This window comes from Rhinoraja longicauda, chromosome 7 (genome assembly GCF_053455715.1).
Source record: "Rhinoraja longicauda isolate Sanriku21f chromosome 7, sRhiLon1.1, whole genome shotgun sequence".
Classification (NCBI taxonomy): Eukaryota; Metazoa; Chordata; class Chondrichthyes; order Rajiformes; family Arhynchobatidae; genus Rhinoraja; species Rhinoraja longicauda.
Window position 1 is genome coordinate 8612397 of NC_135959.1, and position 72089 is coordinate 8684485.

General features: G+C 47.6%; 1 protein-coding gene and 1 pseudogene across 1 annotated transcript in view; one reads left to right on the top strand and one right to left on the bottom strand.

The window, feature by feature from the left end:
* Positions 1-7576: 7576 nt before the first annotated feature.
* LOC144595422 (interleukin-13 receptor subunit alpha-1-like) lies at positions 7577-41743 on the top strand (annotated as a pseudogene).
* Positions 41744-59352: 17609 nt separating this feature from the next.
* The window catches only part of LOC144595423 (interleukin-5 receptor subunit alpha-like), a 43818-nt gene continuing 31081 nt past the window's right edge, over positions 59353-72089 (bottom strand). Inside the window, exons 5-8 of the mRNA XM_078402926.1 lie at positions 67210-67348; positions 65215-65311; positions 60379-60469; positions 59353-59533 (exon numbers count right to left, since the gene is read on the bottom strand). Of these exons, the coding sequence (XP_078259052.1) occupies positions 59453-59533; positions 60379-60469; positions 65215-65311; positions 67210-67348 (408 nt within the window). The 3' untranslated portion in view covers positions 59353-59452. The remainder of the gene's footprint in view (positions 59534-60378; positions 60470-65214; positions 65312-67209; positions 67349-72089) is intronic.

Genomic DNA, 72089 nt, shown 5'->3' on the forward strand with positions numbered 1-72089 from the left:
GTGTTGGGCGCCCAAGGCTCATCGTTGCGCGAGGGCAACGAAAGCTATCCCGTGTGGTCCGAACCGACAGAAGGTCAACTGTGGCACAAGTTACAGAAAATGTTAATAGTGGTCATGGGAGGAATGTGTCACAATACACAGTGCATCGCACCCTGCTGCGTATAGAGCTGTACACGGAGGACCAACAGCATATTAGGCAGGTGGTCATAAAGTTTTGGCTCATCAGGTCATAATGTTTTGGTGGTATAATGCTGGAGTAACTCAGTGTGAGAGGCAGCATCTCTGAAGAGTAGGAATGGGTGACGTTTCGGATCAAGACCCTTCTTCACACTGAAGAAGGATCTCAGTCTGAAGAAGGGTCTCGACCCGAAATGTCACCCATTCCTTCTCTCCAGAGATGCTGCCTGTCCCGCTGAGTTACTCCAGCATTTTGTGTCTTATCTTTGGTTTTGAGTTGAGATCGTTCTTCAGACTGATTCTACATTTCTGTAAAGCGAGGCTTAGACAATAGACAATAGGTGCAGGAGTAGGCCATTCGGCCCATCGAGCCAGCACCGCCATTCAATGTGATCATGGCTAATCATTCTCAATCAGTACCCCATTCCTGCCTTCTCCCCATACCCCCTGACTCCGCTATCCCTAATAGCTCTATCTAGCTCTCTCTTGAATGCACTCAGAGAATTGGCCTCCACTGCCTTCTGAGGTAGAGAATTCCACAGATTCACTACTCTCTGACTGAAAAAGTGTTTCCTCATCTCCGTTCTAAATGGCTTCTTAGAAATGCCCAGAAGTTAGACTCAAAGTCCAACTTCTGCTGAGGTAACTCAGCGAGACAGGCAGCATAGTTGTGTGGGTCCCCTAGCCCGTGAAACTAGGGCGAGATTTTCAGTCTGATACTTTACACCTTAAGCATGATTCTCAGACTTCCCAGGTATCTGACACTTTGCTTTCAAGTACAATGGAGGAAAATCTTTTTCAGTCAGAGAGTTGTGAATCTGTGGAATTCTTTGCCTCAGAAGGCAGTGGAGGCCAATTCTCTGAATGCATTCAAGAGAGAGCTGGATAGAGCTCTTAAGGATAGCGGAGTCAGGGGGGTATGGGGAGAAGGCAGGAACGGGGTACTGATTGAGAATGATCAGCCATGATCACATTGAATGGCGGTGCTGGCTCGAAGGGCCGACTGGCCTCCTCCTGCACCTATTGTCTATTGCCAGGCGGTGTCAGAGAGCGAGTGAGTGTCAGTGTGGAAAAAGGCCCTTCGGGCCAACTTGCCCACACATGTCCCAGCTACACTAGCCCCACCTGCCTGCGTTTGGTCCATGTCCCTCCATACCTGTCCTATCCATGATCACATTGAATGGATCAATGTGATCCATGTACCTGTCTGACTGTTTCTTAAACGACTTGGGATAGTCCCAGCCTCAACTACCTCCTCTGGCGGCTGGTTCCATACACCCACCACCACCCTTTGTGTGAAAAGAATTACAGCTCAGGTTCCTATTAAATCGTTCCCCCTTCACCTTGGAACCTATGTGTGCTAGTTCTGCAGCTCAGTCACATTTCTATCTGCTGCCATCTCGTCTATCTGACACTCTGCGGATGTGGAGTCTGCGTCACTGGGCTACTCCTCAAACTGGTTATTTTATTTTATTTCCTTGGAATTTCATTGCCCGCCTCCGCCTTCACCTGCAGATGCTGCTCGCCAAGTCTCCGCTCGCTCCCCATCTGCACAGCAATCTCGCTTCCACCAGTAAGTAAGAGGTTTATATATATTTTTGTTTTTTTGTCGAGAGACACAAAAGTGCTGGAGTAACTCAAAGCTGGTCAGACAGGCAGCATCTGTGGAGGAAAGGGTCCAGAGGACAGTCTGAAGAAGCTGGAGTATCTTCTGAAGAAGGGTCTCGACCCTAAAAGTCCCCCTATTCTCTCCAGAGACGCTGCCTGACCCGCTGAGTTACTCCAGCGTTTCTGTGTCTGTCTTTGGTATAAACCTACATCTGCAGTTTCTGCCTGGCTCGCTGAGATACTCCAGCTTTCTGTGTCTGTCTTTGGTGTAAACCTTCCTTCCTTCCCACACTTTCCATCGTGTTTATTTTGCTCTCACCTCCAGTGCTGGAGCCGTCCTTTATCTGCCCTGCTACCAACTCAGCCCAGCCAAAGGGCGACTTCTGAATCCAACGAGAGACACAAAATGCTGGAGTCACTCAGGTGGGACAGGCAGCATCTCTTGAGAGGGGGATTGGGCGACGTCCCAGGGCCGAGACCCTTCTAACATCACCCATTCCTCCTCTCCAGAGAGTATAAGACAATGACTGCAGATGCTGGTACAAATCGAAGGTATTTATTCACAAAATGCTGGAGTAACTCAGCCGGTCAGGCAGCATCTCGGGAGAGAAGGAATGGGTGACGTTTCGGGTCGAGACCCTTCTTCAGACTGATGCCAGTCAAGTTCAGCCTGAAGAAGGGTCTCGACCCGAAACTCTTCCTGCTCTCCCGAGATGCTGCCTGACCTGCTGAGTAACTCCAGCATTTTGTGAATAAATACCTCCTCTCCAGAGATGCTGCCTGAGTGACTCCAGCATTTTGTGAATAAATACCTCCTCTCCAGAGATGCTGCCTGAGTGACTCCAGCATTTTGTGAATAAATACCTCCTCTCCAGAGATGCTGTCTGAGTGACTCCAGCATTTTGTGAATAAATACCTCCTCTCTAGAGATGCTGCCTGAGTGACTCCAGCATTTTGTGAATAAATACCTCCTCTCCAGAGATGCTGCCTGAGTGACTCCAGCATTTTGTGAATAAATACCTCCTCTCCAGAGATGCTGCCTGAGTGACTCCAGCATTTTGTGCCTGTCTTCGGTTTAAAGCAGCAGCTGCTGTTCCTACCTCCACACCTTCTGAATAAAAACCTCCAGGTCAGAAAAGGTTGCGACTCGTTTTGGGGTTTTTTCCCCCCTTGTTGGCTACCTCGATGGTATTTGTTTCCTGCCTTTCATCGCCGGCATTGCACGGCACTCTCTGGAGTCATGTGAAGATAGACTCGAAAAGCTGGAGGATCTCAGCCGGTCAGGCAGCGTCTCTGGAGTAAAGGAATAGGTGACGTTTCGGGCCGAGGCTCTTCTCCAGACTGGGTGGGAGTCCGGGGAAAGGGAAACGAGGGGACACAGACGGTGATGGAGAAAGACACAGAACAAATGAATGAAAGATATGCAAAACAAAAGCAACGATGATGAAGCAAATAGGCCATTCGTTGTTAACTGTGGTCTAGGTGAAAAATAGTTACAGACAATGAGACTGAACAAGACAGCTTTGAAACTAGTACAACGACTTGGTTGGGGGAGGGAAGGAGAGAGAGGGGATACAAGGGTTACTTGAAGTTAGAGAAATCTGGCATGAAGTGCACTGGTTAAGAGTAATGACTCGAGCTTGATTTCTCTAACTTCAATTAACCCTGGCATTCCCTCTCACTCTATCCCTCCCCCACCCGAGCTGCTCGTATTTACATAACAAACAGCTAACAATGGCCTGTTTCCTTCATCGTTGTTACATTTTTGCATATCACTCATTCATTGTTCTATATATCTCTGCATCATCGTCTGTGTACCTCTCGTTTCGCTGTTCCGTGTATATCAGTCTGAAGAAGGGTCTCGATCCGAAAAGTCAACCCTTCCTTCTCTGCAGAGATGCTGCTGCTGAGTTACTCCAGCATTTTGCGCCTCTCCTCGGTTTAAACCAGCACCTGCAATTCCTTCCAACACATTGCTCGAGCTTCACTGCCTATCGCAGTGATGACTGGATAGACTCGGCTTGTACTCGCTGGAATTTAGAAGATTGAGGGGGGATCTTATAGAAACTTACAAAATTCTTAAGTGGTTGGATAGGCTAGATGCAGGAAGATTGTTCCCGATGTTGGGGAAGTCCAGAACAAGGGGTCACAGTTTAAGGATAAGGGGGAAGTCTTTTAGGACCGAGATGAGAAAGTTTTTTTTCACACAGAGAGTGGTGAATCTGTGGAATTCTCTGCCACAGAAGGTAGTTGAGGCCAGTTCATTGGCTATATTTAAGAGGGAGTTAGATGTGGCCCTTGTGGCTAAAGGGATCAGGGGGTATGGAGAGAAGGCAGGTATGGGATACTGAGTTGGATGATAGGCCATGATCACATTGAATGGCGGTGCAGGCTCGAAGGGCTGAATGGCCTACTCCTGCACCTATTTTCTATGTTTCTATGTTACTAAGAAGATAAGGGACTGTTGTGCTTGCAGGAGGTCTCATCTCATGAGATATCGGAAGATAGACACAAAATGCTGGAGTGCCTCAGCGGGTCAGGCAACATCTCTGAGGAGAAGGAATAGGCGACGTTTCAGATCGAGACCCTCCTTCAGACGTGTGGACCAAAGATATAGGACCATGATGTCACTTGTCGGCATGATTGTAATCATGTATGGTGACCATGTATGGCAGGAGGATGAGGGGGTGATCTTATAGAAGTGTACAAAATCGTCAGAGGAATAGATCGGGTAGTCGCACAAATTATTCGTCGGCTCATCTGAGATCAATCTCCAGCTAAATATGGAGCATGATGCTCAGTTCTGGGCACCGTGTTACAGGAAAGATGTTACAGTCAAGCTGCAAGGATGAAGAGAACATTTACGAGGATGGTGTATATAGGGAGAGGTTGAGCAGGCTAGGACTCTATCCCTTGGAGCACAGGAGGATAAGGGGCGATCTTATAGAAGTGTACAAAATCGTGAGAGGAATAGATTGGGTAAATGCACATAGTCTCTTGGTCAGAATAAGGGAACCGAGAATAAGGGGACCTAGGTTTAAAGGTGCCGGGAGGGGGGGGGGGGGGGAGATTTAATAGGAACTTGCGAGGTAACCTTTTTACACAAAGGGCGGTGGGTACATGGAGCGAGCTGCCTGAGGAGGTAGTTGAGGCAGATAGTATTGCAAGGTTTAAGAAACATTTAGACGTACATGGGGTTAGGGTTAGAGGGATATGGGCCAAACGCAGGCAGGTAGGATTAGTGTAGAGTTGGGTCGAAGGGCCTGTTTCGGTAGGGTACTGACATGGATAGAAAATTGGTTGACAGACAGAAAGCAAAGAGTGGGGATAAATGGGTCCCTTTCAGAGTGGCAGGCATTGACTAGTGGGGTACCGCAAGGCTCGGTGCTGGGACCGCAGCTATTTACAATATACATTAATGACTTGGATGAAGGGATTAAAAGTAACATTAGCAAATTTGCAGATGATACAAAGCTGGGTGGTAGTGTGAACTGTGAGGAAGATGCTATGAGGTTGCAGGGTGACTTGGACAGGTTGTGTGAGTGGGCGGATGCATGGCAGATGCAGTTTAATGTGGATAAATGTGAGGTTATCCACTTTGGTGGTAAGAATAGGAAAGCAGAGTATTATCTGAATGATGTCAAGTTAGGAAAATGGGATGTACAACGAGATCTGGGTGTCCTAGTGCCTCAGTCACTGAAAGGAAGCATGCAGGTACAGCAGGCAGTGAAGAAAGCCAATGGAATGTTGGCCTTCGTAACAAGAGTAGTTGAGTATAGGAGCAAAGAGGTCCTTCTGCAGTTGTACAGGGCCCTAGTGAGACCGCACCTGGAGTACTGAGTGCAGTTTTGGTCTATAAATTTGAGGAAGGATATTCTTGCTATTGAGGGCGTGCAGCGTAGGTTTACTAGGTTAATTCCCGGAATGGTGGGACTGTCATTTGTTGAAAGACTGGAGTGACTAGGCTTGTATACACTGGAATTTAGAAGGATGAGAGGGGATCTTATCGAAACGTATAAAATTATTAAGGGGATGGACACGTTAGAGGCAGGAAACATGTTCCCAATGTTGAGGGAGTCCAGAACAAGGGGCCACAGTTTAAGAATAAGGGGTAGGCCATTTAGAATGGAGATGAGGAAAAACATTTTCAGTCAGAGAGTTGTGAATCTATGGAATTCTCTGCCTCAGAAGGCAGTGGAGACCAATTCTCTGAATGCATTAAAGAGAGAGCTAGATACAGCTCTTAAGGATAGCGGAGTGTGGGAGGAAACTGGTGATCCCGGGGAAAACCCACGCAGGTCACGGGGAGAACGTACAAACTCTGTACAGACAAGCACCTGTAGGCAGTGAAGAAAGCCAATGGAATGTTGGCCTTCGTAACAAGAGGAGTTGAGTATAGGAGCAAAGAGGTCCTTCTACAGTTGTACCGGGCCCTGGTGAGACCGCACCTGGAGTACTGTGTGCAGTTTTGGTCTCCAAATTTGAGGAAGGATATTCTTGCTATGGAGGGCGTGCAGCGTAGGTTCACTAGATTAATTCCCGGAATGGCGGGACTGTCGTATGTTGAAAGGCTGGAGCGATTGGGCTTGTATACACTGGAATTTAGAAGGATGAGGGGGGATCTTATTGAAACATATAAGATAATTAGGGGATTGGACACATTAGAGGCAGATAACATGTTCCCAATGTTGGGGGAGTCCAGAACAAGGGGCCACAGTTTGAGAATAAGGGGTAGGCCATTTAGAACGGAGATGAGGAAGAACTTTTTCAGTCAGAGGGTGGTGAAGGTGTGGAATTCTCTGCCTCAGAAGGCAGTGGAGGCCAGTTCGTTGGATGCTTTCAAGAGAGAGCTGGATAGAGCTCTTAAGGATAGCGGAGTGAGGGGGTATGGGGAGAAGGCAGGAACGGGGTACTGATTGATAGTGATCAGCCATGATCGCATTGAATGGCGGTGCTGGCTCGAAGGGCTGAATGGCCTACTCCTGCACCTATTGTCTATTGTCTATTGTCTATTGTCTAACCCGGGTCTCTGGCGCTGTAAGGCAGCAACTCTACCCCTGTGCCACCCTGCCACCCTCACGGACTCATAAGGACCCATAAGTTTACAACTGCAAAAGAACATCATGAGAGGGCATTCCCCTTAAACCACAATTTGCATGTGGTAAGATGTCTGCTCCGTACAAGGATGTTCACAAAGGCATTATCAATTCATCAAACGTTTCTTGGCAAAGCTTGGTTTTAAAGTGGTAGCATTCCTGTGGCCACTGCACCACTTGCTATTTTTACAGTGGTGGAGTTCCTGCCTTACAGCGCCAGATACCCGGGTTCGATCCTGACCACCGGTGCTGTCTGCACCGAGTTTGTACGTTCTCCCCGTGACCACGTGGGTTTCGTCCGGGCGCTCCGGTTTCCTCCCACACTCCAAAGATGTGCAGGTTTGTTGGGTAATTGGCTTCTGTTAATTGTGAATTGTCCTCAGTGTGTAGCTTAATGCTAGTGAAGCGGGCGATCGCTGGTCGGCACGGACTCGGTGGGCCGAAGGGCCTGTTTCCACTCAATACTTCTAAAGGATAAAGTCTACTGTAAACTTTGCCACGGGTGAGCCTATTGCAGTGCGATGACTTCAACAGTTTTAGGGACAACATTGATAAAAGGTTTGGATGCAGGTTCAGTATAATGCAGTTGAGAGGCAGATAGATGAGCAGCCATGTTTGCTCACTTCTAATCCTATGTTGCCATCAAGGTGCCACGCAGAAGTTTAAAGTTTCATGGTGGATATGCCATGGTGACAATGGTTGTACAAATCCACCACCGATTTCCCGGCAACTGGTGGTTTTCCGGCTCCTCCTTTAATCCTGACAAAATTACGAGAGGGCTTGAAATGCTCCCCCTGGAAGTCCCCCGAAAGGTGTGCCACCTAGGCATGGTGAGGGGGCCGATCTCGACCTTCTTGCTATTGAGGGCGTGCAGCGTAGGTTTACTAGGTTAATTCCCGGAATGGCAGCTATTCCTGGGAATAATGCAGAGGATGCAGGATCAATTTATCCCAAAGAGGCGGAAAGACTCTAAGGGGAGTAAGAGACACCTGTGGCTGACAAGGGAAGTCAAGGACAGCATAAAAATTAAGGGGAGGAAGTATAACATAGCAAAGAAGAGTGGGAAGACAGAGGATTGGGACTCTTTTAAAGAGCAACAAAAGTTAACTAAAAAGGCAATACGGGGAGAAAAGATGAGGTACGAGGGTAAACTAGCCAATAATATAAAGGAGGATAGCAAAAGTTTTTTTAGGTACGTGAAGAGGAAAAAAATAGTCAAGGCAAATGTGGGTCCCTTGAAGACAGAAGCAGGGGAATTTATTATGGGGAACAAAGAAATGGCAGACGAGTTAAACCATTACTTTGGATCTGTCTTTACTGAGGAAGATCCACACAATCTCCCAAATGTTCTAGGGGCCGGAGAACCTAGGGTGATGGAGGAACTGAAGGAAATCCACATTAGGCAGGAAATGGTTTTGGGTAGACTGATGGGACTGAAGGCTGATAAATCCCCAGGGCCTGATGGTCTGCATCCCAGGGTACTTAAGGAGGTGGCTCTAGAAATAGTGGAAGCATTGGAGATCATTTTTCAATGTTCTATAGATTCAGGATCAGTTCCTGTGGATTGGAGGATAGCAAATGTTATCCCACTTTTTAAGAAAGGAGGGAGAGAGAAAACGGGTAATTATAGACCAGTTAGTCTGACATCAGTGGTGGGGAAGATGCTGGAGTCAATTATAAAAGACGAAATTGCTGAGCATTTGGATAGCAGTAACAGGATCATTCCGAGTCAGCATGGATTTACGAAGGGGAAATCATGCTTGACAAATCTACTGGAATTTTTTGAGGATGTAACTAGGAAAATTGACAGGGGAGAGTCAGTGGATGTGGTGTACCTCGACTTTCAGAAAGCCTTCGACAAGGTCCCACTTAGGAGGTTAGTGGGCAAAATTAGAGCACATGGTATTGGGGGTAGGGTACTGACATGGATAGAAAATTGGTTGGCAGACAGAAAGCAAAGAGTGTGGATAAATGGGTCCCTTTCGGAATGGCAGGCAGTGACCAGTGGGGTACCGCAAGGTTCGGTGCTGGGACCCCAGCTATTTACGATATACATTAATGACTTAGATGAAGGGATTAAAAGTACCATTAGCAAATTTGCAGATGATACTAAGCTGGGGGTAGTGTGAATTGTGCGGAAGATGCAATAAGGCTGCAGGGTGACTTGGACAGGTTGTGTGAGTGGGCGGATACATGGCAGATGCAGTTTAATGTAGATAAGTGTGAGGTTATTCACTTTGGAAGTAAGAATAATAATAATAATAATAATAATGTATTTTATTTATATAGCGCTTTTCATATGCTCAAAGACACTTTACAGAGATTTAGAGAACATAGGGAAATGAATAAATAGATAAATAAGTAAATAAATAAACGAACAGAGAAAGGAGACAGAAGGTGAGGTGACCTTCAGTGGTTGAATGCAGTACTGAACAGGTGAGACTTCAGCGATGTTTTGAATGTGGTGAGTGTGGAGGAGTCTCTAACGTTTTGGGGTAGTGAGTTCCATAGGGTGGGAGCAGCGATGGAGAAAGCCCTGTCCCCCCAGGATCTGAGTTTGGTCCGGATGTGGGGGGATAGGAGATTGGCAGCAGCAGAGCGGATTATTATCTGAATGGTGTCAAGTTAGGAAGAGGGGATGTTCAACGAGATCTGGGTGTCCTAGTGCATCAGTTACTGAAAGGAAGCATGCAGGTACAGCAGGCAGTGAAGAAAGCCAATGGAATGTTGGCCTTCATAACAAGAGGAGTTGAGTATAGGAGCAAAGAGGTCCTTCTACAGTTGTACCGGGCCCTGGTGAGACCGCACCTGGAGTACTGTGTGCAGTTTTGGTCTCCAAATTTGAGGAAGGATATTCTTGCTATTGAGGGCGTGCAGCGTAGGTTCACTAGGTTAATTCCCGGAATGGCGGGACTGTTGTATGTTGAAAGGCTGGAGCAATTAGACTTGTTTACACTGGAATTTAGAAGGACGAGGGGGGATCTTATTGAAACATATGAGATAATTAGGGGATTGGACACATTAGAGGCAGGAAACATGTTCCCAATGTTGGGGGAGTCCAGAACAAGGGGCCACAGTTTAAGAATAAGGGATACGCCATTTAGAACCGAAATGAGGAAGAACTTTTTCAGTCAGAGAGTGGTGAATGTGTGGAATTCTCTGCCTCAGAAGGCAGTGGAGGCCAGTTCGTTGGATGCTTTCAAGAGAGAGCTGGATAGAGCTCTTAAGGATCAATAGTCAATAGTCAATAGTCGTTTATTTGTCACATACACATAAATGTGTAGTGAAATGAAACATTACCCGCAGTTGAAACACTAAGACCAATAAGAATAATCAATAAAAATGCAATAACACATACAATCATACACTAACATCAAACATAGCGGAGTGAGGGGGTATGGGGAGAAGGCAGGAACGGGGTACTGATTGAGAGTGATCAGCCATGATCGCATTGAATGGCGGTGCTGGCTCGAAGGTCTGAATGGCCTACTCCTGCACCTATTGTCTATTGTCTATTGTCTATTGTCTATTGTCTATTGACTACCATATGTTGAAAGACTGGAGCGACTAGGCTTGTATACACTGGAATTTAGAAGGATGAGAGGAGATCTTATCGAAACGTATAAGATAATTAAGGGTTTGGACACGTTAGAGGCAGGAAACATGTTCCCAATGTTGGGGGAGTCCAGAACAAGGGGCCACAGTTTAAGAATAAGGGGTAGGCCATTTAGAACTGAGATGAGGAAAAACTTTTTCAGTCAGAGAGTTGTGAATCTGTGGAATTCTCTACCTCAGTAGGCAGTGGAGGCCAATTCTCTGAATGCATTCAAGAGAGAGCTGGATAGAGCTCTTAAGGATAGCGGAGTCAGGGGGTATGGGGAGAAGGCAGGAATGGGGTACTGATTGAGAATGATCAGCAATGATCACATTGTACAGCATGAAATCGTAATATTCAGATTTCTTGGCCTTCGTATGAAGTTCCAGCCACATATTAATGCCACCTCTCGATGCAAAAGACATTAAGTCAAGCTCTGTGAATGATCAAAAGGAATAAAACTCGATGGCAGACCTTAAAAGGTCAAGCAAACAGGTTATCGCAAGGTGTTCTAATCCTTGCGTACTTTCTCCATAGGTTGACCTGGGACTATCATTTCACACGAGTTTGGAGGCACTGAGCCATGTTGCTCATTCCCCCTTTCCTACAAGTGGGAATGGTATGGATTATCACGTTCAATGGGTTTTCCTCCTCTACTCCAGTGGAAATGGGTGAGTAATTTCAACTCATAAATGTCTGGTAGTATTCAAGAGAGAGTTAGATATAGCTCTTGGAGCAAATGGAATCAAGGGATATGGGGAGAAAGCAGGAACAGGGTTCTGATTCTGGATGATCAGCCATGATTATATTGAATGGCGGTGCTGGCTCGAAGGGCTGAATGGCCAACTCCTGTACCTACTTTCCATGTTTCCAGGGGATAGTGGAATCAAGGGATTATGGGGAGAAGGCAGGCACAGGTTACTGATTGTGGATGATCAGCCATGATCACAATGAATGGCGGTGCTGGCTTGAAGGGCCAAACGGCCTCCTCCTGCACCTATTTTCCATGTTTCTATGTTTCTATGTTATAAACTAAAGATAATGAGCAATCTAATTTGTCTGTAATCCTCTGAAAAGCTGGCAACGATATCTCTTTCCATAGGTAATGTATTCCGTGAAGGATGGTTTAATGGTTGAATGGTACTTTATTGTCATGTGTACCTGAGCAGCAGTGAAATTATTTTCCGGCATACAGTTCAGTGACCATCCTGCTGTACATTAGCCACAATCATACTGAGTGTAATGTGCTCGACCACATTGATGGCACGCAAGTCTGGGATACTTACTTGGAATACATTACCTTATTGTCACATGTGACAAGGCACAGAGAAATAGTCAGGGTATGCAAATAGTCGCCACATAAAGGGCGTTGACAAATTAAAAAAGCACCCCCGCCGGCTCCTCTGAGGAAACCGGAGATCCCGGAGAACATCCACGCAGGTCACGGGGAAAACATACAAACTCCATACGGACAGCGCCTGTAGTCGGGATCGAACCCGGTTCTCCGGCACTATATGCATTGCACGTCAGCGAACTTACCGCTGCGCCACCGTGCCGCACTATAACAGGAATAGATAGGGTGAATGCAAAGTTCTTTTACCCAGAGTAGGGGGAATCAAGAACCATAGGACATAGGTTTATGGTGAAGGGGCAAAGATTTAATGGGAACCCGAGGGGCAACCTTTTTACACAATGGGTAGATCCGCAGGCATATACAAATCAAGTCAAGTCAAGTTTATTTGTCACATACACATACACGATGTGCAGTGAAATGAAAGTGGCAATGCCTACGGATGGTGCAAAAAAAAAAGAATTACAGTTACACCATATAAATTAAAGTTAATACAGAGTATTTTGTCTTCTCTGTATTAACTTTAATTTATATGCTGTAACTGTAATTCTTTTTTTTTGCACAATCCGCAGGCATTGCCACTTTCATTTCACTGCACATTGTGTATGTGTATGTGTATGTGACAAATAAACTTGACTTGTATATGGCACGAGCTGCTGGAGGAGATAGTTGAGGCAGGTTATGTAACAATGTTTAAAACTCATTTGGACAGGTGCATGGCTAGGATAGCTTTAGAGAGATACGGGCCAAATGCGGGCAGATGGGATTAGTGTCGATGTGGCATGTTGGTCGGCGTGGGAAATTTGTGCCATAGGGCTTCTTCTCACACTGTGACTATGACTCTGGGGTTGACTGTTGTACTGGGGTTTTTGAGAATGTGTTCACATGGAACAGAGAAGAGGAAGCAGTGGATTTTGGATTTTTCGAAGGCATTCGACAAGGTCCCACACAGGAAGTTGGTCAACAAGTTAGAAGCACACAAAATTGGTGTTATAGTAATTGAGACTTGGTTACTGGACATTAGGAAAATTAGAATGAATAGCTCTTTCACAACTTGGTAGTATAATAATGCATTAATAATAATGCATTACATTTATATAGCGCTTTTCTAAACACTCAAAGACGCTTTACAGGGTTTACTAAAACATAGAAAATAAAATAAATAGATAAATAAGTAAACGAACAGAAAAGGAAAAAGAAGGTGAGGTGACGGTCAGTGGTTGAAGGCAGTGCTGAACAGGTGAGACTTCAGTGATGTTTTGAATGTGGTGAGTGAGGGGGAGTCTCTGATGGTTTGGGGTAGTGAGTTCCAGAGTGTGGGAGCAGCGATGGAGAAAGCCCTGTCCCCCCAGGATCTGAGTTTGGTCCGGATGGGGGGGGACAGGAGGTTAGCAGCAGCAGAGCGGAGGGTACGTGTGGGAGTGTGCCTGTGGAGGAGGTCAGTCAGGTAGGATGGGACCAGGTTATGGAGGGCTCTGTAGGTCATGAGGAGGATTTTGTACTGGATTCTCTGGGGGATGGGGAGCCAGTGGAGCTTGTAAAGGACGGGGGTGATATGGTCACGGATCGGGGAGTGGGTGAGTAGACGGGCAGCGGAGTTCTGGATGTATTGGAGTTTATTGATGATTTTTGAGGGTGAACCATAGAGGAGGCTGTTGCAGTAGTCCAGACGGGAGGTGATGAAGGCGTGGATGAGGGTTTCTGCAGCTGTGGAGGAGAGGGATGGACGGAGACGTGCGATGTTTTTGAGGTGGAAGAAGGCTGTCTTGGTGATGTGTTTGATGTGTTTGTCGAAGGAGAGAGTTTGATCAAAGATGATTCCAAGATTCCGGATGTGGGGGGAGGTGGATACTGGGAAACCGTCAATATTGAGGGGGAAGTTGTGGGTGGATTTGGTGGGCGTTTTAGGTCCAATGATGATGATTTCAGATTTGCTGCAGTTGAGTTTGAGGAAATTGAATTGAAGCCAAGATTTTATTTCAGTGATGCAGTTTGTCAGGGTAGAGTGTGCGGTGGTGGAGATTGACTTGGTGGCGATGAGGAGCTGGATATCATCGGCAAAGCAGTGGAACTTGAGACTTGTGGGGTATCGTTGTGGATCATGGTAGGGCCTCAGCTGTTCACAACCCAATACTGGAAGCAGATTTTAACCTTTTCAATAATTAGCTCACAAAATGAACATGAGGAACAGGAAAAGGCCAAACAGCCCCCCAAACCTGAGCCACCATTTATTAGGATCAGCTCTGCATTCCCGTCATCTTAAGGATGGAATGGTGGCACAGTGGTAGAGTTGCTGCTTTACAGCACTTTCAGCGCCACAGACTCGGGTTCGATCCCAGCTACGGGTGCTGTCTGCATGGAGTTTGTACGTTCTCCCCGTGACCACGTGGGTTTTCTCCGGGATCTTCGGTGTCCTCCCACACTCCAAAGACGTGCTGGTTTGTACGTTGATCGGCTTGGTTTCTAATGTAAATTGGCCCTAGTGTGTGTAGGATAGTGTTAATATGCAGGGATCGCTGGTCGGCGTGGACTCGGTGGGCCAATGGGCTTATTTCTGCGCTGTATCTCTAAACTAAACAAAACTAAACCTTACAGTCATAGAAACATAGTTATAAAGCACAGAAACAGGCCCTTCGGCCCAACTTGCCCATGCTGACCAGATGGCCCATCTACACTAAACGTCACCCATTCCTTCTCTCCTGAGATGCTGCCTGACCTGCTGAGTTACTCCAACATTTTGTGAAAAGAAGAAGGGTCTCGACCCTAAACGTCACCCATTCCTTCTCTCCTGAGATGCTGCCTGACCTGCTGAGTTACTCCAGCATTTTTTGAATAAATACCTTCGATTTGTACCAGCATCTGCAGTTATTTTCTAACACTAAATGGCTCAATGCTTTGATGGCACTTTATTGTCACATCTACCTAGGTACAGTCAAATTCCACGTTTGCACACAGTTCAGTAAAAATCATACTATACATAAGCACAATCATACTTAAGTTTAGAAACATAGAAACATAGAAAATAGGTGCAGGAGGAGGCCACTTGGCCCTTTGAGCCAGCACCGCCATTCATTGTGATCATGGCTGATCATCCCCAATCAGTAACCCGTGCCTGCCTTCTCCCCATATGCCTTGATTCCACTAGCCCCTAGAGCTCTATCTAACTCTCCTTAAAATTCATCCAGTAAATTGGCCTCCATTGCCTTCTGTGGCAGAGAATTCCACAAATTCATAACTCCCTGGGTTAAAAAAGTTTTTACTCACCTCAGTTTTAAATGGCCTCCCCTTTATTCTTAGACTGTGGCCCCTGGTTCTGGACTCCCTCAACATTGGGAACATTTTTCCTGCATCTAGCTTGTCCAGTCTGTTTAGGTTAGTTTAGGTTTGTTGGCCAGCAACATAATCAAGAACGAGTCTCACCCCGGCCACTCCCTCTTCTCCCCTCTCCCATCAGGCAAGAGGTACAGAAGTTTGAAAAGGCACACCTCCAGATTCAGGGACAGTTTCTTCCCAACTGTTATCAAGCAACTGCACCATCTTCTCACCAACTCGTGAGTAGTCCTGTCCTCCCATCTACCTCATGTGGAGACCCTCTGACTATCTTTCATCGAACTTTGCTGGACTTTAGCTTGCACTAATCATTATCCCCTTCATCCTCTATCTTTGCACTGTGGACGGCTTGATTGTAATCATATATAATCTTTCTGCTGACTGGATAGCACGCAACAAAAGCTTTTCATTGTACCTGGGTACACGTGACAATAAACTAAACAAAAAAGTTATGAATTAACCATACTGGTGGGCCTGTGATCATATATAAACCAGCAGATTTCCTTCTCTGAGGTTTTTTACGTGGCAATTCTGAAAATTGATAGAAATTCAGTTTAGTTTGGTTTGGTTTAGTTTAGAGATACAACATAGAAACAGGCCCTTCGGCCCACCGTGTCTGTGCCGACCAGCGATCCCCGCACACTGGACACTATCCTACACACACTAGGGACAGTTTACAGTTTTACCAAGCCAATTAATCTGCAAACCTATACACTACTCCGAAGCATTCTGATAAACCTCCTCTGCACCTTCCTTCTAGTAATGGGGCAGATAGAACTGCCCCCAATATTCCAAGCTCAGCATAACCAAAACTGCTGAGATATCTCTGGTGTTATAACTAGAGAGGAATAGATCGTGTAGATGCCTAGAGTCTCTTGCCCAGTGCAGGTGATTTGAGGACCAGAGGACATAGGTTTAAGGTGAAGGGGAAAAGATTTATTAGGAATCATATCATATCATATCATATCATATCATATCATATATATACAGCGCGGAAACAGGCCTTTTCGGCCCACCAAGTTCGCGCCGCCCAGCGATCCCCGCACATTAACACTATCCTACACCCACTAGGGACAATTTTTACATTTACCCAGTCAATCAACCTACATACCTGTACCTGAATCTGAGGGGTATCTTTTTCACACAAAGCTTAGTGGGTGTATGGAGCAAGCTGCCAGAGGAGGTAGTTGAGGCTGGGACTATCGCAACGTTTAAGAAACAGCTAGACAGGTACATGGATAGGATAGGTTTGGAGGGATATGGTCCAAGCGTGGGCAGGTGGGACTAGTGTAGCTGGGACATGTTGGCCATTATGGGCAAGTTGGGCCAAAGGGCTTGTTTCCGCGCTGTATATGACTGTGTGACTCCATTTCCAAGTTGAGGTGATTTGGAGAGGATGTGCAGGTGGTAACATTTCCAAATGCCAAATTGCTTCTCCTAGCATCAATAGTTGGGAGGTGCTTCTAAACTAATCTGAGTGTGTAAATACAGTGCATTTTGTACATAGTACAATTGTAACCACGTTACAGTTACAGTTACAGTTTTGTCTATTGTCATGTTCTCCAGAGATGCTGCCTGTCCCGCTGAGTTACTCCACCATTTTGTGTCTATCTCCGGTTTAAACCGGCATCTGGAGGTACAGTGAAAAACTTTGGTTGCATGCTAACCAGTCAGCGGAAAGACAGTACATGATTACAATCGAGCTATCTACAGTGTATAGATACACGATTAGGGAATCATAGTTTTAAAGTAAGAAATGTTGCTGTAGGAATAGAAATTTAAGAGCGTAATATGTGATTGTAGATCTGCTTCTGTGGCTAACACGCAAACAATCGCCTGCGTTGGGCGCCATCTTGGAAGCCATCTTGTTCAGTTAATGGAGGAAGTAGATGCTTTAGACTGGAAGGTGGTGCCAATCAGGTGGGTTCCTAAGTCCTGGATGGCTATAAACTCTTTGAGTGCTTCAACTTTGCTACCCAGTGTGTGTAGGGTAGTGTAAGAAGGAACTGCAGATGCTGGTTTAAACTGAAGATAGACACAAAATGCTGGAGTAACTTAGCTGGGAAATCTCTGGAGAACATGGATAGGTCTAGCTTTTATCAGGCTGAAGAAGGGTCCCGACCAGAAACATCACCCTTCCCTTCTCTCCAGAGATGCTGCCTGTCCCGCTGAGTTACTCCAGCATTTTGTGTGGGCAGTGCTAATGTGTGGGGATTGCTGGCTGGTGCGGACTCGGTGAAAGTGATTTGTGTTTCATTACTCTCCCGTCTTGAGCCGTGTAAATGGCGGGGAAAGACTCTGTAGCCCCGAAGGGCACACAACCTCTCAGAAGGATGGAACCCAGATGATGTGAAGTAACAACAACCTCAGTGACATAATGTGGGACTTCCCATTTAAAGAAGCGGGTGCCGCCTTCTCAAGTTCTATATATTTTAAGGCTGTTGAGGTCACTTTGCAAAAATAAAGGAAATCCCCTCCCAGGTCAAAAAAAGGCTTGAAGTTAGAGGTAGTTCCCAAATTCAGTCAGGAAGTGGCAGATGTCGTGTTAACGGCAACAGAGAGGCATACATTTGACTGAGAGACGAAGATGTAATAGTTTATGGAATTTAAAAGGATGAGAGGGGATCTTATTGAAACATATAAGATTATTAAGGGGTTGGACATGTTAGAGGCAGGAAACATGTTCCCAATGTTGGGGGAGTCCAGAACCGAGGGCCACAGTTTAAGAATAAGGGGTAGGCCATTTAGAACGGAGATGAGGAAAAACTTTTTCAGTCAGAGAGTTGTGAATCTGGAATTCTCTGCCTCAGAAGGCAGTGGAGGCCAATTCTCTGAACGCTTTTCCGCGCCTGAACGTTCAAGTTGCCGAACCGGGCCGTGATGCAACCGGTCAATATGCTCTCTACTGTACACCTGTTTACTACTGTACTATATTTCCTGGGTCTTTGGAAGGAGCCGATGCATCTGCCGTGCTCTGGAAGCATTTGATGTTGGTTCATAAAGTCATAGAGTCGGACAGCACAGAAACAGGCCCTTCAGCCCAACTCATCCACGCTGACCAATATTCCCCCTAGTGCCATTTGCCCACAGTTGGTGCATATCCCTCTAAACCTTTCCTATTAATGTACCTTCCCAAATACTATCTCCTTTCTAAAGGAATGTAGCGTAGGAAAATAACTTTATCAGTCTGAAGAAGGGTCTCGACCCGAAACGTCACCCATTCCTTCTCTCCCGAGATGCTGCCTGACCTGCTGAGTTACTCCAGCATTTTGTGCATAAATACTTTCGATTTGTACCAGCATCTGCAGTTATTTTCTTAAAATAACTGCAGATGCTGGTTCAAGCCGAAGGTATCACAAAATGCTGGAGTAACTCAGCGGGTCAGGCAGCATCTCAGGAAAGAAGGAACAGGTGACATTTTGGGTCGAGACACTTCAGTCTGAAGAAGGGTCTCGACCCGAAACGCCACCCATTCCTTCTCTCCAGAGATGCTGCCTGACCCGCTGAGTTACTCCAGCATTTTGTGATCTCCTTTCCAAAGGAACATCCTCTATCTGAGACAAAAACATATGTATATATTCCTTACATTATGAATCTATATAATGTTTCCTTACATTATATAATCTATGTACATATTTCCCCACATCATGTGTTTATGTAATAGTTCCTTACATTATCTGTCTGTATCAATACTTCCTTACATTATATATCTGTATACATATTTCACATTGTTTGCTTAGTTTAGTTTAAAGATACAGTGCTGTGATCCCCACACATTAACACTATCCTGCACCCACTAGGGACAATTTGCACTACCAAGCCAACTTACCTACAAACCTGTACATCTTTGGAATGTGGGGGGAGACCAAAGATCTCGGAGAAATCGCAGGCGGTCACGGGGAGATCGTACCAACTCCACACAGACAGCACCCGTAGTCGGATTTTGATCAAACCCGGGTCTCCGGCGTTGCAAGCGCTGTAAGGCAGCAACTCTACCGCTGCGTCATCGTGCCCACCCCCCCCCCCCCCCCCCGTCTATAAACATATTTCTTCACATTATATGCCTGTGTACAGACTTCCTTGCATTATGTCTATATACATACTTCCGAACATTATGTCTAAATACATATTTCCTTACATTATACATCTCTACACATATTTCCTTACATTACAGAAGACAACAGTTTGGCCCATCAGTCTTTGGAACATGGAAGGAAACAGGAACACCCAGAAGTCACAGAGAGAACGCAGACAGGGGGTTTCGGCTGTTACCAATGAATTATTTTGTAAACGTATAATGTTTGAACCATTTCTTGGTTTGCAGGTGAGCGGTCTTCCTCGATTCACAATCTGACCTGTTTGTTTTATGACAAAAACCACATGAACTGCTCCTGGAATATTGATGAGCCAACAGCGCAAGATACGGAGTACAGTTTGTCTTATGAGTAAGCCAACCTTTAGTCAAATACTTCTCATCGGTCTGATGCTGACCAAGAGCTCACATGACAGTTTCATTTGACAGGGAGGCACAACAAACTGCAGATGTTGAAATCTTGATGAAAACACAAAGTGCTGAAAGAACTACCATCGATGGGCCGAATGGCCTACTTCTGCACCTATGACTTATGAACTCAGCTGGTCAGGCGGCATCTGTGGAGGGAATGGGCAGGCAACCTTTCAGGTCGGGGCTTTAGACTTGAGAGATACAGCGCGGACACAGGCCCTTCGGCCCGCCAAGTCCATGCCGACCAGCGATCCCCATATCAACAGCATATTAGGCAGGTGGTCATACACTAGCACTATCCTACACACTAGGGACAATTTACAATTTGATCAGAGCCAATTTACCTACAAACCTTTATGTCTTTGGAGTGTGGGAAGAAACCGGAGCACCCGGAGAAAACCCACGAGGTCACAGGGGGAAGGTACAAACTCCATACAGACAGCACCCGTAGTCAGGATCGAACCCGGGTCTCTGGCGCTGTAAGGCAGCAACTCTACCGCTGCGCCACCATGTTACCCGGTGCTTCTTAGATGAAAGTAACAAAGTTTTGGTTTGTTACTTATAAGTATATTGATCATTGTCGGTAGATGTCTCCTCAGCAGAAGTTCATAAGGTCATAAGTGAAAGGAGTAGAATTAGGCCATTCTGTCCATCAAGTCTACTCCGCCATTCAACCATGGCTGATCTATCTCTCCCTCCTAACCCCATTCTCCTGCCTTCTCCCCATAATCCCTGACACCGGCACTAATCAAGCATCTACACCAATGAGCCAAAACATTATGACCACTGACAGGCGACGTGAATAACATTTATTATCTTGTTACAATGGCACCTGTCAAGGGGTGGGATATATTAGGCAGCAAGTGAACAGTCAGTTCTTGAAGTTGATGTGTTGGAAGCAGGAGAACTGGGCAGGAGTAAAGACCTGAGTGACTTTGACAAGAGCCAAATTGTTATGGTTAGACGGCAAGGCAGTGGTGAGTACCTACCGACAGTCGTCCGAGGAGGGACAAACCACAGACCGGCGACAGGGTGTTGGGTGCCCAAGGCTCATCGATGCACGAGGGCAACAAAGGCTATCACGTCTGGTTCGAACCGAAAGGTCTATTATGGCACAAGTCACAGAAAAATTTAATGGTGTTCACGGGAGGAATGTGTCACAATACACAGTACATCGCACCCTGCTACGTATGGGGCTGCACACGGAGGACCAACAGCATATTAGGCGGGTGGTCATAATGTTTGGGCTCATCAGGTCATAATGTTTTGGCTGATCGGTGTATCCATCCATCTCTGATTTTAAAATATCCATTGACTTGGCCTCCACAGCCTTCTGTGGCAAATAATTCCACAGATTCACCACCCTCTGACTAAAGAACCATCTCTGGATAGAAGGAATGGCTGACGTTTTGGGTCGAGACCCTTCTATTGACGATGTACTTTTCTCTCCAGGTTGTATAAGGAAATATTTTACGCTCCCTGTGGTGAGATGGAACCAGGAAAGGTTACATGCCTTGTTCATGATTTTAATCACAATGGCTATAACGATGTCAGAGTTTGTGCCATAGCATCCCGACAGCATTTGCGGAGGACTCACTGCATCAATATTTTACCAGTCATATTTTGTAAGTCCATCTCTCTTCATTCTTATATCGCCTTTTTTACTGGACTGTTTTCTGAAGAGGATTCATGAGGGTGGGATGGGTGACTTTGCCGATGTCCGGCACGGCCTGGAATAGGCCGCGGGATTTTCTCCGCCCGGCGGGGGCTTCAATGTCGGGAGCCCCGACCGCCCCGACGTGGCAACTCCAACAGCCTGACGGCGGGAGAAGACGGCAGGGAAGAGAAAGATACATTCTGGCCTTCCATCACAGTGAGGAGGGACTGGTGGAGACTCACTGTGATGGATGTTTCTTTTGTTTGGTGTTAGTTTATGATTGTGTGTGTTATTGCATTTTTATTGATTATTCTTATTGGTCTTATTGTTGAACTGCGGGTAATGTTTCATTTCACTACACATTTATGTGTATGTGACAAATAAACGACTATTGGCTATTGTAACAAGGGAATATAATTGGGATCCACATGTCAGGCTTGTCCAGTAGTTTCAGTCATCTGGGATCGAGCGTGAGCTGGTTAAATGGATACAGAGTTAGTTTAGAGACATAGAGTCCACACAGCAGGGAAAAAGGCCCTGCCACTTGTCCCTACTGAAAAAAATGCCCCACCTATGCTAGTTTTGCCCACATTTGGCCCATACCTCTCTAAACCGTTCCTATCCATGTACCTTAGTTTGAAGGTGTCAGAGTGCGGAACAGAAGAAGCTGCAGAGACCAATACAATTCCAATGTTTAAAAGCCATTTTAGTTTAGTTTAGTTCTGTTTATTGTCATGTGTACAGTGAAAATCTTTTCGTTTAAGTGCTATCCTGTCAGCGGATTACAATCGATGCACTAGGACACCCAGATTTCGTTGTACGTCCCCTGTTCCTACTTGACACCATTCAGATAATACTCTTACCACCAAAGTGGATAATCTCACACTTATCCACATTAAACTGCATCTGCCATGCATCCGCCCACTCACCCAACCTGTCCAAGTCACCCTGCAACCTCATAGCATCTTCCTCACAGTTCACACTACCACCCAGCTTTGTATCATCTGCAAATTTGCTAATGGTACTTTTAATCCCTTCATCCAAGTCATTAATGTATATTGTAAATAGCTGCGGTCCCAGCACCGAGCCTTGCGGTACCCCACTAGTTACTGCCTGCCATTCTGAAAGGGACCCATTCATCCTCACAGAGAGAATGCAGACAGGGGGTTTCGGCTGTTACCAATGAATTATTTTGTAAACGTATAATGTTTGAACCATTTCTTGGTTTGCAGGTGAGCGGTCTTCCTCGATTCACAATCTGACCTGTTTGTTTTATGACAAAAACCACATGAACTGCTCCTGGAATATTGATGAGCCAACAGAGCAAGATACGGAGTACAGTTTGACTTATGAGTAAGCCAACCTTTAGTCAAATACTTCTCATCGGTGTGATGCTGACCAAGAGCTCACATGACAGTTTCATTTGACAGGGAGGCACAACAAACTGCAGATGTTGAAATCTTGATGAAAACACAAAGTGCTGAAAGAACTACCATCGATGGGCCGAATGGCCTACTTCTGCACCTATGACTTATGAACTCAGCTGGTCAGGCGGCATCTGTGGAGGGAATGGGCAGGCAACCTTTCAGGTCGGGGCTTTAGACTTGAGAGATACAGCGCGGACACAGGCCCTTCGGCCCGCCAAGTCCATGCCGACCAGCGATCCCCATATCAACAGCATATTAGGCAGGTGGTCATACACTAGCACTATCCTACACACTAGGGACAATTTACAATTTGATCAGAGCCAATTTACCTACAAACCTTTATGTCTTTGGAGTGTGGGAAGAAACCGGAGCACCCGGAGAAAACCCACGAGGTCACAGGGGGAAGGTACAAACTCCGTACAGACAGCACCCGTAGTCAGGATCGAACCCGGGTCTCTGGCGCTGTAAGGCAGCAACTCTACCGCTGCGCCACCATGTTACCCGGTGCTTCTTAGATGAAAGTAACAAAGTTTTGGTTTGTTACTTATAAGTATATTGATCATTGTCGGTAGATGTCTCCTCAGCAGAAGTTCATAAGGTCATAAGTGAAAGGAGTAGAATTAGGCCATTCTGTCCATCAAGTCTACTCCGCCATTCAACCATGGCTGATCTATCTCTCCCTCCTAACCCCATTCTCCTGCCTTCTCCCCATAATCCCTGACACCGGCACTAATCAAGCATCTACACCAATGAGCCAAAACATTATGACCACTGCAGGCGACGTGAATAACATTTATTATCTTGTTACAATGGCACCTGTCAAGGGGTGGGATATATTAGGCAGCAAGTGAACAGTCAGTTCTTGAAGTTGATGTGTTGGAAGCAGGAGAACTGGGCAGGAGTAAAGACCTGAGTGACTTTGACAAGAGCCAAATTGTTATGGTTAGACGGCAAGGCAGTGGTGAGTACCTACCGACAGTCGTCCGAGGAGGGACAAACCACAGACCGGCGACAGGGTGTTGGGTGCCCAAGGCTCATCGATGCACGAGGGCAACAAAGGCTATCACGTCTGGTTCGAACCGAAAGGTCTATTATGGCACAAGTCACAGATAAATTTAATGGTGTTCACGGGAGGAATGTGTCACAATACACAGTACATCGCACCCTGCTACGTATGGGGTTGCACACGGAGGACCAACAGCATATTAGGCGGGTGGTCATAATGTTTGGGCTCATCAGGTCATAATGTTTTGGCTGATCGGTGTATCCATCCATCTCTGATTTTAAAATATCCATTGACTTGGCCTCCACAGCCTTCTGTGGCAAATAATTCCACAGATTCACCACCCTCTGACTAAAGAACCATCTCTGGATAGAAGGAATGGCTGACGTTTTGGGTCGAGACCCTTCTATTGACGATGTACTTTTCTCTCCAGGTTGTATAAGGAAATATTTTACGCTCCCTGTGGTGAGATGGAACCAGGAAAGGTTACATGCCCTGTTCATGATTTTAATCACAATGGCTATAACGATGTCAGAGTTTGTGCCATAGCATCCCGACAGCATTTGCGGAGGACTCACTGCATCAATATTTTACCAGTCATATTTTGTAAGTCCATCTCTCTTCATTCTTATATCGCCTTTTTTACTGGACTGTTTTCTGAAGAGGATTCATGAGGGTGGGATGGGTGACTTTGCCGATGTCCGGCGCGGCCTGGAATAGGCCGCGGGATTTTCTCCGCCCGGCGGGGGCTTCAATGTCGGGAGCCCCGACCGCCCCGACGTGGCAACTCCAACAGCCTGACGGCGGGAGAAGACGGCAGGGAAGAGAAAGATACATTCTGGCCTTCCATCACAGTGAGGAGGGACTGGTGGAGACTCACTGTGATGGATGTTTCTTTTGTTTGGTGTTAGTTTATGATTGTGTGTGTTATTGCATTTTTATTGATTATTCTTATTGGTCTTATTGTTGAACTGCGGGTAATGTTTCATTTCACTACACATTTATGTGTATGTGACAAATAAACGACTATTGGCTATTGTAACAAGGGAATATAATTGGGATCCACATGTCAGGCTTGTCCAGTAGTTTCAGTCATCTGGGATCGAGCGTGAGCTGGTTAAATGGATACAGAGTTAGTTTAGAGACATAGAGTCCACACAGCAGGGAAAAAGGCCCTGCCACTTGTCCCTATTGCAAAAAATGCCCCACCTATGCTAGTTTTGCCCACATTTGGCCCATACCTCTCTAAACCGTTCCTATCCATGTACCTTAGTTTGAAGGTGTCAGAGTGTTGAACAGAAGAAGCTGCAGAGACCAATACAATTCCAATGTTTAAAAGCCATTTTAGTTTAGTTTAGTTCTGTTTATTGTCATGTGTACAGTGAAAATCTTTTCGTTTAAGTTCTATCCTGTCAGCGGATTACAATCGATGCACTAGGACACCCAGATCTCGTTGTACGTCCCCTGTTCCTACTTGACACCATTCAGATAATACTCTTACCACCAAAGTGGATAATCTCACACTTATCCACATTAAACTGCATCTGCCATGCATCCGCCCACTCACACAACCTGTCCAAGTCACCCTGCGACCTCATAGCATCTTCCTCACAGTTCACACTACCACCCAGCTTTGTATCATCTGCAAATTTGCTAATGGTACTTTTAATCCCTTCATCCAAGTCATTAATGTATATTGTAAATAGCTGCGGTCCCAGCACCGAGCCTTGCGGTACCCCACTAGTTACTGCCTGCCATTCTGAAAGGGACCCATTTATCCCCACTCTTTGCTTTCTGTCTGTCAACCAATTTTCTATCCATGTCAGTACCCTACCCCCAATACCATGTGCTCTAATTTTACCCACTAATCTCCTATGTGGGACCTTGTCAAAGGCTTTCCCCTTCACCTTAAACCTATGTCCTCTGGTCCTTGATTCCCCAACTTCGGGCAAGAGTCTCTGTGCATCTACCCGATCTATTCCTCTCATGATTTCTAAGATATGAGGCTCAAAATTGCTCAATTACTCCAAATGCAACCTGACTAGCACCTTATAGAGCCTCAGCATTACATCCTATGGTGAAAAAAGTAATAAAAATGATTCTAGTCCACTCAAAAGAAATGCTAGCATTTTAACCAATGCGTAAGAAATAACTGCAGATGCAGGTTTAAACCGAAGATAGACACAAAAAGCTGGAGTAACTCAGCGGGTCAGCTAGCATCTCTGGAGAAATGGAATGGGTGATGTTTCTGGTCGAGACCCTTCTTCAGACTGATGTTTCCTCCCACACTCCAAAGATTTATTTTAGATTTTTAGATTTAGAGATACAGCGCGGAAACAGGCCCTTCGGCCCACCGAGTCCGCGCCGCCCAGCGATCCCCGCACATTAACACTATCCTACACACACTAGGGACAATTTTTACATTTACCCAGTCAATTAACCTACATACCTGTACGTCTTCAGACTGTTCAGAACCAACGTGTCGTTATATCAATGACGGATAATTAGATGTGTGCTTCAGTCAATGTTATCTCTCTTGTTTTAGATAAAGTCAGTCCACCAGTTAACGTCACGGTGAATGAAAATGAAGTGGTATGGAGTCCTCCAACTGGCGAACAACTTTCATATCAATTTAAATATCAAATCCAGATTACAGATGTGGAAACCAAAGGTTCAATGGTAAATAAATCAAATGTGGCATAAAAAAAGGCCAATTGTTAAGTGAATGATTGCACATGAGGCATAGAGTCAGAGAATGATACAGGATGGAAACAGGCCCTTCAGCCCATCTTGCCCACACCGGCCAACATGTCCCAGCTACACTCGTCCCATCTGCCTGCGCTTGGCCCATATCCCTCCAATCCTGTCCTATCCATGTACTTGTCGAACTGTTTCTTAAACGTTGGGATAGTCCCGGCCTCAACTACCTCCTCTGGCAGCTTGTTCCACACACCCACCACCCTTTGTATGAAAAAGTTACCCCTCAGATTCCTATTAAATCTTTCCCCCTTCATCTTAAACCTATGTCCACTGGTTCCCCGAGTCTGGGCAAGAGACTCTGTGCATCTACCCGATCTATTCCTCTCATGATTTTGTACACCTCTATAAGATCACCCCTCATCCTCCTGCGCTCCAAGGAATAGAGTCCCAGCCTGCTCAACCTCTCCCTGTAGTGCAGACCCTCTAGTCCTGGCAACATCCTCGTAAACCTTCTCTGTACCCTTTCCAGCTTGACATCTTTCCTATAACATGGTGTCTACCTTTGATTTAAACCAGCATCTGCAGTTCTTTCCTACACTAGAAAGAGAGATGGCCAGTGTGGACTCAGTGGGCCAAAGGCATGTTTCTGTTTAGTTTTGTTTAGAGATACAGCGCAGATAAAGGTCCTTCGGCCCAACGAGTCCACACTGTCCTGCGACCCCTAAACGGCAACACTAGCCTACACACACTAGGGACAATTTACACTAATTCCAAGTAAATTAACTTAAAAACTATACAACTTTGGAGTGTGGGAGGAAACCAAAGATCTCAGAGCAGTTTCTGTTGCCAAGAGGTCAAATGTGAATGTTTGCATCTTAAATGTAATTAAATTTGATTAAATGTGATTAAATTTGAATTAAATTCAAAGCTAAGTGGTAGTTATTTGGCTGGTTGTTGTTTTAGGAGCTCAACTATTTAATCACATTGCACCTATCATTGTATTGATCATTGATATTTCATTATATTAACACCTGCAACACTACGAAGACGTGCAATGGGTGACGTTTCGGGTCGAGACCCTTCCTCAGACCCCTACTTCACTCCATTCTACGCCATATCCACACCCTCAACAAACGGTTCCTAACCTACCTGGACTTTACTAAGGAGTAATTCTTCCTGCAATACTACACTGGCCAAGCTGCTGTTGCAATGATTTTTGGCTTGTTTCAGATCGAAGATCTCAACACGCCAAAGTGGGATATCAATGATCAGTCCAAAAGCTTCACCGTGCAAGTGAGGGCAAGAATTGAACACTTCCTTGGTAACCCGGGAGATTTGATGTGGAGTGACTGGACTGACTCGGTCACTACAGGTAAGGGAACATTTTAGGTTTACTTTAGTTTAGTTTAGAGATACAGTTATATAGTTATATAGTTATATAGTTATATAGTTTAATTTAGAGATACAGTTTAGAGATAGGCCCTTCGGCCCACCGAGTCCGCACCGACCAGCGATCTCCGCACACTTACACGATCCCACATGCACCAGGGACAATTTACAATGACACCAAGCCATTTACCTGTGGGGCTTTGGAATTTGGAAGGAAACCGGAGATCACGGAGAAAACCCACGCAGGTCATGGGGAGAACGTACAAACTCCGTACAGAACGTACAAACTCTGCACCCATGGTTAGGATTGAACCCAGGTCTCTGGCGCTGTAAGGCAGCTCCTTTCTAAAGGTACATCCATTTACTCTATGGCTTCTGGTCCTAGACTGTCCCACTAGTGGAAACATCCTCTCCACACCCACTCTACCCGAGCATTTCACGATTCGCTAAGTTTCAATGCGGTCTCCCCTCATCAGCTAGATAGAGTGGATCTGGAGAAGATGTTTCCACTAAGCAGATGGATAAACAGGGAATGGTGGGATTAATGGCAGGCAGACAAGGGACAGTCTTGAAATCATGTGCAGGAAGGAACTGCAGATGCTGGTTTACACGAAAGACTGACAAAATGCTGGAGTAACTCAGTGGGACAGGCAGCATCCCTGCTTCCACGCTGTATCTCTAAAATAGACTAAACTAAACAAACTAATGGATTGAAATGCATGTCATTTTATTAGGTATTTAGCGGTTTCGAGAATGTATTGAGATTGCTGATAAGAAATTAGAGAATGCACACGATTTCAAGGGTATAAAAGCTGACAATTCAGGGTATAATTTGCCTGGATAGAGTGGATGTGGAGAGGATGTTTCCACTAGTGGGAGAGTCAGTCTACCCACGATAGAAGGGGGAGATTATGATATGTGTTATGATATAATATTGTCTCTTGGTCATCATGATACATTCCATGTTGTTACTTTTCCCTGTAGTATTTACACAATGTCAAGTCAAGTCTATTGCCTTGTGCACAAGTTCAGTGATGTACACATCACCGGGCGGCACAGTGGCACAGCAGTGGCGTTGCGATCCTGACTACGGACGCTGTCTGTACGGAATTTGCACATTCTCCCTGTGACCGTGTGGGTTTTCTCCAGATGCCTTGCTTTCCTCCCACATTCCAAAGACGTACAGGTTCGGAGGTTAATTGGCTTCTGTGAATTGCCCCTCATCTGAAGGGTAGAACGATTGCATGGGATGACTGGTGGTCGGCATAGAATCGGTGGGCCGAAGGGCCTGTTTCCATGCTGCATCTCTAAACTACACTAAACGGAACTAAACCAATTTTATAAACACTTTGATAGACACAAAATGCTGGAGTAACTCAGTGGGACAGGCCCTGCTTATACTCTTATAGACAGAAAAGTGCATTTTTTTCAGATCAGTTTAGAGATACAGCGCGGAAACAGGCCCTTAGGCCCACTGAGCCTGCGCCGACCAGCGATCCCCACACATTAACACTATCCTACACGCGCTAGGGACAATTTACAATTTACAGATTTCAGGCGGGCATGAAACATCACGACAGCTTGTGGTCCAAGACCCTGGGGCACAGGCGCCAAGGCTGCCATATGGTCAAAGACGGCAGCCACGGACTCCTCAGAACAACGACCAGAGACAGCCTCACCTGTGGAAACTGTGGAAGGGATACCTGACTGTCGCGGAACGAGAGAGGGGATCTTATCGAAACATATAAGATTATTAAGGGGTTGGACACGTTAGAGGCAGGAAACATGTTCCCAATGTTGGGGGAGTGCAGAACCGGGGCCACAGTTTAAGAATAAGGGGTAGGTCATTTAGAACGGAGATGAGGAAAAACTTTTCCAGTCAGAGAGTTGTAAATCTGTGGAATTCTCTGCCTCAGAAGGCAGTGGAGGCCAATTATTTGAATGCATTCAAGAGAGAGCTAGATAGAGCTCTTAAGGATGGCGGAGTCAGGGGGTATGGGGAGAAGGCAGGAATGGGTTACTGATTGAGAATGATCAGCCATGATCGCATTGAATGGTGGAGTTGGCTCGAAGGGCCGAATGGCCTACTCCTGCACCTATTGTCTATTGGATAGGCCTAGTCAGTCACACAAGGAAAAATCCCCCTCTCCAAGCAGGACAACGCCAAGCCACGCCATCCCCTCCGGCAGATGGGCGGATGCCAGAGACACACACTAGGGACAATTTACAATTTACAGAAGCCAATTAGCTTACAAACCTGCACGTCTTTCGAGTGTGGGAGGAAACCGGAGCTCCCGGAGAAAAGCCACGCAGGTCACAACGAGAACATACAAACTCCGTACAGACAGCAGCCTTAGCCAGGATTGAAACCAACCAGGCCTCTGGTGTTGTAAGGCAGCAACTCCACTGCTGCCGCTGTTACAGATACACCGATCAGCCAAAACACTATGACCACCTGCCTAATATGCTGTTGGTCCTCCATGTGCCGCCAAAACAGCGCCGAGACGTGGACTCTACCAGACCCCTGAAGGTGTCCTGTGGTATCTGGCACCAAAATATCAGCAGCAGATCCTTCAAGTCCTGTACGTTGCGAGGTGGAGCCGCCGTGGATCGGACTTGTCGATCCAGCACATCCCACAGATGCTCAATCGGATTGAGATCTGGAGAATTTGGAGGCCAGGGCAACACCGTGAACACTTCCTTCATCATGTTCCTCAAACCGTTCCCGAACAACGTGTGCAATGTGGCAGGGCGCAATATCCTGCTGAAAGAGGCCACTGCCATCAGGGAATACCATTGCCATGAAGGGGTGTACCTGGTCTGCAACGATGTTTAGGTAGGTGACACGTGTCAAATTGACGTCCACATGAATGGCTGGACCCAGGGTTTCCCAGCAGAACATTGCCCAGAGCATCACACTCCCTCCGCCGGCTTGTCATCTTCCCACAGACGGTTCGGACCAGACGGGATAGCCTTCGTTGCCCTCGTGCATTGATGAGCCTTGGGCGCTAAACACCATGTCGCCGGTCTGTGGTTTGTCCCTCCTCGGCCCACTGTCGGTAGGTACTCACCACTGCTGACCGGGAGCACCCCACAAGCCTTGCCGTTTCAGAGATGCTCTGACCCAGTCATCTGGCCCTTGTCAAAGTCGCTCAGGTCTTTACTCCTGCCCATTTCTCCAGCATCCAACACGTCATCTTCAAGAACTGACTGTTCACTTGCTGCCTAATATATCCCACCCCTTGACAGGTGCCATTGTAACAAGATAACCATTGTTATTCACTTCACCTGTCAGTGGTCATAATGTTTTGGCTCATCGGTATATAAAAGTTCGTGCGAAGCTATAGACTGATGTACGTCAATCTAGGTTTTAATACTTCAGAGGTGTCTGTAATCTGTACTAAGATGTACTGTCGCATAAAAGGCATTGGGTTGAGGCACAATGAAAGTCTTGCTTTCAACGTCAGAGATGTAAGCAGTTTGGGTTGGGACATTTCATCAGCTTAGAAGTTGGTTTTCATATTTTGTTATGCTATGTTTGCATAAAGTTGTCTGATCTTTTGGTTGATTGAAAGAGATCACGTCGACACGGGCCCTTCGGCACACCGAGTCCATGCCAAGCATCAATCACCAGTTCACACTAGTTCTATGTTAACCCATTTTCACATCCACTCCCTACTCTTTGGGACAATTTCACGGAAGCCAATTAACTTGCAAACACGCACGATATTATAGCACAGAAAAACAGGCTCTTCCGCTCACCGAGTCCGTGCCCACCAGCGATCATCGCCGACACACGGTCCAACACACGAGGGGCAATTTGCAATTCTACCCAAGCCAATTAACCTACAAACCTGTACAACTATTGGGACGTGGGACATGGGACAAAACCGGAGCACACGGAAGAAACCTACGGGGTCACTGGGAGAACGTGCAAACTCCACACAGGCAGCATCCGAGGTCAGGATCGAACCCAGGTCTCTGGCGCTGTGAGGCAATTTACTCCACCCACTGTGCCACAGTACCGCACTTTAGAGGGAGATACGGCAATAAGTTATTCCAGCTAATGGTAAATTTGATTTTTGTTATTTGCAGAAAAACAGACAGATGACGTGACGGTGAAAAGCCTAATAGCGGCCACAATTGTCATAGTTGTGATGGTGTTGCTGCTAATTTTCTTTTGTCGAAAGTAAGTTTCTTGTTCATTTATGCTTATACACTCATAGAAACTTAGAAACATAGAAATTAGGTGCAGGAGTAGGCCATTCGGCCCTTCGAGCCATTCAATATGATCATAGCTGATCATCCAGCTCAGTAACCTGTACCTGCCATCTCTCCATACTCCCTGATCCCTTTAGCCACAAGGGCCACATCTAACTCCCTCTTAAATATAGCCAATGAACTGGCCTCAACTACCTTCTGTGGCAGAGAATTCCAGACTCACCACTCTCTGTGTGAAGAAATGTTTTCTTATCTCAGTCCTAAAAGACTTCCCCTTATCCTTAAGCTGTGACCCCTGGTTCTGGACTTCCCCAACATCGGGAACAATCTTCCCGCATCTAGCCTCTCCAACCCCTTAAGAATTTTATGTGTTTCAATAAGATCCCCCCTCAGTCTTCTAAATTCCAGCGAGTATAAGCCGAGTCTATCCAGTCTTTCTTCATATGAAAGTCCTGCCATCCCAGGGATCAATCTGGTGAACCTTCTCTGTACTCCCTCCAAGGCTAGAATGTCTTTCCTCAGATTAGGAGTTCAAAACTGTACACAATACTCCAGGTGCGTTCTCACCAAGGGGCTTGGAAATTACAGTTACAGTTCACTTTATTATCATCGTGTACTGAGGTACAGTGAAAAGCTTTTGTTGCGTGCCATCCGCTCAGCGGAAAGACAATGCAGGATTACAATCGAGCCATTTACAGTGTATAGGCACATGACTGCAGTATGTGGGGAACATGACCTTCTTTCAGGGAGATACGGCATGGAAACAGGCCCCTCGTCCCACTGAGTCCACGCCAACCGCTCACACTAGGTCCATGTTATCCTACGTTTTCATCCACTCCCTGCACACAATTTACAGCGGGACAGTTACCGACATTCCTGCATGTCTTTGAGATGTGGGAGGAATCCAGTTGAATTTCCAATGCTCTCCATCTCAATGTCTCCTAAATGTCCCATCCATTGACTCCATCTACACCTCACGCTGCCTCAGCATAATCAAGGACCAGTCTCATCGCGGTCACTCCCTCTTCTCCCCTCTCCCGCCAGGCAAGAGGTACTGAAGTTTGAAAAGGCACACCTCCATATTCAGGGACAGTTTCTTCCCAGCTGTTACCAGGCATCTGAACTGTGCTCTCACCAACAAGAGAGCACTTCTGACCTACCATCTAGCTCATTGGAAAGCCTCGGACTATCTTTGATCAGACTTTACGGGACTTTATCTTGCACTAAACGTTATTCACGTTATTTCCTTTATCGGGTATCTGTACAATGTGGATGGCTCGATTGTAATCGTGTGTATCGTCTTTCCACTGACTGGTTAGCACGCAACATAAGCTTTACACTGTGCCTCGGTACATGTGACAATAAACTAAGCTGAAACTCAAACTCATTAGATGGGTGATAAAGGATTAGAGAGTCTTGGGCCAAACGCAAGCAAATTAACAGAGCTCAATGATAGAGCTCTTAAGGATAGCGGAGTCAGGGGGTTTGGGGAGAATATATATATAAGAAAATAACTGCAGATGCTGGTACAAATCGATTTATTCACAAAATGCTGGAGTAACTCAGCAGGTCAGGCAGCATCTCGGGAGAGAAGGAATGGGTGATGTTTCGGGTCGAGACCCTTCTTCAGACTGAGGAGGAGAAGGCAGGAATGGGGTACTGATTGAGAATGATCAGCCATGATCACATTGAATGGCGGTGCCGGCTCGAAGGGCCGAATGGCCTACTCCCGCACCTATTGTCTATTGTCTATTGTCTATAACAGAACTCTGGTGAACATCTTGGTCGACGTAGATGAGATGGGCCTCCTCCATTGTCAGAGTGAGGCTAAATGCAAATTGGAGAAAGAGAGCATCTCATATTTCACTTGGGCAGCTTACAGCCCAGTGGTATGAATATTGATTTCTCTAACTCCAATAACCCCGGCATTCCCACTCTCTCTTCATCCCTTCCCCCACCCAAGTCGCACCAGCTTCTCGTTCTCACCTAGCAAACAGCTAACAGTGGCCAGTTTCCTTTATCATTGTTACATATCTTTGCACATCTTTCATCCATTTGTTCCACACCTCTCTACATCACCGCCTATATCTCTCGTTTCCCTTTCCCCCGACTCTCAGTCTGAAGAAAGGTCTCGACCTGAAACGTCACCCATCCTTTTTCTCTAGTGATGCTGCCTGGCCCGCTGAGTTACTCCAGCACTTTGGGTCCACATTTAATTGGACTTTACTGGACTTTATCTTGCACTAAATGTTATTCCCTTCATCCTGTATCTGTACACTGTGGACAGATCTATTAGCTGACTGACTGGATAGCACGCAACAAAAAAGCTTTTCACTGTACCTTCGTACACATGACAATAATAATAATAATAATAACTAAACTAATATAGTATTTCTATCTTTTTCTACCACCTTCTTTGACAGCGCTTTTCAGTTATCAACCACTCTCTCTGGAAAAATACAAAAATTGAACCCCTTTTAAAATGACGTCTTCCCACCGTAAGCCCATGTCCTGTTGATTTTGATAGCTCGACCACTGGAATATGGTGGCTATGGTTGAAAAGGCTCACCTCCAGATTCAGGGACAGTTTCTTCCCAGCTGTTACCAGGCACCCAGCTGTTACTATGCCTTTCCTAATCGTATGTACTTCAATCTGGTTAGCCCCCAGCCTCCTTCTCTTTAGACTTCAGAGAAACATCACAGAAGCAGGCCCTTTGGCCTACCGAGACCGCGCCGACCAGCGATCACCCGAAACACTATTGCTATCCGACACACTAGGGGCAACTTTCAATTTCTTTACCCAAGCCATTTAAACCTGAAAACCTGTACATCTTTAGAAGGATGAGAGGGGATCTTATCGAAACATATGAGATTATTAAGGGGTTGGACACGTTAGAGGCAGGAAACATGTTCCCAATGTTGGGGGAGTCCAGAACCAGGGGCCACAGTTTAAGAATAAGGGGTAGGCCATTTAGAACAGAGATGAGGAAAAACTTTTTCAGTCAGAGAGTTGTAAGTCTGTGGAATTTACTGCCTCAGAAGGCAGTGGAGGCCAATTCTCTGAATGCATTCAAGAGAGAACTAGATAGAGCTCTTAAGGATAGCGGAGTCAGGGGGTATGGGGAGAAGGCAGGAATGGGGTACTGATTGAAAATGATCAGCCATGATCACATTGAATGGTGGTGCTGGCTCGAAGGGCCGAATGGCCTACTCCTGCATCTATTGTCTATTGTCTATTGGAGTGTGGGAGGAAACTGGAGCACCCGGAGAAAACCCACGTAGTAACAGGGAGAACGTACAAAACTCCGTACAGACAGCAGCCAGATCGAACCCGGGTCTCTGGCGCTGTAAGGCAGCAACTCTACCCCTGCACCACCATTGCGCTAATGACGTCTTCAGCGAAAATGAACCCTTTCCCCATCCAATTTCTTTCCATAGCTAAAGTCCTCCAAACCAGGCAACTTCCTGGTGAATCGCTGGTTCAGTGGTTCAATAGTCCCGGTCTTTGGGGGGGGGGGGGGGGGGGGGGGGGGGGGGGGGAGCAGGGGCTGGTTTCGGTGACTTACATAAAAATTCTTAAGGGAATGGACAGGCTAGATGCACGAAAAATGGGGGAGTCCAGAACCAGGGGTCACAGCTTAAGAATAAGGGGTAGGCCGTTTAGGACTGAGATGAGGAAAAACATTTTTTTCAGCCATATTGCTAATCTGTGGAATTCTCTGCCACAGAAGGCAGTGGAGGCCAATTCACTGGATGTTCTCAAAAGAGAGTTAGATTTAGCTCTTAGGGCTAAAGGAATCAAGGGATATGGGGGAAAAAGCAGGAACGGGGTACTGATTTTAGATGATTAGCCATGATCATATTGAATGGCGGTGCCCTACTCCTGCACCTATTTTTCCATGTTTCAATGGTCCCCTCCCTCTCCCGGCTCCGCAGTGGGCCACATCTTTCTTTCTCGTACATTCTTCCCGTGACCTGCGCGGGTTTTCTCCGGGTGCTCCGGTTTCATCCCATTCTCCAAAGACGTACGGGTTTTTAGGTTGTAGGAAAAGGCTGGTTTAAACTGAGGATAGACACAAAAAGCTGGAGTAACTCAGCAGGACAGACTGCATCTCTGGAGAGAAGGAATGGGTGACGTATCGGGTCGGAAGAAGGGTCTCGACTGGAAACGTCACCCATTTCTTCTCTCCAGAGATGCTGCTTGTCCCGTCGAGCTACTCCAGCTTTTTGAACCTATCTTCAGGTTTTTGAGGTTAATTGACTCCGAGAGAAAAATGTGGGATAATGCTAATCGCTGGTTGGGTCCAGAGCTGCAAGAACTAAATGATTAATATAAGAAAATAACTGCAGATGCTGGTACAAATCGATTTATTCACAAAATGCTGGAGTAACACAGCAGGTCAGGCAGCATCTCGGGAGAGAAGGAATGGGTGAAGAAGGGTCTCGACCCAAAACGTCACCCATTCCTTCTCTCCCGAGATGCTGCCTGACCTGTTGAGTTACTCCAGCATTTTGTGAATAAAAAGAACTAAATGATTAATGATAGTCACAGTTAGTAGATCTGGCAATGGCCCAAAGTACACAGAGTTTCACAAGTCTAACAATGAAAGTTCTATTAAGGATTTCAAATGGGAGCTGGCTTCACACGCTAAGAGAGAGAATTTGCATAGAGACAGTGCATAGGTGGCACGGTGGCGCAGCAGTAGAGCCACTGCCTTACAGCGCCAGGAACCCGCGTTCGACCCCGACTACGGGTGCTGTCTGTATGGAGTTTGCCGTGACCTGCGTGGGTTTTCTCCGTGATCTTCGGTTTCCTCCCACACTCCAAAGACAATAGACAATAGGCAATAGACAATAGACAATAGGTAATAGGTGCAGGAGGAGGCCATTCGGCCCTTCGAGCCAGCACCGCCATTCAATGTGATCATGGCTGATCATTCTCAATCAGTATCCCGTTCCTGCCTTCTCCCCATACCCCCTGACTCCGCTATCCTTAAGAGCTCTATCTAGCTCTCTCTTGAATGCATTCAGATAATTGGCCTCCACTGCCTTCTGAGGCAGAGAATTCCACAGATTCACAATTCTCTGACTGAAAAAGTTTTTCCTCATCTCAGTTCTAAATGGCCTACCCCTTATTCTTAAACTGTGGCCCCTTGTTCTGGACTCCCCCAACATTGGGAACATGTTTCCTGCCTCTAACGTGTCCAACCCCTTAATAATCTTATACGTACAGGTTTGCAGGTTAATTGGCTTGGGGTAAATGTTAAATTGTCCCTAGTGTGTGCAGGACAATGTTAGTGTGCGGGGATCGCTGGTCGGTGCGGACTCGGTGGGCCGAAGGGCCTGTTTCCGCGCTCCATCTCTAAACTAAAGTAAACAGTGAGGAAACGAGACAAATTAGGTTCCTCTCGACCGGGAGGAGCAGCCTTGTACCACGCCGTTCAGGACAAATTATAGGGATGGACATTATACACAGGAATAGGAAACACGGGTCAGGCAACATCGCTGAAGAACATGACTCGAGGGTCTGAGCAATCGGGAGAGGTTGAGCAGGCTAGGACCTTATTCTTTGGAGTGCAGGAGGATGAGGGAAGATCTTATAGAGGTCAACACGATTTTGAGAGGAATAGATCGGGTAAATGCACAGAGTCTTTTACCCAAAGCAGGGGAATCGAGAACCAGAGGACATAGGTTTAAGGTGAGGGGGTAAAGATCCTGAAGGGCAATTTTTTGACACAAAGTGTGGTTGGTGTATGGAGCGAGCTGGCGGAGGGGATTGTTGAAGCAGGGACTATCATGATGTTTAAGAAACATTTGGACAGGTATACGGACAGGCTAGGTTTATGGATATGGCCAAATAGCTAAAGGCGGGACTATTGCAGATGGGACATGTTGGTTGGGGTGGGGAGGTTGGGCCGAAGGGCCTGTTTCCATGCTGTATGACTGCATGACTATGAATGGGTGAGTTTCGGGTCAGGACCCTCCTTAAGACTGATTGTGGGGGAATGGGGTGTGGGGGAGCAGGAAAAAGTGAGGAGGGGCAGGATAAAGCCTGGCGGGTAATAGGTAGCTGGAGGGGTTGAAAGGAAGATGGTTGGACAAAGGCCAGTGATGAAAAGACAGAAGGTGTGAGACAAAAGGATGGAAGAGTCGCAAATTGTGAAGCTGGAGGAAGGAATGTAGGTGGAAGGTGAGAATCCAGGTGGGGCATGGGGGAGTGGGGGGGGGGGGGGGAGAGAGAAAAGGGGGGTGGGATAATAAGTAATTTGTGGTTTGTGGTTACCTAAAATTGGAGAATTCAATGGTCATACCATTGGGATGTAAGCTACCCAAGGGGAATATGAAGTGCTATTCCTCCAGTTTAACGAAACACATCCCTGTTATCGGAATAGATATATCACACAGCACATGAGGGCTCCAGATTTAGAGACAGTTTCTTCCCAGCTGTTATCAAGCAACTGAATCATCCTTCCACAACTAGAGAGCAGTCCTGAACTCCCGTCTATCTCATTGGTGACCCTCGGACTATATTTACTAGCTTTACCTTGCACTAAACGTTATTTCCTTATCATGTAACTGGCTCGATTGTAACCATGTATTGTCTTTCCGCTGACTGGTTAGCACGCAACAAAAGCATTTTGGTACCCGTGACAATGAATTAAAAAACTAAACTAAATTAATATAAATTGTGTCTGTCCGAGCCATTTGAATCAAAGGGACATATGGATTGATGGAAATGGTTTTTTTAAATTAATTCACTCTATTTGGATATTTTTATTCTAGCTACAACTTACTGGAACACCTGTGTGAACCCATCCCTGACCCCAAACAGAAGTTTCGTGGTCTGTTTGAGAAATATAATGGGGAATTTCAGGTAACGAACTACAGTAGACTTTCAGAGAGACCAGAGACTGGAGATGCTGGGATCCTGAGCGAAGGACAAAGTGTTGAAGGAACTCAGCGGGTCAGGCGGCTTCTGGGGAGGGGATTGGACAGGCGGCGTTTCAGGTCTGGACATTACTTCAGACTGATTGTCGTGTGGGAAGGTGAGGGAGAAAGCTGGAGGAGGGGCGAGGACGAGACAAGGACTCGTTGGGCCAAAGGGCCTGCTTCCGCGTTGTGTCTCTAAAGTCCTTTTATTCTGAGGCTGTGCCCTCTGGTCCGAGACTTTCCAACTGGTGGAAACATCTTCTCTGAAACCGCCCCAGCTAGACTCTGTGAAGATGGACACAAAATGCTGGAGTAACTCAGCGGGTCAGGCAGCATCTCTGGAGAAAAGGAATAGGTGACGTTTCGGCTCGGAACCCTTCTTCAGACTTCTCCGGTTCCGACCCGAAACGTCGCCTATCCATCTTCTCCAGAAATGCTGCCTGACCCGCTGAGTTACTCCAGCATTTTGTGTCCATCTTCGGTATAAACCAGCATCTGCAGTTCCTTCCTGCACACGAGTGATAGGTGGATACGGATGGGGGGAGCGTTGACTTCATTCCTTCTCGCCTCATTGCTTTACATTTCACTCCTCCACTTCTCTCTTTATCTGACAACCTTTTGTCTCCTTACCCCACCCGTCTGCCAACCAACCCCCTTCTCCCCTCACCTGTAGTCTCCTAGCACTTGCCAGCTTTGTCCCATTCCCCATCACCCTAACACCCCCCCCCCCATACATGTAGAAAAAAAAACTGCAGATGCTGGTTTAAATCGAAGGTAGGCACAAAATGCTGAAGTAACTCTGCAGGTCAGGCAGCATCTCGAGAGAGAGAAGGAATGGGTGGCGTATTTATGGAAACGTCACCCATTCCTTCTCTCCCGAGATGCTGCCTGACCTGCTGAGTTACTCCAGCATTTTGTGCCCCCCCTCAATACAGTCTGCCTGAAAGAGGGCCCCGTGCCTGAAAGAGGGCCCCGTGCCTGAAAGAGGGCCCCGTGCCTGAAAGAGGGCCCCGTGCCTGAAAGAGGGCCCCATGCCTGAAAGAGGGCCCCGACCCAAAGCGTCACCTATCCATGTTCCCCAGAGATGCTGCCCGACCCGCTGAGTTACTCCAACACTTTGTGTGCCTTTATCTGGGGTTGGGTATGCATTTTAAACCCCTGCCCCTAAGGCCATGGGAATCTTCAGGGACAGGAGATGTTGAAAAGCATGTGTGACGGAATAGATTCCCGGGAAATGGGGCCGGGATGGCGGAATATATTTGGGGTAGTGTGGAATTGCATAGCTCTGCGAAAAGGGCGGCACAGTGGTGTAGCTGGTAGATCTGCTGCCTCACAGCGCCAGAGACACAGGTTCGATCCTCACCTCGGGTGCTCTCTGAGTGGAGTTAGCAAATTTTCCCTGTGATCGGGTGAATTTCATAAAAAAACATAGAAACATAGAAAATAGGTGCAGGAGGAGGCCATTTGGCTCTTCGAGCCAGCACCGCCATTCATTGTGATCATGGCTGATCATCCCCAATCAGTAACCTGAGCCTGCCTTCTCCCCATATCCCTTGATTCCACTAGCCTCTAGAGCTCTATCTAACTCTCTTTTAAATTCATCCAGTGCATTGGCCTCCACTGCCCTCTGTGGCAGAGAATTCCACAATTTCACAACTCTCTGGGTGAAAAAGTTTTTTTTCCTCACCTCAGTTTTAAATGGTTCCCTCTTTATTCTTAGACCGTGGCCCTCTGGGTGCTCCAGTTTCCTCCCACATCCCAAAATTGAGCGGGTTTTTCGGTTAATTGGCCTCTGTAAGTTGATCCAAGTGTGTAGGTAGTGGATGCAGAAGTGGGAGAGCATAAACTTGGCTTAACCAGGTGAGACAGAGGTTCACCTGCACCTCCTCCAACCTCATATATTGCATCCGCTGCTCCAGACTTCTCCAACTTTAGATAGTTCCTCTGTCCCTCTCTTCCCCTCCCCCTTCCCAGACCTCCCACTGCCTTCCTGTCTCCACCTATAATCCTTCCTTTGTCCCGCCTCCCCTGACATCAGTCTGAAGAAGGGTCTCGACCCAAAACGTCGCCCATTCCTTCTCTCCTGAGATGCTGCCTGACCTGCTGAGTTACTCCAGCATTTTGTGAATAAATACCTTAACAAGGTGATTGATGGGCGGCTTGGACTCAGTAGGCCAACGGAACTGTTTCTCTGCTGCATCTCTAAACAAAACTGAACTAAACTAAACTGAACAAAAATAACCTGAAGATATAGAGATCCAAGATACCTGACTGGAGATTTTATTTTTATTTTTAGAGATGCAGCATTGCAACAGGCCCTTCGGCCCACTAGTTTGATCCTGCACACTGGGGGACAATTTACAGAAGCCAATAAACATACAAACCTGTACGTCTTTGGAGTGTGGGGGGAAATGGGAGTAGCCCAAGAAAACACACGCGGTAAACAGGGAGAAACAATTTCAATTTTGCTGTATTGTAAGTTATTGAATTCACTGGATGTTTTCAATACCTGATAACTTGGTGTGTTGGTCACAAACCCCTTGCCACATTAACCATGGTGTGTAATGATACCTCCTTTTGTTTTGCGCAGCAGTGGATTGACGCTAATCACCTGGAGACGGAAGACCCCAAAGAATGTGTCACAGTTATTGTTGAAGACTAGAGCCTGGAACATAGAAAATAGGTGCAGGAGTCAGCCATTCGGCCCTTCGAGCCAGCACCTCCATTCAATATGATCATGGCTGATCTTCCAAAATCAGAGCTATATCTAACTCTCTCTTGAAAACATCCAGTGAATTCAATTAACCTGCAAAGCTGTACGTCTTTGGAGTGTGGGAGGAAAACCCACGCGGTGACGGGGAGAACGTACAAACTCCGTCCAGACCGCGCCCATAGTCAGGATGGACTCCCGGGTCTCTGGCACTGCAAGCGATGTAAGACAGCAACTCAACACCTGCGCCACCATGCAGCCTTTGTGTTGGACAATAGACAATAGACAATAGACAATATGTGCAGGAGGAGGCCATTCGGCCCTTCGAGCCAGCACCGCCATTCAATGTGATCATGGCTGATCATTCTCAATCAGTACCCCATTCCTGCCTTCTCCCCATACCCCCTGACTCCGCTATCCTTAAGAGCTCTATCCAGCTCTCTCTTGAATGCATTCAGAGAATTGGCCTCCACTGCCTTCTGAGGCAGAGAATTCCACAGATTCACACCTCTTTGACTAAAAAAGTTTTTCCTCATCTCAGTTGTAAATGGCCCACCCCTTATTCTTAAACTGTGGCCCCTTGTTCTGAACTCCCCCAACATTGGGAACATGTTTCCTGCCTCTAACGTGTCCAACCCCTTAATAATCTTATACTGTAGGGACATACGGATTAGCGGGGGGTCTCGAACCCTCGGTTGGGCTAACGAGTCACGGGATGCGGGAGCGCGAGGTATAGTTGTGTCTGGCGCCAAACTCAAGAGATTAGATTAGATTATGTAAGCAGTTAAGTAGTGGTGTCCAAAGTAAGTGCGTTGCGCCTTGTTACGGTTTTTGCTATGAATAAAGTCTTTTGGATAATAACGCTCGTTTTGGACTCACTACATTGGTGACCCGAACGTAAGAACACGCAGAATGTCGCAAGTGGGAGCGAGCGCGGGCGAGGTGCACCTACCGCCGTTCTGGGCCCATCAGCCGCACCTGTGGTTTGTACAGGCGGAGTCGCAGTTCCATATAAAAAAGGTGGAGAGCGAACTGGAGAAGTTCCACCACCTCATGAGCTGTCTGCAGGCAGAGGTGGAGGCGAGGGTCAGTCAATATCTGACCAGTCCACCCCAAACGGAGCAGTACGTGGGGCTCAAGAGGCTCCTACTGAAGAAATTCGTCTGGAGCCAGAACCAGCGGGCTCTGAAGCTGCTCCATCTACCAGCGCTGGGGCAGCGGCTGTCGTCCGAGTTGATGACGGAAATGCTGACCTTGGTGGGCGACCATCAGACGTGCATGGTTTTCGAAGCGGCATTTCGAGAGAAGCTACCCCAGGACGTCAGGCTGGTGTTGGCCGACGTCTCGTTTGACGACCCGGGAACGTCCGCCGAGAAAGCCGACGTGCTCGTCAGGGAGCGGAACACCCGGGACGACGCGGTCAATCGTGTCTCGAGGCCCAGCGGCAGTCGGGGGAGCGGCCGGGAGAGCGACGGCTCGGTCGCTATTTTGCAGTCTGCCAGGCAAAAAGGGGCTGCAGAACATGTTTATTGGTCGCGGGCACAACCAGCACGGCAGAATAAAAGCGGCTGGTGTTTCTTCCATCGGCGGTGGGGCAGTGACGCCTGAAGTTGCAGAGCCCCGTGTACGTTTCCGGGAAATGCCTGGGCCGATCGAACGTAGAGGCAGTTTCGATTGGCCGTAATCGCCGCCTCTACGTGACGGACCAAGAGACCGGGATCGTGTTTCTGGTGGATACGGGAGCGGTGGTGAGTATTGTGCCTCCCTACGGCTGTGAAGTTCAAGCGGGGGGGAAGGGGCCGCCCCTTATTGCAGTGAATGGTAGCGCCATCCGCACTTACGGTAAGAGGACTATGTCCCTGTCCTTTGGGTCTAGGACCTACCGTTGGAATTTCATCGTGGCGGATGTGGGCCAGGCCATTTTGGGTGCAGACTTCCTATGGGCGTTTTCGTTGGTCGTAGACGTCCACGGTAGCGGCCTGCAACCCTCGGCCGACGTACGGCCCCGAAGTACGGGGCCTGCGGCCCCTCCAAGCGCCGCCCCACCCAGTTCAGCGATCCAGGCCATCACGGCCCCCGGTCAGTTCGATGCGGTCCTAGCGGAGTTCCCGCAGCTCCTCGTTCAGCAGTTCGATGCGCCTTCCGAGAAGCATGGGGTGGTGCATTTCATTCCGACCGAGGGCCCGCCGGTTTTTGCCCGGGCACGGCGCCTCCCACCCGAAAAGCTGGCCATGGCTCGAGAGGAGTTCTTGAACTTGGAGAGGCTGGAAATTGTGCGGCCTTCAAGTAGTCCTTGGGCCTCCCCCTTGCATATAGTTTCCAAAGCATCTGGGGGGTGGAGACCATGTGGGGATTTCCGACGACTTAACGCGGCAACACGGCCGGACCGCTACCCGATTCCGCACATACAGTACTTCTCAGCTAGCCTGGAGGGGGCTACAATTTTTTCGAAGATCGATCTGGTGCGGGGATATCATCAGATCCCGGTCCATCCGCCGGACATCCCAAAGACGGCTACCATTACTCCGTTCGGGTGGTTTGAGTGGTTGCGCATGCCTTTCGGCCTTAAAAACGCAGCTCAGGCATTTCAGCGTCTCATGGACCGTGTGGGTCGAGGTTTGCCATTCGTGTTCATTTACCTCGATGACATTTTGATTGCCAGCCGTTCGGTCCAGGAACACTTAGTCCACCTCCGCACTATATTCCAGAGGCTGCAGGACCACGGCCTGATTCTGCACCCGGACAAATGCCAATTCGGCCTGTCGGTGGTAGATTTTTTGGGTCACCTGTTTACATCGGCCGGAGCCACCCCTTTGCCAGCTAAGGTGGAGGCTGTCCGCTCTTTTCCACGTCCTACGACCATCAAGGGTTTGCAGGAATTCGTGGGCATGGTGAACTTTTATCACCGGTTCGTGCCTGCAGCAGCTCGGGTCATGCGCCCCCTTTTTCAATGCCTCGCGGGTAACCCTGCCGAGTTGGTATGGTCCGCATCTGCAGAGACGGTTTTTGTCGCGGTCAAACAGGCCCTCGCCAACGCCACCATGCTAGTACACCCGCGCTCCTCCGCCCCCACGGCGCTGGCGGTGGACGCCTCAGACGTGGCGGTGGGTGGGGTTTTGGAGCAGCAGGTCGAAGGTCAATGGCAGCCCCTGGCGTTTTTCAGCCGGCAGCTCTCGCGAGCCGAGCTCAAATATAGTGCGTTTGATAGGGAGCTCCTGGCCCTCTATTTAGCAATCCGCCACTTCCGCTATTTTTTGGAAGGCCGTTCTTTCGTGGCCTACACGGATCACAAACCTCTGACATCGCTTTTGCTAAGGTTTCTGATCCGTGGTCAGCTCGCCAGCAGCGGCACCTCACCCTAATTTCGGAGTTTACCACCGATGTCCGTCATATTGCGGGTAGGCTTAATACAGTTGCTGATGCCCTGTCCCGGCCGGCCATTCCCTCCGTTGCCGTGGTAGGCGGACAGGTGGATTTCCAGGAGCTAGCGGAGGCTCAGCGCCTGGAAATAACGGCCGAGGTGTCCGCCTCCACAGCCTCGGGACTGCGTTTGGAACAGGTGGCGTGTGGCCCCACAGGTACCAAGTTGTGGTGTGACGTTTCCCTTTCACGCCCTCGCCCGGTGGTGCCTGCCGCCCTGCGGCGTAAGGTTTTTGAGGCCATTCACGGCCTGGCACATCCGTCCATCAGGGCGACTTCGGCCATGGTGGCCGCCCGGTTTGTCTGGCACGGCCTGCGGAAGCAGGTGGCGGCCTGGGCACGGGCCTGTATTCCGTGCCAAATCTCCAAAGTTCATCGCCATGTCCAGCCCCATACCAGAGATTCGAGGTTCCCCCAGTCCGTTTTTTCCACATCCACGTGGATTTGGTGGGTCCATTGCCTTATTCCAGGGGTTATACTCATCTCCTGACGGTGGTGGATCGGTTTACACGTTGGCCGGAGGCGCTCCTATTGTCTGACACCTCGGCGGCCTCCTGTGCACGGGCCCTGGCGTTGCATTGGGTGGCCCGTTTCGGCGTACCAGCTATCATCACCACAGATCGGGGGGCCCAGTTCACCTCGTCCCTCTGGGCCGCGTTGGCACAGCTGTATGGGTCTCGCTTACAGCAGACCACCGCCTACCATCCCCAATCCAACGGGATGGTTGAGCGCTTCCATCGGCAGCTGAAGGCGTCCCTCTGTGCTCGCCTGACCGGCCACGATTGGGCTGACCAGCTGCCTTGGGTCCTCCTCGGCATTCGTACGGCCCCAAAGGCTGAGCTAGGCACATCCTCGGCCGAGCTCGTCTACGGTTCGCCCCTGCGGGTGCCGGGTGACATTCTCCCTTCCACTCCCGCCTTGCCGCCGCCCGTTACGTCGGTGTTGGGTTCCCTCCGGGCACGGGTGGGTTCTCTGGCTCCAGTCCCGACCTCCTGGCACGGAAGCACGGCGGCCACGTCCCGTCGGACTTGCGGGACTGCGATTTCGTGTTCCTGCGGAAAGATTCCCACCGCCCCCCTCTTCAGCCGGTTTATCAGCCCTGGTCAGTTCGATGCGGTCCTAGTGGAGTTCCCGCAGCTCCTCGTTCAGCAGTTCGATGCGCCTTCCGAGAAGCATGGGGTGGTGCATTTCATTCCGACCGAGGGGCCGCCGGTTTTTGCCCGGGCACGGCGCCTCCCACCCGACAAGCTGGCCATGGCTCGAGAGGAGTTCTTGAACTTGGAGAGGCTGGGAATTGTGCGGCCTTCAAGTAGTCCTTGGGCCTCCCCCTTGCATATGGTTTCCAAAGCATCTGGGGGGTGGAGACCATGTGGGTACTTAAGAGAGGGGCTGTCACTTTTACCTTACCGGTGGGTAATCGCCAGGAGCTCGTTTCCGTATCCCGGCTCAAGCCGGACCATTTGGACCAGGACCTCCCTGTGTCGGTGGCCCAGCCGCCGCGCAGGGGCCGGCCAATGGCCGCCCCCCTGGTGCCGCCAGCGGCGCCTTGTTTGCCACCTCTCAGCCCCCCGCCGCCTATGGTTGGGCCCGGGCCCCCGTTCCCGATCAAGCGCTCTACGTCGCCTACGCCCTCTGCTTCCGTGGCCCCTCCATCGCCTCCGGCGGCGGCGACCTCCCCGCCTCCCGTCACATTGGCGGTATCGGTTTCCCCCCTCCGTACGCGTTCCGGGAGGGAGGTCCGGGCACCCGTGAGGTACGGTTTAGAGGGTTCTGGGGGGGGGGGGGGTCATGTAGGGACATACGGATTAGCGGGGGGGTCTCGAACCCTCGGTTGGGCTAACGAGTCACGGGATGCGGGAGCGCGAGGTATAGTTGTGTCTGGCGCCAAACTCAAGAGATTAGGTTAGATTATGTAAGCAGTTAAGTAGTGGTGTCCAAAGTAAGTGCGTTGCGCCTTGTTACGGTTTTTGCTATGAATAAAGTCTTTTGGATAATAACGCTCGTTTTGGACTCACTACAATACGTTTCAATAAGATCCCCTCTCATCCTTCTAAAAGGAGGATGGATGTCTTGTATCTAGTTTCAGGGCTTTTCCGTGCAACCCTTCTTAAATATAAGCACAACATTACCCACCCTCCAGTCCTCTGGCACCTCAGCCGTGTCTAGTGATGATTCATATATCTCAGCCAGGGCACCTGCACTTTCTTTTCTAGCTTCCCTCAGTATCCTCGGATATATTGTCGTGGTTGCCGGTGTTCAAAATGAAGCAGATGACATGGAGAATTCTTCAAGAAGTTAAAAGCCTTTATTTGCAAACAACGGCTGGAACAATCAGGATGTCAACCATCTGACTGCCCACTTAGTACACCGGGCAGCCTATTTTTATAGGATTATTCTAAACCTTATCTCCTTTGCATTACCTCATACCCACACTCCTTTCTTTAGTCCTTCATTGCTTTGTAGTACCTGTTTGTCCCGCCACCATTAAATCCCATTTAGTAATATATCCTTATCTCAATGCTCACATCCCTTCATATTTCGCCTCCCTTATTTCCTGCTAGTCCATCCCTCACATCCATCCATCCATCACCCCAAGGCCTATGTTTTTCCTTATCTCTTCTCTTGCCACCATTAAATCCTACTCATTGATGAATGTCCGCATCCCTTCGGATTCTGCTACCCTTATCATCTAGGCTAAAGCAAAGGGTACAAGCTAAAGCAAAGGAGTGTTATGTTACAGAGACGTGTCAAGGGTAAGGAATGTCTAGAGCGCCTTAATTAGTTACAGAGAGGGCGCCTAATGCCTAAGTAGTTACAAACCTTAAACAACAATGTATAAAATAATACCGTAACAATGTCTAATGTATAAAATAATATCATGCATAAAATAATATCGTATTAATCTCCCATATTATCTGATTAGGCCTGTGAGATTTATCGCACTTCACACGCCTCGGGCACTTTCAGTACATCCTCTTCCGTAATACAAAACTGTCTTCAAGACATTTTCTTTAACTGTCCCAAGGTCCCCAATCTTCATATCTCCCTCCCCCCTTCCCCCCGCCCCCCCCTCTCCTCCCCTCCCCCACACCAGTGGCCCCACTAGTTCCACTGTTCGCATTCTTGCATCCCTGTCATTAGCAAGTCTTACCCAGCCAACATTGGGCCACCACACACTCCACTCTTCCTGAAGAAGACTCCTGACCCGAAACTTCACCTATTCCCTTTCTCCAGAGATGCTGCTTTACTCCCACCTGCCTTGCACCTTCACCCTAACAGGAACGTGCCTGCCCTGAACTCCTGTCATGAAACTTTTCAAAGCAACCCACTATCTCAACGTTCCATTGCGTGCAAACAACCTACTCCAATCAACACGAACAAGTTCCTATCTAATGCCGTCAAAGTTGGCCGTGCCCCAATTCCGAATTTTAACCTGTGGGGACCGCCCTGTTCACAAATAAGATATTATTGTCAATACACTTGACTTTCCTGACTTACCTGAGAAACTGGATCAGTAGGGGTGTGACTGTTAGTGGTTTGACATCACCTACAATTAAAAATGAACCAAGTCAAGGAGAAAGCTGGAAACCACAAGAGGTTCCTGCTCAAAATTAATTCAAGTTCATTGTGTTCTCCACATTGACATTCATGTTTTGCTCTTCTGCATCCAAGTAACTCTGAGAGAAATGACTGTGTCTCTGCACTGTTCCCCTTGCAAGGAACTGCAGTCTAAAGCACCGACGCTCCCATTCTTCAAATGCAACTGCTTCACGGGTTGCAGTCAATGTGGTTCAAAAGTGTGGGGACCTCATAGGCCATGGATGCAGAATTCGGCCATTCGGCCCATCGTGTGTCCCCGACCATTCAATCATGGCTGATCTATCTTTCCCTCTCAACCCCATTCTCCTGCCTTCTCCCCATAACCCCTGACACCCGTTCTCATCAGGACTCTATCACTCTCTGCCTTAAAAATATCCATTGACTTGGCTGCCACACCCTTCTGTGGCAATGAATTCCACAGATTCACCACCCTCTGACTAAATAAATTCCTCCTCAACTCCTTTCTAAAGGTACGTTCTTTTATTCTGAGGCTGTGGCCTTTGGTCTATGACTCTCCCACTAGTGGAAACATCCTCTCCACATCCACTCTATCCAGGCCTTTCACCTTTCAGTAAGTTTCAATGAGGTCCCTCCTCTCCCCCCCCCCCCCCCCCCCCCCCCCCGTAAGATTTGAGAAGTTTTCCCTCATTCTGCAAAACAACAAAACCAAAGAGCTGTAGTTTGGACATTTTATACGGGACTGGGGCTGATAGCGGAGAAAGGCTGCGGTCAGTATTTTAACAAGGGATGTCACAATCAGTGGGACCCAAGATGGCCGCGGGACCTCGTGACCAGCCACAAAAGCAAGGGGGCACAATAGCCCTTACTCTCGTTAAGGGGGCACAATAGCCCATAGAAACCTACCTGGCAGGTGATGGGAAACCAGTTAAACCCATCACCTCTCAACGAGAAACAGATTAACAGACCGTCTGGCCATCCCCGGTACCCCCGGACATAACGCAGAACAGAGAGAAAACTCAAATACCCATCTTTGAAACAAAGAGATCCCGAGATCTGGCGGGAGATAGGACGGGTCAGAATTAGTATAACTGGCCACGACTTTTGGGTTTTAAACTCATGCAAGGAACGCAAGCCAGGAGGGAGAAGAACTGATGCAAGGCAGAAGTCAGAGAGCGCAACAAACGGCACGGAGAACGGAGACTCACCGAGAAGAACGGAAGGAACTCACGGCACAAGCACGACCCTCACGGAGAACAGCGGAGAAGCAGCACGAACAGCCAGTAACCCCAGTAATAGCCCCATGGTGAGCATGTACCCCGATCCTGCACATCCTGGACATAGTTTAGTGTAGAGGGGAGGGTGGTTTAATTAACGTGGGTGTATAAGTAAATATGTGTTGGCCAATTTTGCGATGTGTCGTACGTTCCCCATCTTACAGTCGTGTATATGTCTTGTAGAACTGTACGTTTTAGAATTCAGAGTCAAAAGTATTCATGTATATGTCTTGTAGAACTGTACGTTTTATGATTCATAGTCAAAAGTATTCATGTAATTCGGTATGTGTCTTATAGATATGTCTTATAGAACTGTGAAGAGCATTCATGTACAATAGTCCCAAGCGCTCAATAAAAGTCTTTTCCATTTAAACCCTGGTCTTCAAATCTGGTCTGGTTGAGTTTTTCTGCACTATCAACGCTCCTGCATCTAAGTCCAGTGTCTAGAACCGTAGGGGGTGAGTGGGTCGAACCACTCACGGGGAACCAGTGTGCGCGGCCTGGTCGAGGGACCAGAGCAAGGCACGGGGACCTTAGGTCGGGCGAAAGCTCGGCGCAGAAAACCCCTTACACCCCCCCCCGCCTCATCCTTCGAAACTCCAGCGAGCACAGGTCCAGTGGCATCAAACGCTCATCATATGTTAACCCACTCGTTCCTGGGAAACCTCCACTGGACCCTCTACAGAGCCAGCACATCCTTCATTGGGAATCCTGTGCATCATCTCACTCCCTCTAACAGCTGAACAATAGGGCAGCCCCTCCTCCATTGCTCAGTCAATCTCATGTACTACCTATAGGGCGGCACAATGGCGTAGTTGGCAGAGTTGCTACCCAGTCGGTAATGTGTTTACTACAGAGTAAAAAGGCCACGGGAATGCTCCCCTTCTTTATCCGATTAATGAGGAACCAAAGAGAGACACACAATGCTGGAGTAACTCAGCGGGTCAGGCAGCGTCTCTGGAGAACATATATCGGTGACATTTCAGGTCGGGACCTTTCTTCAGACCTGTAATGCCACCTATCCATGTCCCCCACAGATGCTGCCTTACCCGCTGAGTTACGCCAGCATTTTATGTCTATCTTTGGTATAAACCAACATCTGCAGTTCTTTTTTTATTATATATCATGCTGAACCGAGATGGCCTGCCTTGATGGTAAGCATGCAATGGTCAGCAAAATATTAACCTTACAAAATATGTGCAATAATCTTTCTGAGTTGTATCTTTGAGAACTTTTACCTCAAAAGTATTCACAATGTGACTGCTGATAAATGTGATGATAAATGTGTGTGATATTTGACCAGAGAAATGAAGAAAACAGGAACTTGTTTAAAAATCTTTTTTTTAATTGAAGCTCAGATATAACCTTGTAACAGAGAAGGAAGGAAGTAATAAAATAAGTTTATTACGATCAAACTAATGGAAGTTGAATCATAATCACAATCACACAATCACAATCACAGTAAAACTTTATTAGCCGAGTATGTTTTGCAACATACGAGGAACTTCATTTGCCATACAGTCATAACAATAAAATAAGATTATTCTTGGACAATGCAATCATTTTAACACACCTGCATTCCCCACTGACGTATGTGAGAGTGGACAGTGGGCAGTAGAGTGGCACAGCGGTAGAGTTGCTGCCTTACTGCGCCAGAGACCCGGGTTCGATCCTGACTTCGGGTGCTGTCTGTACGGAGTTTGTACGTTCTCCCCGAGGCCTGTGTGGGTTTTCTCCGAGATCTTCGGTTTCCTCCCATACTCCAAAGACGTACAGGTTGGTTGGTTAATTGGCTTGGTATAATTGTAAATTGTCCCTGGTGTGTGTAGGATAGCGTTAGTGTGCGGGGATCGCTGGTCGGTGCGGAATCGGTGGGCCGAAGGGCCTGTATCTCTAGACTAAATTAAATTAATATGCTCTGCACATTACTTCTCTAGGGATCCCAAAACTTCTCTAGGGATGCACGTCCCAACTGTCTTTGTGGGTTTTCTCCAGGTACTCCGGTTTCCTCTAAAGACGTGCAGGTTTCCATGTTAATTGGCTTCAGTAAAATTGTAAATTGGCCGTAGTGTGTGTGGGATAGTACTCGTGTGAGGGGTGATCGCTGGTCGGCGCCGACTCAGTGGACCATAGGGGCCTGTCTCCGTGCTGTATCTCTGAACTATCTCTCACCTGTCCAGTGCCTCCTTTTATCTGACCAGAGTCACAATTTCTCTCGTCCTCCAAGCGAAGGGTCTCGACCCGAAACATCAGCCATTCCTTCTCTCCAGGGATGCTGCCTGTCCTGCTGAGTTACTGCACTTTCTGTGTCTATCTTCTTTACTCCCTACCTGCCTTGCCTTTTACCCTAACAGGAACGTGCCTGCCCTGAACTCTTGTCATGAAACATCTAAAAACAACACCTACTATCTCAACGTTCCATTGCCTGCAAACAACCTACTCCGATCAACACAAACAAGTTCCGATCTAATGCCATCACAGTTGGCTGTGCTAAATTCCGAATTTTTCACATACAAGATGTCATCGTCAATATACTTGGCAGACGTTTCTGACTTACCTGAGAAACTGGATCAATAGGGGCGTGTCTGTTAGTGGTTTGACGTTACCTACAATTAAATATGAACCAATTCAAGGAGACCACCTATCCATGTCCCCCACAGATGTTGCCTGACCCACTGAGTTACCCCAGCATTTTATGTCCATCTTTAGTATAAACCAACATTTGTAGTTCCTTTACATGATATAGCATGTGGAACCAATATGGCCTGCCTTGATGGTAAGCATGCAATGGTCAGCGAAATATTAATCTTACAAAATATGTGCAATAATCTTTCTGAGTTGTCTCTTTGGGAACTTTTACCTCAAGAGTATTCACAATGTGACTACTGATAAACATGATGATAAATGTGAGTAATATTTGACCAGAGAAATGAAAAAAACAGGAACTTGTTTAAAAATCTTTCCTTTAATTGAAGAAGCTCAGATATAACCTTTTAACAGAGAAGGAAGGAAGTAGTAAAATAAGTTTATTACGAACAAAACTAATGGATGTTGAATAGGATTATTCTTTGATAATGCAATCATTTTAAACCCACCTGTACTCCCCACTGACGTATGTGAGTCGATTTGAGGTGGCGCAGCGGTAGAGTTGCTGCCTTACAGCTCCAGAGGCCCGGGTTCGATCCTGACTACGGGTAGTGTCTGTATGGAGATTGTATGTTCTCCGCGTGATCTGCGTGTATTTTCTCTGAGACCTTCAGTTTCCTCCCACGCTCCAAAGACGTACAGGTTTGTAGGTTAATTGTCTTTGTATAAATGTAAATTGTCCCTCGTGTGTTAGAATAGTGTCAATGTGCGGGGATCGCTGGCTGGCACGGACTCGATGGGCCGAAGGGGCCTGTTTCCACACTGTATCTTTAAACTGAACTAAACTCAAAGCTAAACAGACAGCTCCCACGGTCAGGATCAAACTGGGGTCTGTTGCACCGTAAGGCAGCAATCCTACCGCTGAGTCACGTGTCTCCTGCAGCACATGTTTCACCTCCTTGCAGCCAATGTCATGAACATGTTGGAACATGCTCCACTTGTCCACACAGGGGCAGCAACATAATTTCTCGAGGATAAAGCAGCTCACACATGGTTGATATGTCATCTACCACCAGTTTTCCCTCTGCTCCCAGCGCATGGTGGTTTTAGAGTGCATCATCTACACACTGAAGAAGTCTTGAGGTGAAACGCCACCCGTTCCTTCTCTCCAGAGATGCTGCCTGACCTGCAGAGTTACTCCAGCTTTTCGTGTCCATCTTCGGTGTAAATCAGCGCCTGCATTTGCTTCCCACACATTGTTCTTCCATTGTTGGGAGCGTCGCAGTGGCGCAACTATAGATTTGCTTGCCTTACACCGCCAGAGATCCAGGTTCGATCCTGACTACGGGTGCTGTTGGTATGGAGTCTTTGCATTTTCCCTGTAGGTTTGCCCCCGGTGACAGACGCAGACAGTGCCTGTGGTCAGGATCGAACCTGGGTCTCTGGCGCTGTAAAGCGGCAGCCCTACTAGTGCACCACCAGTCCCACCGGCTCCAGTTTGTCATCAATAACATAGAAACATAGAAACATAGAAAATAGGTGCGGGAGTAGGCCATTCGGCCCTTCGAGGTGCAGGAGTAGGCCATTCGGCCCATTGACCGCCATTCAATATGATCATGGCTGATCATCCAACTCAGTATCCCATACCTGCCTTCTCTCCATACCCCCTGATCCCTTTAGCCACAAAGGCCACATCTAACTCCATCTTAAATATAGCCAATGAACTGGCCTCAATTAGGTACGAGCCATTCTCGGTAACTACTTTAATCTTTTCATTATGTTGTATTGTCACAGTGTAGATAAAGGCCGGATTATAATTGCTAAAAAAGTATTTCTGAACATTGTATGACTCAGAGATGCGAAAAACAAGTTTAGACTTGAGTAAGTTTTTATGAACAGTAGTTCGACAAACTAAAGCAATGAGGTGTCTGTTTAATCTAAAATCTTCTCCACACTTGGGACTCACACTGTGGATTTGTAGCTTAATTTAGAGATACAGCATAGAAACAGGCCCTTCGGCCCACCGAGTCTGTGCCGACCAGCCATGCCCACACATTAACATTCTCCTATGCACACAAGGGACGATTTACAAACACACCAAGCCAAGTAACCTACAAACATGTGCGTCTTTGGAGTGTGGGAGGAAAGACTGGAGCGGCTAGGCTTGTATACACTGGAATTTAGAAGGATGAGAGGGGATCTTATCGAAACGTATAAGATTATTAAGATGTTGGACACGTTAGAGGCAGGAAACATGTTCCCAATGTTGGGGGAGTCCAGAACCAGGGACCACAGTTTAAGAATAAGGGGTGGGCCATTTAGAACTGAGATGAGGAAAAACGTTTTCAGTCAGAGATCTGTAAATCTGTGGAATTCTCTGCCTCAGAAGGCAGTGGAGGCCAATTCTCTGAATGCATTCAAGAGAGAGCTAGATAGAGCTCTTAAGGATAGCGGAGCCAGGGGGTATGGGGAGAAGGCAGGAACGGGGTACTGATTGAGAATGAACAGCCATGATCACATTGAATGGTGGTCCTGGCTCGAAGGGTCCTGCACCTATTGTCTATTGATACCAAAGATCTCGGAGAAAACCCACGCAGTTCACGGGGAGAACGTACAAACACCACACAGACAAGCACCCATGGTAAGGATCGAACCTGTTTCTCTGGTGCCGTAAGGCAGAAACTCTACCACTGCGCCACCGTGGATACCCTTCAGAAATTGCTAATTTGCACAAATAACACAAAAGTAAAATGTATGCTATTTTTATTCAAAAGGTGGAACATTTGAACAAGCAGATGATGAAAGACATGTAAATTGATTCACATTAATATATATCTTAAATAAGCAATTGAAGTTGCCTGTTAAAACTCTCAATCTGATCTATTTCCCAGAGAGAGGACATCTTCCTGCCTAGCTTTCCCATTAGGGGCAACGGCAAATCCTGGACGAAGGCATTGGACCGGTGACGTCTCGGGTTGGGACCCGTTTTTAGACTGATGCCCATTCCCCCCCCCCCCCCCCCCCACCTCTGCAGATGCTGCCTGAGTTGCTCCAGCACTTTGGGGTGGTTTTGCTCAAGATTCCAGTACCTGCAGCTGCTTCCAATGGTGCTTTATCTCTCACCTCTGCAACTGCGCAGCAAAATTCATTTTGCACACATTACACTTGCGGGTGCCGCCATTACTGGAGCCATTATTTCAAAGTCCGGTCAGCCCGCGCGCTCGATGTACTGGAGCAGTTCCCACGAACCATCGTCCCTGCCCTCTCCTCTCCTCTCCTCGCCCGGCCATCTTTGTGTCCCGGGGGACACCTCCTGCAGCCGGCCTCGAATGTGTTGGAGGCATTACCCCGGTTCACCCTCCTACCTGCCCGTGACCTTCCGGCCCCACTTTTCCAGCTCCCCCTCGGTCCTTGTCATAGGGTCATAAGTGACAGGAGCAGAATTAGGCCATTCGGGCCCCATCAAGTCTAGTCCGCCATTCAATCATGGCTGATCTATCTCCCCCTCCTAACCCCATTCTCCTGCCTTCTCCCCGTAACTCCTGACACCTGTACTAATCAAGAATCTATCCATCTCTGCCTTAAAAAAAAATCTATTGACTTGGGACATTTTACAATTTTACCAAAGCCAATTTTACCTACAAACAATAGACAATAGGTGCAGGAGTAGGCCATTCGGCCCTTCGAGCCAGCACCGCCATTCAATGTGATCATGGCTGATCATTCACAATCAGTACCCCGTTCCTGCCTTTTCCCACAGATCCCGTGACACCTATTCTTTTTCTCCAGAGATGCTGCCTGTCCCGCTGAGTTCCTCCTGCTTTTTGTGTCTATCTTCGTTTTAAACCAGCTTCCGCAGTTCCTTCCTGCACAGACTGACAACGAGACTCAACATGAACACTTTGAAACTCCATGCCAATCTAGTTTAAACACCCCCGTGTAGCATTAGCAAACCTTCTCGCTAGGATGTTGGTCCCCCTACAGTTTAGATGCAACCCGTCCCTTTTGTACAGGTCACCCCTGCCCCGGAAGAGATCCCAATTATCGAGAAATCCGAATCCCTGCCCCCTGCACCAGCTCCTCAGCCACACATTCATTTCACAAATCTTCCTATTCTTGCCTTCACCAGCACAAGGTACTGGAAGCAATCCTGAGATCACTGCCCTGCAGGTCCTGCTTTTCAGTCTTCTATCCAAGTCCGCAAAGTCATGTTGCAGAACCTCCTCCCTCTTCCGACCTGTATCATTGGTGCCAACACGCACAACAACCTCCGGCTGCTCCCCCTCGCTCTTGAGGATGCCGTGCAGACGCTCCGAGACGTCCTGGACCCTGGCACCAGGGAGGCAACACACCATCCTGGAGTCTCGCCCGCTGCCGCAGAACCTGCTGTCCGCACCTCTGACGATGGAGTCTCCCAGCACTATGGCTCTGCCTGACGTCACTCTTCCCCGTTGTGCCTCGGCACCAGGGTTGGGACCACAGCCCTGGCTACCACTCAAACTTGTCGTGTAGTCCACTCCCAAAAGGGTGTACCTGTTTTCAGTAGGTACAGCCACCGGGGTCTCCTGCACTCCACGCTTACTCCCCTTTCTCACGGTCACCCCAATTTGGCTCTTCCTGCTTCCTTGGCGTGACGACCTCGCTGTAGGTCTTGTCCAGGAAACTCTCGGTGTTTCCCGGATGGGCCTGAGGTCATCCAGCTGCTGCTCCAGTTCCCCAAGACGTTCATTCAGGAGCTGCAGCTGGACACAATTCCTGCAGATGTAGTTTCCAGAAGCACCAGCAGTGTCCCTGACTTCCCACATCCTGCAGGAAACACACAGTACCAACCTGCCTGCCATTTCTTCAGTGGACAAAAAAAAAATCACAAATTTCGAATCAAGTGTAGCCTCAGCCTCCTCGCCAAAGTCTCACACTTTACTCACCAAGGCACTTCACCTCAACAAGGCCACTCCCAACAAGGCCACTCCCCACAAGGCACTTCACCCCAACAAGGCCGCTCCCAACAAGGCCGCTCCCAACAAGGCCGCTCCCAACAAGGCCGCTCCCAACAAGGCCGCTCCCAACAAGGCCGCTCCCAACAAGGCCGCTCCCAACAAGGCCGCTCCCAACAAGGCACTTCTCCTCAACAAGGCACTTCACCCCAACAAGGCCGCTCCCAACAAGGCCGCTCCCAACAAGGCGGCTCCCAACAAGGCACTTCTCCTCAACAAGGCACTTCACCTCAACAAGGCACTTCACCCCAACAAGGCCGCTCCCAACAAGGCCGCTCCCAACAAGGCCGCTCCCAACAAGGCCGCTCCCAACAAGGCCGCTCCCAACAAGGCCGCTCCCAACAAGGCACTTCACCTCAACAAGGCCACTCCCAACAAGGCCGCTCCCAACAAGGCACTTCACCTCAACAAGGCCGCTCCCAACAAGGCTGTTCCCAACAAGGCACTTCACCCCAACAAGGCTGCTCCCAACAAGGCCGCACCCAACAAGGCCGCTCCCAACAAGTCCGCTCCCAACAAGGCCGCTCCCAACAAGGCCGCTCCCAACAAGTCCGCTCCCAACAAGGCCGCACCCAACAAGTCCGCTCCAAACAAGGCCGCTCCGCCACAGCTGCACTTCTTTATCTGTTACCTAGTCAACTAATTTAGGGCTAATTTGTGAATTACTCGAAACTGGGCCTTTGGCGCTCTTTTTAAATCTTCTTTCCCACTGACTCACCTACGTCCAGCCAATACTCGCTCTCGCTGCTTCTGGCTGCTGCTTCCCTCCGACCTTCACGGGGATGGGTGTAGCTGGGACACATTGGCCGGTGTGGGCAAGTTGGGCCGAAGGGCCTGTTTCCACACTGAAATCCCTCCGCCGCATCTGCCTCCACCACCACCACCATCCTCGGCAGCGCGTTCCAGGCACCCAACACTCTCTGCGTAAAAAAACTTGCCCTGCACATCTCCTTGTAACTTTGCCCCTCTCACTCACCTTAAAGCTATGTCCTCCAGTCTTTGATGTTCTACGTTCTACCCTGGGTAAAATATTCCGACTGTCCGTCCATTGTGTGTGCGTTTGTTTTGTATGTGTACGTATGTGATTACACACATTGAACTTTTTTTACTCACCTATATAAATTATTTACAGTGTACTATGTTTACACATTCTGTCGTGCTGCTGCAAGTAAGAAGTTCATTGTCCTATCTGGGACATCTATATACTAAAACTCTCATTTGTTTGTTTGTCTGTTTGTTCCTGAACTACAGCCAAACCGGTACACGATAGCACGACAGTTTTAAGCCCACCTTACTCACCGTCGTCCCTTTGATGCTACTGGAAGAAGTTTCATTGAAATCGGTGTTATATTTTAAAAGTTATTCACATTTTAAAGTTTAAATCTATCTTCTGGGGAAGGAGGGGTGATAAGGAGGTTTGAGGGGGATGGAGTTGGGGGGAGGGGAAGGGGGGAGGGGAAGGGGGGAGGGGGAGGAGGGACGGGGAGGGGGGGCGGGTAGGGGAGGGGAAGGGGAGGGGGGGAGAGGAGAGGGTGCTGCACCAATGCAGGAGAGGTTTGGGCCTAACGGGTCCACTTGGTCTAGTATGACAATGAAACACTCTTGACTCTTGAATTGAAATCCTTGTAAACAGTATTGTGGAAAGAAGAATCCATCTGTGCGTCTCTCTCTCTCCTCTCTACCTGTTAATACTTTACTGAACTTCATCCGAAGTCCTGTACTCATTGGAACGTCTAGTGAGGGTCAACGACTGCACACACACACTGGCAGAAAGAAAGGTTTCACCAACTACAATCGACGCATCATTTTCTTTTCCTTTCTCCATTCAAATAGAACCTTCTCTTCCTCCTCCACGTCCCGTTGAAGACCAGCGGCTTGCCGATGATGAAACCAGAAGGGAATGTGTCAACGTCTGTCATTTAAGGCTCTTGGAATTCTTTGGCAGTGGTCAACGGGCAGTCTTCAGCTTTAGTCAGCTGGAGACTCTTGTTGATCCATTTCTGTATGAGGAAACAAATGGCGGTCATTTTGCTGCAGACACCAGCATTCAAGGAGCAGCTTGGTGATGGCGGATGTACAATCTGAGTCTCCCAAGAGGAGCATTAAAAAGGAAACCATGTTGTCCCTATCATCCCCGTCGAGATAGTGAAAGGCCCGGATAGAGTGGACGTGGAGAAGATGGGAAGTGGGAAAGTCGAGGACCACAGGCCACAGCCTCTGAGTGAAAAGACTTAACGTTAGGAGGGAGAAGAGGAGGAATTTCTTTTGTCAGAGGATGGTGAATCTGTGGAATTCATTGCTACTGAAGGCTGAGGAGACCAAGTCAATGGATGTTTTATCAGGCAACTGAATCATCCTACCACAACCAGAGAGCAGTGTTGAACTACTGTGCACCTCATTGGTAGGCCCTTGGACTATCCTTGATCGGACTCTGCTGGCTTTACCTTGCACTAAACGTTATTCTCCGATCAATGTATCTGTACACTGTAAATGATCGATGGTAATCATGTGTAAGAAGGAACTGCAGATGCAGGTTTGAACCGAAGACAGACACAAAAAGCTGGAGTAACTCAGCGGGACAGGCAGCATCTCTGGAGAGGTGGAATGTGCTGCCTGTCCCGCTGAGTTTCTCCAGCTTTTTGTGTCTATCTTTGATTGTAATCATGTTTTGTCTTTCCGCTGACTGGTTAGCGTGCAACAAAATCTTTTCACTGTACCTCGGTACACGTGACAATATACTAAACTGTTCTGGTGCATAAATCAGGAGTGACGATCTAACCCATTGTTTTTTAACATGTACCCCGAGATGTGTTTCTTTTATCAATATTTTAATGCCTTTAGTTACCTGAAAATCACCATTGCAATCTTCAAAAAGTCCTTTGAACTTCTCTTCAGCATCAGGGATTGGTTGACACAATTTGGACAATAATTCACATCTGCAGGGAATGCAAAATGCCAAATCACTATTTTTCAGAAGAGTTTTGGGAAGTGGGAATAACTTTATTGACTTATCTCATCTGTTTAAAGAGCAGCAGATCCGAACATCAGCAGAAAGCAATGAGACAAGGGAGGATATCTTTCAACCAGAGGGTGTTTGCAATTCACTGCCCGAGACTATGACTTGACTTGACTTGACTTACTTGACTTTAAGAGATACAGCGTGGAGACAGGCTCTTCGACCTACCGAGTCTGCGGCGACCAGCGATTAACCCATGCACTACCACTCTCCTACACACCAGTTTACAAATTTAACGAGGCCAATTAACCTCCCAACCTGTACGTCTCCATAGAGTGGGAGGAAACCGGAGCACCTGGAGAAAACCCTCATGGTCAGAGTGAGAACGTACAAACTCCGTGTCGACAGCACTCGCAGTCAGGATCAAACCCGGGTCTCCGGCGCTGTACGGCAGCAACTCTACCGTTGTGCCACCGTGACGCCCACATGTTTAAGGCACAATCCCTCAATTGAACATTTAGGCAGCTATAACCCACAAAGCGAACTCTTAAAACAATTTACTGGTGGAAGGCATGGGTCATTGGTGTTGATATATAGATTGTGGTGGCCTGTATTGAAATGCTTGATACGGGGAGCACACGGAAGACTCTTGTACTTTATAACTTTTTCGGCGTCCTTTATGTGGTGACCCTTTGCATACCTTGTGTACACAAAATAAAGAATATCACTGCGACTTGTCACATTTGACAATACAGTATTCATTCATACATTTATTCTTTCATTCAAAGATATTATTTTTCCTTTGGAACACCGAACCATTGAAGATATTCACCGACCTGATAGAAGAATATAAAATTACGAGACGTATAGAAAGGGTAGAGAGTCAGAACCTTTTTACCCAAGCTGGAAATATCAAAAATCAGAGGGCATAGCTATCAGATAAGAGAGGAAACGTTTAAAGGGGATGTGCTGGGCACATGTAATTTTTGCACAGATGGTGGTGAGTGCCTGGAATGCACTGCCAGGGGTGGTGGTGGTGGCACACAGGGGGTTGTGCCATGTGGCACAACGTGGTGTCGTGTTTATCTCTCGGCAATAGGCCCGGCTTGCCCACTGCGGAGCCGGGAAATCCGCCTGTAGAGGGAGCCGCCGAGCCCAGTCCCTGTTCGTCCCCGAGGACCGGGGTGGAGAGGGAGAGGGTCAAGATGGCGGCGGTGGGCGCAAGAGAGAGGAACCAGGGTCTTACCTTCCTCGCCCTCAGGTCCGGCTGCGAGGTCCGGACCGTGGTCGGCCGAGGAGAGGGACGATGGTTCGCTGGGTGATCTGAATCATGGCCACAGTAGGAGGCCTGGCTGCAGCCTGGGGCTCAATTGGACCGGGCACCGCTCTCAAAGACTGAGCATGCGGACCGAACGCAGCTTGCAGCGGCACACAGCGGTGGAGCAGCGGCGGGGGACACCAACAGCTTCGCTTGGCCAGGCCGACCCCGCAACGTCGCCAGGACAACGGGCCTTTATGGCCAGCAGCACCTAAAGCAACCTGGACTTTGAAAATGGTGCCAAAACCTGGCGGCTCTTGTATATGGTCTCAGTGGACTGTTTCCGTACAATTTGTACTCAATCGTGGATTGTGCTTGTGTGTAGTTTAGTTTGGTTTAGAGATACAGCGTGGAAACAGGCCCATCGGCCCAACGTGTCTGCACCGACCAGCGATCCCCGCACACTAGCACTATCCTACACACACTAGGGACAAATTGCATTTATACCAAGCCAATTAACCTACAAACCTGTACGTCTTTGGAGTGTGGGAAGAAACCGAAGATCTCGGAGAAAACCCACGCGGTCACGGGGAGAACGTACAAACTCCGTACAAACAAGCACCCAGAGTCAGGATTGAACCCGGGCCTCTGGAGCTGTAAGGAATGTAGCTCTACCGTTATGCCACCACATATTCAGTAATACTTTACTGAACTGTATGCAAAAAAAAGTATTTCACTGTACGTATGTGTGATAGTAAAGAACCATTGAACCAGTGAGATATGAGTGTGGCATTTAAGAGACTTTTGGAGAGGCACATGGATGCGCAGCGAGTGAAGTCAAGTCAAGTCAAGTCAATTTTATTTGTATAGCACATTTAAAAACAACCCACGTTGACCAAAGTGCTGTACATCAGTTCAGGTACTAAGAACGAACATACAATGGCACACAAACATAACAGCACATACATAAACAGTTCACAGCGCCCCCTCAGAGGGCCTCAAACGCTAGGGAGTAGAAATAGGTTTTGAGCCTGGACTTATAGGAGTCGATGGAGGGGGCAGTTCTGATGGGGAGAGGGATGCTGTTCCACAGTCTAGGAGCTGCAACCGCCAAAGCGCGGTCACCCCTGAGCTTAAGGAATATGGATCATGTGCAGGCAGATAAGATTTGGTCTTGGCACAGACTTTGTTCTTGTACTGCACTATCGTATGTTCTATAATCATGTAGATTGGGTTAATTTGGCAGGAAAGGCCAGTACGAGAACAAATCTCCTGAGTGTATTCCAGATAGCTTCCAAGAACAATACGTTCGCGAGTCAGCCGGCAAAGATACTGTGAAGTGTAATGAAGTAGTTTCAATACATGACTTCGAACAAGATCCCAAAGGGAGCTGTGATCACATTACAACAGAAGTTTGTATTTATATGGAAAGGGCAAAACATGGAAGAGAATCAATTAAAACAAAGGGAATTACAAAAGGACGAGGATAGAGCCTGCTGTCATGGACTGGGCTGATGGATGAACAGGGGAGAAATGTGGAATGGAGGTACATTCATGACACTCCGCAAATGTGTATCCCAGCCAGGAAGAAAGGTTCTATGGGAGGGGTGAAGCAATCATGAGCAACCAATGAAACTAAAGAGACTATAAATAACTACAGATCGGCTTAGTTTAGTATAGTTTAGAGGTTCAGCGAGGAAACAGGCATTTCGGCCCATCGAGTCCGCGCCGACCAGCAAACCCCACTCATGAGCACTCAGGACAATTTTATATTGATACCAAGCCAATTAACCTACAGACAATAGAAAATAGACAATAGGTGCAGGAGGAGGCCATTCGGACCTTCGAGCCAGCACCGCCATTCAATGTGATCATGGCTGATCATTCTCAAACGGTACCCCGTTCCTGCCTTCTCCCCATACCCCCTGACTCTGCTATCCTTAAGAGCTCTATCTAGCTCTCTCTTGAATGCATTCAGAGAATTGGCCTCCACTGCCTTCTGAGGCAGAGAATTCCACAGATTCACAACTCTCTGACTGAAAAAGTTTTTCCTCATCTTAGTTCTAAATGGCCTACCCCTTATTCTTAAACTGTGGCCCCTTGTTCTGGACTCCCCCAACATTGGGAACATGTTTCCTGCCTCTAACGTGTCCAACCCTTTAATAATCTTATACGTTTCGATAAGATCCCCTGTACGTCTTTGGAGGGTGGGAGTAAACTGGTCAGGATGGAACCCTGCTCTCTGGCGATGCAAGACAGTAGCTATGCCATCGTGCCGCCAGTTGGCCTAATGTCTATTGTTTGCAAAAATGTTAGAGGCGATTATTAAAAAAGAACATTGAACCTAGAACAGTTCAACCCACGATTAGTTTAGTTTAGAGATACAGCGTGGAAACAGGCCCCTCAGCCCACCGAGTCCACACCGACCAGAGGTCACCCATACATTAGTTCGACCCGGCTTGTCTTTGGGATGTGGAAGGAAAGCGAAGCCCACACGATCACAGAGACAATGTGCAAACTCCACACAGACAGTACCCAAGGTCAGAATCGAACCTGGGTCTCTGGCGCCGTGAGGCAGCTGCTCTGCCAGCTGCACCAATGTGCCACCATTTAATCCTGTTGTGTTAAACAGCTAGAAACGACACGAGGAAAACATTTTTAAACAACTACATTTGAAATAGAGTAATGGTGCCATACAGCATGGGAACAGGCCCTTCGGCCCGACTTGCCCATGCCGCCATCTACACTGGTCCCACCTGCCCACGTTTGGCCCATGTCCCTCTAAACCTTTCTTATCCAGACACCTGTCCAAATGTCTTTGAAATGTTGTCCACCACCGATTTTCCGGCACTCTTGGTTCCAGAGCCTTGCCGGACTATCCGTTGTGCCGGACCAACAGAGGTCACGGCCTCCGAGAGAAGTCAAACGGTACCGGAACGTTCCGCCTAGGCCGCCGAGGAGCCGCGGTACACACCCGCAAAGTCCAGCCTCGGAAGTCTGTTATGGGAACGGATCTGCCGGTTCCGGCCGGGCCGGAGTTCCAGAGCCCCGGCCGCAGGGGGGCAGATTCAACCCGCCGATCCGCCGCGGAAGTCCTGATGAGGCCGAGATCGGCCGCCTCACCCGGCCTAGGGGCCACGTTTTCGGGGGGATTTTCAAGTGCGCTCTGGTAATTTTGTCCGGATTAAAGGAGGCCAGTTGCCGGAAGGTCGGCGGTGGACCTGTACATCCTCTGGCAGCTCATCCCGTGTACACATCTCACAGGTAGGTGAATGTACAGGAAAGTTTAATAAACAATAATTCAGCAGTACGTTGCAGATGGGGGCATTTAAAGTAGAGCACGGGGCGCAGTCAGAAGAGCAAAGCCAAATTATCCCCTCCTTGATAAAAACTGCACAAGAATACATCCCTCTGAGCCATACAGCTGAATATCTAATAAACTAAAGCAGATGATAGTAACCACTTACTTTGTGCAGATAAAAACTAGGAGCAACACGAGTGCAACGAGAATCACTGCAAGCACTGCCACAATTGTTGGGAAGGACATATCCTTTCCGTCAGGATCTGGAAATACAAAGCCTTCCGTTGCTATCCGAGACAATAAACGTGCAATATGATCAAGAACAGACATGATTCCACGTGTAAGAAGGAACTGCAGATGCTGGTTTACACCGAAGATGGACACAAAATGCCGGAGTAACTCAGCGGGTCAGGCAGCATCGTCCAAAGGTAGACACGAATTGCTGGATTATCTCAGCGAGTCAGGCAGCATCGACCAAAGGTAGACACAAATTGCTGGAGTAACTAAGCGGGTCAGGCAGCGTCACGGATATGATTCCATATTTTTCTTTCCCAGTCCCTGGTCAAGTGTCCAGGATTGAAAGGATGTGGAGAGCATATTTCTACTAGTGGGAGAGTACAGGACCAGAGGGCATAGCCTCAGAATAAAATGACATACCTTTGGAATGGAGGTGAGAAGCCTAACTAATCAAGAATCTGTCAATCTCCGGCTTAAAAATATCCATTGACTTGGCCACCGTCGTCTGTAGTAATGAATTCCACAGATTCACCACCCTCTGTCTAAAGAAATTCCTCCTCATCTCCTTTCTAAAGTTACGTCCTTTGATTCTGAGGTATGGCCTCTGGTCCTAGACTCTCCTACTTAGTGGAAACATCCTCTCTACATTCACCTTACCTAGGCCTTTCACTATTCGTTAAGCTTCAATGAAGTCCCCCCTCATCCTTCTAAACTCCAGCGAGTACAGGCCCAGTGCCTTTAAAGGTGCATCAGATGTTAATCCAACCATCCCTGGGCTCAGAAGCTGGGACGGAAAGCTCTCAGTGAAGCTTGTAACAGTCTAAAGTGTCAAAACCAAATTGCAAAGCTTCAAGAAGACAGCAGGGGATAGGGACAGTTAGCGTGCCTAAAAAATCCTCAAAACCTTCTTCATGTATCATAATCATTCTGTGCTTGAAAGAATGTTCAAACTGAGCACGTGTTCCTGGTACTTACTTACAGTCCACTTTAGTCAGGTTCTGCTCCCTGTTGTCTCCTAGCTTACTCCCAGTGATCAGTGTGTTTGGCGCTCTTAAATAAAGTCTGGATTGCCTTGCCCGATCTTTGTAGTGTGTTTTAAGGTCATAAGGTCATAAGGAATAGGAGTAGAATTAGACCATTCGGCCCATCAAACCAACTGTGCCATTCAATCATGGCCGATCTAACTCTCCCTCCTAACCCCATTCTCCTGCCTTCTCCCCATAACCTCTGACACCCGTACTAATCAAGAATCTATCTATTCACCTTTAAAATATCCACTGCCTTGGCCTCCACAGCCTTCTGTGGCAAAGAATTCCACCCTCTGACTAAAGAAATTTCTTCTCATCTCCTTCCTAAAAAAACGAACTTTAATCCTGAAACTGACCCCTAGTCCTAGACTCTCCCACTACTGGAAACATCCTCTCCACATCCACTCTATCCGAGCCTTTCACTATTCTGTATGTTTCAATGAGGTCCCCCCTCATATCATATCATATCATATCATATATATACAGCCGGAAACAGGCCTTTTCGGCCCTCCAAGTCCGTGCCGCCCAGTGATCCCCGTACATTAACACTATCCTACACCCACTAGGGACAATTTTTACATTTACCCAGCCAATTAACCTACATACCTGTACGTCTTTGGAGTGTGGGAGGAAACCGAAGATCTCGGAGAAAACACACGCAGGTCACGGGGAGAACGTACAAACTCCTTACAGTGCAGCACCCGTAGTCAGGATCGAACCTGAGTCTCCGGCGCTGCATTCGCTGTAAAGCAGCAACTCTACCGCTGCGCTACCGTGCCGCCCTCATTCTTCTAAACTCCAGCGAGTACAGGCCCAGTGCCTGACGAACGCTCATCATAGGTTTTCAAGGTTATCATCGGTTTTAAAGTTTTCTTGAACAAAAGTAATCCTCTTACCAATAATCAGGGGTTTGCTCCAGTCACTCCAGATGCTGCTTTCTAAACAGATATCGTTCATCACAGCTCTCACATTGACTGAATATCTTTTTGTGTGATCCCTGCTGATGGAGTGATAGGTTCGAGTCACATTTTCAAGCTGAGAGAAAAAAAAAACAAAGCAATGGTTTCCAATTCATTACATTGACACGAGTGATACTAAAGCTCTCGTTTGTTTGTTTGTTTGTTCCTGAACTACAGCCAAAACGGTACACGACAGCGCAACAATGTTTGGGCCCACCTTACTCAACGTGAGATCTCCTCTCATCCTTCTAAATTCCAGTGTATACAAGCCTAGTCGCTCCAGTCTTTCAACATATGAAAGTCCCGCCATTCCGGGAATTAACCTAGTAAACCTACGCTGCACGCCCTCATTTAGGAGGCTTTTAGATGGGCGCACGGAAGTGCAGAGAATAGAGGGATATGGATCATGTACAGATGAGATCAGAGGGATATGGATCATGTACAGATGAGATCAGAGGGATATGGATCATGTACAGGCGGATGAGATCAGGTTAACTTAGCATCATGTTCGGCACAGACATTGTGAGCCGAAAAGGCCCATTCCTGTGCTAAGTTCTATGTTCTATGTTCTACGTTAACCCAAACCACAACCCGACCTCAGCATTGAACAATTATAGAGTTGTATAAGGTTTACCCTACACACTTTGATTTACCCTATTATGGTGTGGGGTGGTTAACTAGTATAACTGATAGTTCATTGTATAATAGTTTATTCCATATTTATCTATTATATAATTGCAGCAATGTTACTGTAAAGCTGTGGCATGTAAGAATATTACTTGTCCAGTCAGTGTACGTGACAATTAAACACCCTTGACTCTTGAATTCACAGGGGCAGAATTTCTTGAGATATTTTTATTTAGAAGTCTAACTGTAATTATGCAAAAATATTTATTAAGACTTTAATGATGTGAGGCAAATGATTTGATCCAGAATCTTTTCCGTTCCCATTCCCACACAGATCGTTCTGTCCTAGGTCTCCTCCATTGTCACACGCAAATTGGAGGAACAGCATCTCATATTTCGTTTGGCAGCTTACAACCCAGTGGTATGAATATTGATTTCTCTAACTTCAGGTAGCCCCAGCATTCCCTCTCTCTCTCTCTCTATTCCTCCTCCACCCAAGTCACACCAGCTTCTCGTTTTCACCCAGCAAACAACTAACAATGGCCTGTTTACTATGTCAACGTTACTTTTTTTGCATATCTTTCAATCTGTATCTCTCTACATCATCGTCTATATAGACAATAGACAATAGGTGCAGGAGGAGGCCATTCGGCCCTTCGAGCCAGCACCGCCATTCAATGTGATCATGGCTGATCATTCTCAATCAGTACCCCGTTCCTGCCTTCTCCCCATACCCCCTGACTCCGCTATCTTTAAGAGCTCTATCTAGCTCTCTCTTGAATGCATTCAGAGAATTGGCCTCCACTGCCTTCTGAGGCAGAGAATTCCACAGATTCACAACTCTCTGACTGAAAAAGTTTTTCCTCGTCTCAGTTCTAAATGGCCTACCCCTTATTCTTAAACTGTGGCCCCTTGTTCTGGACTCCCCCAACATTGGGAACATGTTTCCTGCCTCTAACGTGTCCAACCCCTTAATAATCTTATACGTTTCGATAAGATCTCCTCTCATCCTTCTAAATTCCAGTGTATACAAGCCTAGTCGCTCCAGTCTTTCAACATATGATAGTCCCGCCATTCCGGGAATTAACCTAGTAAACCTACGCTGCACGCCCTCAATAGCAAGAATATCCTTCCTCAAATTTGGAGGAACTTGTACGTGACAAGTCAAGGATATCTCTCGTTTCCTTTACCCCTAACAATTCAGAAGAGGTGTCTCGACCCGAAACATCATCCATATATTCTCTCCGGAGATGCTGTCAGTCCCGCTGAGTTACTCCAGCTTTTTGTGTCTATCTTCAGTTTATAATAATAATAATAATAATGCATTTTATTTATATAGCGCTTTTCATATACTCAAAGACGCTTTACAGAGATTTTGAGAACATAGGGAAATGAATAAATAGATAAATAAGTAAATAAATAAATGAACAGAGAAAGGAGACAGAAGGTGAGGTGACTTTCAGTGGTTGAAGGCAGTAATGAACAGGTGAGACTTCAGACCCGAAACGTCGCCTATTCCTTCTCTCCTGAGATGCTGCCTGACCTGCTGAGTTACTCCAGCATTTTGTGAATAAATACCTTCGACCAGCATCTGCAGTTATTTTCTTATACTGATTGTGGACGATCAGCGATAATCACAGTGAATAGCGGTGCTGGCTTGAATGCACCTATTGCCTATTGCCTATTGCCTCCTCACCACCTTCTAAACTCCAGTGCGTACAGACCCGGTGTCATATGTAAGCTGGTTGGTCAGAGTGAGCCAGTTGGGTGTGGTAACCTGGTCCAGGTGGTAGTTTGCTAGACAGAGACACCTGGTGGCAAAAGTCAGGTGTGCAAGAGTTTAGCTTAGTTTAGTTTATTGTCACGTGTACCGAGGTACTGTGAAAAGCTTTTGTTGGGTGCTAACCAGTCAGCGGAAAGACTATACATGGTGACAATCGAGCCATTCACAGTGTACAGACACTGTACATGATAAGGGAATAATGTTTAGTGCAAGGTAAAACTAGTGATGTCCGATCATGGACAGTCTGAGGGTGACCAATGAGGTAGTTCTGCGCTGCTCTCTGGTAGTGGTAGGATGGTTCAGTTACCTGATAACAGCTGGGAAGAAACTGTCCCTGAATCTGGAGATGTGCATTTTCACACTTCTGTACCATCAATTCACTGAGATTTCTTGCGGATTATTGTCGTTCAGATTCAAAAGTGTCTTAGTGTCCTACTAATCTGCAGACGTGTCCAGTAATGCATATCATATGGAATGGTTCACCTGCACCTCCTCCAACCTCATCTATTGCATCCGCTGCTCCAGATGTCAACTTATTTACATCGGCGAAACCAAGCGCAGGCTCGGCGATCGCTTCGCTCAACACCTGCGCTCGGTCCGCGTTGGCCAAACTGGTCTCCCGGTGGCCGAGCACTTCAACTCCCCCTCCCATTCCCAGTCTGTCCTTTCTGTCATGGGCCTCCTCCAGTGCCATAGTGAGGCCCACTGGAAATTGGAGGAACAGCACCTCATATTTCGCCTGGGCAGATTGCAGCCCAGTGGTATGAACATCGACTTCTCCAACTTTAGATAGTTCCTCTGTCCCTCTCTTCCCCTCCTCCTTCCCAGATCTCCCTCTATCTTCCTGTCTCCACCTATATCCTTCCTTTGTCCCGCCCCCCTGACATCAGTCTAAAGAAGGGTTTCGACCCGAAACGTCACCCATTCCTTCTTTCCTGAGATGCTGCCTGACCTGCTGAGTTACTCCATTATTTTGTGAATAAATACCTTCGCTTTGTACCAGCATCTGCAGTTATTTTCTTATACTATCATATGGAAAGGTAGATGGAGAACAACAAATGCAAAACTCCAGGCACCAGGCACAGTTACTCTACCACCTGCCTTCCTAATAGCACGACTAAGCAGAAAACATCTGATAAACAGTTACCCCATGCTTGCAGAGATAGACACAAAGTGCTGCAGTAACTCAGCGGAACAGGCAGCATCCCTGGAGAAAAGGGATAGGTGAATTATCGAGTCAGGACCCTACTTCTTTCTTCAAGAAGGTTCTCGACCCTGAAAAGCCACCTATCCATTTTCAGATTCCAGATTCTGAAGAAGGGTCCCGACACAAAATGTCACCTATCCTTTTCCTCCATCAGTCGGAAGGATTCTAACCCGAAACTAGGTTAATTCCTGGAATGGCGGGACTGTCATATGTTGAAAGACTGGAGCGACTAGGCTTGTATACACTGGAATTTAGAAGGATGAGAGGAGATCTTATCGAAACGTATAAGATTATTAAGGGGTTGGACACGTTAGAGGCAGGAAACATGTTCCCAATGTTGGGGGAGTGCAGAACCAGGGGCCACAGTTTAAGAATAAGGGGTAAGCCATTTAGAACGGAGATGAGGAAAAACTTTTTCAGTCAGGGAGTTGTGAATCTGTGGAATTCTCTGCCTCAGAGGGCAGTGGAGGCCAATTCTCTGAATACATTCAAGAGAGAGCTAGGTAGAGCTCTTAAGGATAGCGGAGTCAGGGGGTATGGGGAGAAAGCAGGAATGGGGTACTGAATGAGAATGATCAGCCATGATCGCATTGAATGGTGGAGTTGGCTCGAAGGGCCGAATGGCCTCCTCCTGCACCTATTGTCTATTGTCTATTGAAACATCACCTATCCTTTTTGCTCCCGTCTGAAGAAAGGCTCGCGACACAAAATGACACCTATTCCTTTTCTCCAAAGATGCTGCCTGACTTGCTGAATTGCTCCAGCACTTTGTGTCTATCTTGATACAAACCCGCATCTGAGTTCTTTGTTTCCACTTGTTTCATCAATCTTGCGGACCGTGGACTTTCTGCTGTACATTGCAGAGACAGGCTTTCTCTGCAAAATATGTCAAGTTTATGAAGGGCTAGTGAGCCTACGGCAGTGACCTCTCCCCAGACCAACAACTCCCAGTGTAGAGATGCTAGTTAGGGTCAATCAGCTACATTGGGTGGGCCACATCGTTCACATGCCCGCCTGACGCCAAATTCATGAAAGGTGTATCCTATTCTGAGTTTAGAAGGATGAGGGGGGACCTCATTGAAAATGATCGAATAGTGAAAGGCCTGGATAGATTGGATGTGGAGAGGATGTTTCCACTAGTGGGAGATCTAGGACCAGAGATAATCGCCTCAGAATAAAAAGTAGGAAGGAGATGAGGAG